Below are 60,948 nucleotides of genomic sequence, written 5' to 3'. Positions count from 1 at the left end.
AAAGGAAGAAATGAAACTGCCCTTATTTGCAGATGACATGATTGTTTACATAGAAAATCCCAAGGAATCTATAAAAAATTCCTAAACTAATAGGTGAGTTCAGCACGTTCACAGGACACAAGATAAACTGACAAAAATCAAATAAACACATGAAATTAAAAATACAATACCATTTACAACCACTCAAAGAAAAAAGAGAGAAATAGGTGTTAATCTAACAAAACATGTAAAGGACTTGAATGCTAAAAGCTATTAAATGATGATGAAAGAAAGAAAAAATCTAAATAAACGGAGAGACATACTGTGCTCATGGATTGGAAGACTCAACCTGGTAAAGATGTCAATTCTCCCCAAATTTTTATATAGGTTTAATGCAATTCCCGTCAAAATCTCAGCAAGATTTTTTTGTAGATATACACAAGATTATTCTAAAATTTGTATGGAAAGACAAAGAAACTAGAATAGCTAAAACAACCTTGAAAAAGAAGAAGAAAGTGGGAAGAATCAATCTACCAAAGTTCAAGATTTATTATATAGCTATAGTAATCAAGACTGTGGTATTGGCAGAGAGATAGATACATATGTAAGTAGAACAGAATAGAGAACCCAGAAATAGACTCATACAAATATGCCCAGCTGATTTTTGATAGTGATGCAAAAGCAATTCAGTGGAAGACAGAGAGCCTTTCCATTAAATGGTACTGGAGCAGTTAGATATCAATAGATTAAAAAAAAAAATGAACATCAACCTAAGACTCACACCTTACAGAAAAATTAACTTAACATGGATCACACACTTAAATATAAAATGTAAAACTATGCAACATTTAGGGAAAAAATAAGAGAGAATCTTTAGGATCTAAGGATAGTTAAAGAGTTCTTAGACTTGATGCCAAAAGCATGATCCACAGAAAGAAAAATTGGTAAATCTGACTTCATTAAAATTAACAATTTTGTTCTGCAAAAGAACTTGTTAAAAAATGAAAAGACAAGCTTCAGAGTGGGAGAAAGTATTTGCAAACCGTATATCTGACAAAGGACTAGTATCTAGTATACATGTAGAGCTCTCAAAACTAACAGCAAACCAACAAACAACCCAATTATAAAATGGATAAAAGACATAAAGAGACAGTTCACTGAAGAACATATACAGATGGCAAATAAACACATGAAAAGATATTCAACATCATTAGCCATTAGGGAAAAGCAAATTAAAACCACAATAAGATATCATTACACATCTATCAGAATAGTTAAAATAAAAAACAGTGACAACAGCATGTGCTGGAGAACATGCCAAGAAACAATCTCACTCATATATTGCCAGTGGGAATTTAAAATGGTTCAGCAAAGTGGGAAGCGGCTGCATAGCACAGGGAGATCAACTCCATGCTTTGTGACGACCTAGAGGGGTGGGATAGGGAGGATGGGAGGGAGGCTCAAGAGGGAGGGTATATGGGGATATATGTATACAAATAGCTGATTCACTTTGTTATACAGCAGAAACTAACACAGCATTGTAAAGCAATTATACTCCAATAAAGGTGTGAAAAAAAAATTAGACTTTTCTCTTAAAAAAAATAAAAATAAAATGGTTCAGCCACTCTGGAAAACACTGTCAGTTTCTTTAAAAGCTAAACATTCAACTGCTATATGACCCAGCAATTGCACTCCTGGGCATTTTCCCTGAGAAGCTAAGACTTATGTTCACATGAAATCTTGTATACAAATGTTTATAGCAGCTTTATTTGTAATAGTCAAGAACTGGAAACAACCCAGGTGCCCGTCAATGTGTGAATGGTTAAATAAACTGTGGTACATCCATACCATGGAATGCTACTCGGCCACAACAACAGCAAAAATGAACTATTACTGATCCAGGCAACAACATGGATGAATCTCCAGAGAATTATACTGAGTGAACAAAAGTGACTCTTAAAAGATTATATACTGTCTGACTATGTTTATATAACACTCTTGAAATGAAAAAATTATAGAAATGGAGATTTCTATACCAAAAGGAAATATGGGTGATCCTTGTGGTGATGGAAAAAATGTTCCGTATCTCGACTGTATCAGCGTCAATATCTGGTTGCAGTATTGTACTATAGGTTTGCAAGATTTTACCACTGGGAGAAACTGGGTAAAGAGCACGTGGGATCTCATCACAAGCAAATCTACAAATATCTCAAAATAAAAAAGTTTAATTAAAAAAACAACAAAATGATAAAATTTAGGATAGCCAGGGTAGGGAGAGGAATGGAATAGGGATGAACAAAAAAGTAAATGAAAGTGATTGTCAGTGTTCTGGTTTTTGGATTAGGTGATGGGTTTAGAGATGTTTGCTATATTATTAATAAATAAATAAGTAATAAATAATTAAAAGAAGTCTATTCATGAACCAATGATGACAGAGTACAAGGAACCAAGAATAAAGGTTAATCCAATTTTGGGTACCTGAGGTTTACTGGAGGGAAATAAAAACTATCTCAGCTCCTTTTGAGAAGCAGACTTTGGGCAGCTTTCTTACACACACCTAAGGGTCTTTCTGCTGTCAACAAGCCAAGAGCACAGGCAACTGTTAAGAGAGAAAAGAGAAAAGAGAAAAGAGATTTCTTGAAACAGCCCCAGAAACCCATCTCGAGTGTTTGGGGGAATACCAAAGGTATTATTCTCTTTCTAATGAAGTTTACCATGGTGCTAGTGGAAAGTCATTCATAGTTTATTCATTCAGCGGATTTGTGACCAGTGTGTGCTAGGCACAACAAGAAGTTGGAGATGCCTCCAAGGAAATTACAAATTAGTTGTAGAAAAGTGGTCGGTCCTACAGGAAATGAGTGAAATTATTTTTTTAAGTGAGTCACAAATGTCTTATTCATTGTTTTAAAGACAAAAATGAGCAATCTCTTCAGATACTAGGCTATTATAATTCCCATGGTATGCCATAATTTAGGGTTGCCCTAAATTGTACTAGTAGTGCATAACTAGTTAAAACACTATTTTACTATCAGTAGATGTCTTTTCATACAAAACAAAAGTGAAGGAAAAAAGGAAAATTAGTTACTTTATTTTTCTGTGAAGTATGCTAACATGATGCTTCTGTAAGTCATTAAGCACACTCACATCTGCCTTGATGGTCTGTGCTGGACCTTCTGCGGGGGCAACTCTTTTAATCCAAGTGCCACTTGCCCCAGTGCAAATGTTCATTATATATTAATCAATTAACCTTTAGTAAGTGCATGCTCTGCCTGAATGCTAACTCTGCCATTTTTCTTGGTAATCTGGGCAAGTTTCTTAAGCTCTCTGTGCTTCAATGCCCTCATTTCTAGGGCTGTTTATTCCTACAACTAGGCACTGGGTTGGGGAGTGGGGACAGAGGGATACATGAGACATTGTCTTTGCTCTCACAGGGTTTCTAATCTAGTAGGGGAAGACAGTAGGGAACTAATATATGAATAAGAACTGGAAAGACACACCAAACTGGTGGTGGAATTGGAGGTAATGATCACGTTCAATTTGTCTATAATAGTTGAATCCCTTCTTTTTAAAACAAGTGTCCATTCATGTATTTCTTATGAAAATAAATGTTTTTTAAAAAGTTCCTAAAGAAGTTGAGAAGTGGAGGAAAAAAGGATTTGTAGGTAATTCTGATTGTCAAGGAAAGTCTTCATGGAGAGAGAGATGCTTAAGCTACTTTTGGAAAAGGGAGTAGATGTCCAACAGGCCAACTGAGTTAGGGGTGGGAAGGGGATGTGTGTGGAAAAAACAAAAGGGAAGCAGAAGGACAAAAGCCATAGAGAATGGAGACATCTTGGTGTGGTCTGGAGGACCCCAAGCAATGCTACTGCATGTGCATAATGCGTGAGGTGGGTCAAGGGGGAAGAGAAGGCTGGAGAGGTAGAGAGAGCCATGGAGGCCAAGCGGAGTTGCTGTGCTTCATCCTAGTGACAAAGGGGAGCCAAGGAAAGGTTTTAAATACAGGAGTCATGTGACAAATTTGCATTTTATAGGGACTAGAGGCCATCATGGATGAGAGCAGGAGAAGGAAGACCTATCACAGGGCAGTTCTATGGTCCAGAAGAAAAAGGATGTGGCGGAGGGAGAAATGTAAGGAAGGAGGGATTCCAGAGATGTTTGGAAACAGGAGCAGACATAGATTTACGGTGAAACTAGTGAAGTGTAAGCTTAGACCCTTCCCAGGCCCTGGGAGGGAGAGGGGTCATAGCCCCGTGTTCATGTGGTCATATGTTTTTGTAGAATTTGCAAAAACTATTTTAACTGTAATTAGTTAAGACTTGAATGATCTTTTTATCCTCTCTATAAAAATAAGTTTCTGACGCATTGTTATATGCTTTTGATCAAAGAGTATGCAGCCGAAAAATATTTGAGATAAAATCATATGGAGTATGTTAGCCATTAACAAAAAATAAGTATGCCATTTTCTGAATTTTTCTCACATTTGTGGTATTTTGTTAAGATTTATTTTCTCACTATAATTACATCTTGATTTTAATATCCAAATTTGAATTATTTTTCTTAAAGAGGGTGCCCCAAGTGGTGTCAGTTTCAGGCCTCACAAACCCTGGATCAGCCCTGATGTAGCCTTAGAGATTGACTGGGGGTGGGGGCTGTGGAAGATGCCCTCATGCTCTCTGCTGGGCGACTAAGCAGCTGTTGGCCCAGACTGGGGGCCAGGGCACACAGAGGAGTGTCTTTGGGTGGATGATAAACTTAGTAGGGATCACGTGAGGCTGAAGTGTCTGTGAGATATCCCGGAAGAGAGGCCCAGGAGGGAGGTCTCAGTGCAGAAAGACAAATTGGAAAGACCCAGAATGAGAGGAGCCAGGCCAAGGATGGAGGGTGGAGCTCAGGGCGGCCATGACCAGGAGGTAGGTGGAGCTGCAGAGATGAGACAGAGAGACAGAGAAAGGCAGATAGATACACAGACAGACAGAACAAGGATATAAAACCCAGTCCCTTAAATTTTCCAGCCTCTATTCCAGAACCTTCTTTGGCATCTGGGCCAAAGTCACTCACTGGCACCCCACCACAAGTAACTTTTCTTTTTTCTGTCTCGTTTTTTCCCCTTTTTCTCCTTTGGCCTTTTTCTTTTTTCCTCTTTCCTTTGTCAGTGCCAATTCTACAAGAAGGAATAAGATAACAAGCTAACATAATGAGATTAAGGATTCTTCCCAAATCTTTTCCCCACTTTTAGGGCCATAGAGCTAGAGCCTAAAATTCCACCATTTGTTCCGGTCCCAAGCTCTGAGAACTGGAGGGTTGCTAGTGTAAGTCCTGGAGTCTAAAGGCCCCAAACCAGGAGCTCCAATGTCCAAGAGTAGGAGAGGATAGATGTCCTAGCTCAAGAAGAGAGAAGGAATTTGCCCTTCCTTTGCTGTTTTGTTCTGCTGGGCCCTCAACAGATGAGATGATGCCTGCGCATATTGGTGAGGGTGGATTTTCTTTACTCAGTCTACTGAATAAAATAGTAATCTCTTCCAAAACATCCTCACAGACACACCCAGAAAAAATGTTTTACCAGCTATCTGGGTGTCCTTTCCCCTAGTCAAGCTGACACATAAAATTAACCACCACAATATGCCAAAATATTAACAAGAATTATCTCTGGTGGGTGATTGGATAATGGGGAGTCTTTTTCTTCTATATGCTTTCCAATTGAGTCTAGAGTTTACTATCATGTATGACCAGAATAAAAAAAAAATATTAAAGGTTATAAAGTTAGCTGGCTGACTATTAGGTGCCAACTACCTGCCTACCTCTTCTACAATGTTGACGAACAAGGCTGTAATTAGGAAAGTAATTCTCTTATTCTGAAAAACAAAACAAAACAAAACAAAACCTACAACAAATTACAAATGTAAAAAACTGACAAATACCAAAAATATCAGAAAAATTAAGAAAAATACCATATTTTTATTAATTACCTTCCTGACATACCTTTATAATACTTTTTTCTCACCTTTTAAGTGCACATTTTTTGTTCTTTTCATAAGACAATGCTTCTGTAATATCATTTTCTATAGACCAGAAAGATAATTCAGTCCTTCCATGTGATGGATAAAAATTTGATTAAAAAATATTCAGATAATTTCTTTCAGCCTCACAACAAGTTACTGGTAATTGTCATATAATTTTTTAGAATTGTTGTCAGATTTGGAAAAACCTCTAAATTTGTCAATGTGTGAGTTGTAGTATTTCAGGACATTTCATGTTTTCTTTTCCATTGATTCATCTTAAATATTCTTAGAACTGATGACATTCATTAACCAATTTGTTACCGATGTCCTCATTGTACTGGCATATTTTCCTTATCAATGTCAATATTTCACATGAGAGCAGCAAGAATTGTAAATGTTTTTCTTTTGTGATTATATAATGTACTCTACCTCATTATTGGATCATCAGACAATCCAAGAGCCTGTTCATTGTTTCCATTTGACATTATCTTTTCCTCTGAATGAATTACTGCTTCCAGTATAATCTGAAATGTGTTGTTATAATTTGCTTATTGATGTCAGAAAAATTTCTATTGATTTTAATTACTTATCTTTATCTCTTTTTTACATTTCACTAATTTTATGTATCTTTTTCTCTCAATTCTTTAATCCATAAATGAATTGATTTTTAAAATTATTTATTTTGATTGAAATATAGTTGATATACAATATTATGTGAGTTTTGGTGTACAACATAGTGATTCGCCATTTAAATACATTACAAAATGATCATGATAAGTCTAGTAACCATCTGACACCACACAAACTTATTACAGTATTATTGTATATATTCCTTATGCTATAAGTTAACCTCCCTGTGACTTGTTTACTTTATAATTGGAAGTTTGTACCTCTTATTCCCGTCACCCCTTTCATCTAACTTCCCACCCTATACATAAATGAATTTAGAGATGAGAAAGAATAGTGTCCTCCCTATAAGAAAAAAATCAGAAGTCTGTACTCTTTTTTTCTTTTTAAGATTTTTTTTTTTTTTTGATGTGGACCATTTTTAAAGTCTTTATTGAATTTGTTACAACACTGATTCTGTTTTACGTTTTGGTTTTTTGGCAGTGAGGCATGTGGTGTCTTAGCTCCCTGACCAGGGATTGAACCTGCACCTCCTGCATCGGAAGGCCAGGTCTTAACCACTGGACCATCAGGGAAGTCCCTGTACTCTCTTGTATTGAAAATGTTCCAGAAGATATTTCCAAATAGCAGTTAAAATGTCATATTCAAGCTTTATCAAATATATCACTCCCATTAACAAAGAAAAAAATCCCTTATGGTACATTTATTATTGTATAAGCTGTAGGGTTGATTTCATTCCTGGCAGGAGAGAATGCTATTTTGACTAGACATAAACAAAAGCTGAATCTTCTGCTTACCATTTTACATGTGTGATGATCTGAAGAATTTTCAGAGATTAGCTTCTGGGGCTGTGCGTTTCAAACCTTGTTTCTCTTCCACCACTGATATAAGTTTGGTGCCTGGCAGTGTAGGAATGTTCATGTCTCAGTACAACATACCTTGTCAGGTGAGCTAGCATGGAGGGCAGTAGGAATATTCCTGGAAGCCATACAGTAAGCAATAATAGGACTTGACAAAAGTGACTGCAAACCATATCCCTGTATCCCAATATAAAAATATGTCTCTGATTAAACCTTCCCCCAAATGCCCGCAACCACTTCAATACCACCAGACTTGAGGGGACTGAGGGGAAGTTGGGGTGGAAAAGAGACAGTGGTCTTAACCATTTGTGGTTGAAATATCCCAGTTTTGCAAATTTTATTACAACCTATCACCACGTGAACACGTTACCAAGGCCCCTTCTGGGCCTTGAAAGGAACCTGTCCAAGTGAGGAGCCTTGAAGCTTACGCTCACTGACTTCCTGGCAAATTGGCCTCAGCCTCCCCCGCTCTCAACATCTTCCAAGCCCTCATCCATGCTCTCCTGGATTGTTGCCATCACCTCCTCTTTCTTCCCTGCCCCTTTCAGTCTGTTCTTAACACAGTGCCCAAAGAGATCCTGTAAAAACTTAAGTCAGATCATGTCACACCTCTGTTCAAAAGCCTCCAACGTTTTCCAATCTCAATTCCAGTAAAAGCTAATAGTCCAGGTGGCCCTGTGTGACCTGGCCCTTTGCCTTTCTGACCTCACCTCGTGGTATCCAGCCCTTCCTCACTCCACTTCAGTCTCCTACAGTTTCTGGAGCGGCCAGACACAGTCCCGTGGGGCTCTTGAATTTGCTGTTCATGGAGCCTGAACAGCTCTTCCATCTCCTTCAGGGAAACCTTGCTTGACCTCCCCTCACAAGTCCGTTTCTTGTCCCTGCTTTATATTTCTCCATAGACTGAATCACCATCTAAATACTATGTTTTGCTTTTTTTTTTTTTTTTTTAGTTTTTATATTTTATTTTTTTTAACGTCTTTATTGGAGTATAATTTCTTTACAATGGTCTGTTAGTTTCTGCTGTATAACAAAGTGAATCAGCTATACATATACATATATCCCCAAATCTCCTCCCTCTTGCGTCTCCCTCCCACCCTCCCTATCCCACCCCTCTAGGTACTCACAAAGCACCGAGCTGATCTCCCTGTGCTATGTGGCTGCTTCCCACTAGCTGTCTATTTTACATTTGGTAGTGTATATGTATCCATGCCACTCTCTCACTTCGTCCCAGCTTACCCTTCCCCCTCCCCCTGTGCTCAAGTCCATTCTCTACGTCTGCGTCTTTATTCCTGTCCTACCCCTAGGTTCTTCAGAACCATTTATTTTTTTTAGATTCCATACATATGTGTTAGCATACGGTATTTGTTTTTCTCTTTCTGACTTACTTCACTCTGTATGACAGACTCTAGGTCCACCCAGCTCACTACAAATAACTCAATTTCATTTCTTTTTATGGCTGAGTAATAGTCCATTGTATATCTGTGCCACATCTTCTTTATCCATTCATCTATCAATGGACACTTAGGTTGCTTCCATGTCCTGGCTGTTGTAAATAGAGCTGCAATGAACATTGTGGTACATGACTCTTGTTGAATTATGGTTTCCTCAGGGTATATGCCCAGTAGTGGGATTGCTGGATCGTATGGTAGTTCTATTTTTAGTTTTTTTTTTTTTTTTTTAATTTTATTTATTTATTTATTTTTAGTTTTAGTTTTTTAAGGAACCTCCATACTGTTCTCCATAGTGGCTGTATCAATTTACATTCCCACCAATAGTACAAGGGGGTTCCCTTTTCTCCACACCCTCTCCAGCATTTATTGTTTGTACATTTTTTGGTGATGGCCATTCTGACTGGTGTGAGATGATACCTCATTGTAGTTTTGATTTACATTTCTCTAATGATTAGTGATGTTGAGCATCCTTTCATGTGTTTGTTGGCAATCTGTATATCTTCTTTGGAGAAATGTCTATTTAGGACTTCTGCCCATTTTTGGTTTGGGTTGTTTGTTTTTTGATACTGAGCTGCATGAGCTGCTTGTAAATTTTGGAGATTAATCCTTTGTCAGTTGCTTCATTTGCAAATATTTTCTCCCATTCTGAGGGTTGTCTTTTCATCTTGTTTATGGTTTCCTTGGCCGTGCAAAAGCTTTTAAGTTTCATTAGGTCCCGTTTGTTGATTTTTGCTTTTATTTCCATTTCTCTAGGAGGTGGGTCAAAAAGGATCTTGCTATGATTTATGTCATAGAGTGTTCTGCCTATGTTTTCCTCCAAGAGTTTGATAGTGTCTGGCCTTACATTTAGGTCTTTAATCCATTTTGAGTTTATTTTTGTGCATGGTGTTAGGGAGTGTTCTAATTTCATTCTTTTACATGTAGCTGTCCAGTTTTCCCAGCACCACTTATTGAAGAGGCTGTCTTTTCTCCATTGTATATTCTTGCCTCCTTTATCACAAATAAGGTGACTGTAGGTGCATGCGTTTATCTCTGGGCTTTCTATCCTGTTCCATTGATCTATATTTCTGTTTTTGTGCCAGTACTATACTGTCTTGATTACTGTAGCTTTGTAGTATACTCTGAAGTCCGGGAGCCTGATTCCTCCAGCTCTGTTTTTCTTTCTCAAGGTTGCTTTGGCTATTCGGGGTCTTTTGTGTTTCCATACAAATTGTGAAATTTTTTGTTCTAGTTCTGTGAAAAATGCCAGTGGTAGTTTGATATGGATTGCATTGAATCTGTAGATTGCTTTGGGTAGTATAGTCATTTTCAAAATGTTGATTCTTCCAATCCAAGAACATGGTATATCTCTCCATCTGTCTGTATCATCTTTAATTTCTTTCATCAGTGTCTTATAGTTTTCTGCATACAGCTCTTTTGTCTCCTTAGGTAGGTTTATTCCTAGGTATTTTATTCTTTTTGTTGCAATGGTAAATGGGAGTGTTTCCTTAATTTCTCTTTCACATTTTTCATCATTAGTGTATAGGAATGCAAGAGATTTCTGTGCATTAATTTTGTGTCCTGCTACTTTACCACATTCATTGATTAGCTCTAGTAGTTTTCTGGTAGCATCTTTAGGATTTTCTATGTATAGTATCATGTCATCTGCAAACAGTGACAGCTTTACTTCTTTTCCGATTTGGATTCCTTTTATTTCTTTTTCTTCTCTGATTGCTGTGGCTAAAAGTTCCAAAACTATGTTGAATAATAGTGGTGAGAGGGGACAACCTTGTCTTGTTCCTGATCTTACAGGAAATAGTTTCAGTTTTTCACCATTGAGAACAATGTTGGCTGTGGGTTTGTCATATATGGCCTTTATTATGTTGAGGCAAGTTCCCTCTATGCCTACTTTCTGGAGGGTTTTTATCATAAATGGGTGTTGAATTTTGTCAAAAGCTTTTTCTGCATTTATTGAGATGATCATATGGTTTTTCTCCTTCAATTTGTTAATATGGTTTATCACATTGATTGATTTGTGTATATTGAAGAATCCTTGCATTCCTGGGTTAAACCCCACTTGATCATGGTGTATGATCCTTTTAATGTGCTGTTGGATTCTGTTTGCTAGTATTTTGTTGAGGATTTTTGCATCTATGTTCATCAGTGATATTGGCCTGTAGTTTTCTTTCTTTGTGACATCTTTGTCTGGTTTTGGTATCAGGGTGATGGTGGCCTCATAGAATGAGTTTGGGAGTGTTCCTCCTTCTGCTATATTTTGGAAGAGTTTGAGAAGGATAGGTGTTAGATCTTCTCTAAATGTTTGATAGAATTCACCTGTGAAGCCATCTGATCCTGGGCTTTTGTTTGTTGGAAGATTTTTAATCACAGTTTCAATTTCAGTGCTTGTGATTGGTCTGTTCATATTTTCTATTTCTTCCCGGTTCAGTCTTGGAAGGTTGTGCATTTCTAAGAATTTGTCCATTTCTTCCAGGTTGTCCATTTTATTGGCATATAGGTGCTTGTAGTAATCTCTCATGATCTTTTGTGTTTCTGCAGTATCTGCTGTAATTTCTCCTTTTTCATTTCTAATTCTATTGATTTGAGTCTTCTCCCTCTTTTTCTTGATGAGTCTGGCTAATGGTTTATCAATTTTGTTTACTTCTCAAAAACCAGCTTTTAGTTTTACTGATCTTTGCTATTGTTTCCTTCATTTCTTTTTCATTTATTTCTGATCTTTATGATTTCTTTTCTTCTGCTAACTTTGGGGTTTTTTTGTTCTTCTTTCTCTAATTGCTTTAGGTGTAAGGTTTGGTTGTTTATTTGAGATGTTTCTTGTTTCTTAAGGTAGGATTGTATTGCTATAAACGTCCCTCTTAGAACTGCTTTTGCTGCATCCCATAGGTTTTGGGTCATCATGTTTTCATTGTCATTTGTTTCTAGGTATTTTTTGATTTCCTCTTTGATTTCTTCAGTGATCTCTTGGTTATTAAGTAGTTTATTGTGTAGCCTCCATGTGTTTCTATTTTTTACAGTTTTATTCCTCTAATTGGTATCCAGTCTCATAGCATTGTGGTTGGAAAAGATACTTGATACGATTTCAATTTTCTTAAATTTACCAAGGCTTGATTTGTGACCCAAGAAATGATCTATCCTGGAGAATGTTCCATGAGCACTTGAGAAGAAAGTATATTCTGTTATTTTTGGATGGAATGCCCTATAAATAACAAGTCCATCTTGTTTAATGTCTCATTTAAAGCTTGTGTTTCCTTATTTATTTTCATTTTGGATGATCTGTCCATTGGTGTAAGTGAGGTGTTAAAGTCCCCCACTATTATTGTGTTATTGTCGATTTCCTCTTTTAGAGCTGTTAGCATTTGCCTATGTATTGAGGTGCTCCTATGTTGGGTGCATAAATATTTACAATTGTTATATCTTCTTCTTGGATTGATCCCTTGATCATTATGTAGTGTCCTTCTTTGTCTCTTGTAATAGTCTTTATTTTAAAGTCATTTTGTCTGATATGAGAATTGCTACTCCAGCTTTCTTTTGATTTCCATTTGCATGGAATATCTTTTTCCATCCCCTCACTTTCGGTCTGTATGTGTCCCTAGGTCTGAATTGGGTCTCTTGTAGACAGCATATATATGGGTCTTGTTTTTGTGTCCGTTCAGCCAGTCTATGTCTTTTGGTAGGAGCATTTAATCCATTTACATTTAAGGTAATTATCGATATGTATGTATGTTCCTATTACCATTTTCTTAGTTGTTTTGGGTTTGTTATTGTAGGTCTTTTCCTTCTCTTGTGTTTCCTGCCTAGAGAAGTTCCTTTAGCATTTGTTGTAAAGCTGGTTTGGTGGTGCTGAATTCTCTTAACTTTTGCTTGTCTGTAAAGGTTTTAATTTCTCCGTCGAATCTGAATGAGATCCTTGCTGGGTAGAGTAATCTTGGTTGTAGGTTTTTCCCTTTCATCACTTTAAATATGTCCTGCCACTCCCTTCTGGCTTGCAGAGTTTCTGCTGAAAGATCAGCTGTTAACTTTATGGGGATTCCCTTGTATATTATTTGTTGCTTTTCCCTTGCTGCTTTTAATATTTTTTCTTTGTATTTAATTTTTGATAGTTTGATTAATATGTGTCTCAGCATGTTTCTCTTTGGGTTTATCCTGTGTGGGTCTCTCTTTGCTTCCTGGACTTGATTGACTATTTCCTTTCCCATGTTAGGGAAGTTTTCCACTATTATTTCTTCAAATATTTTCTCAGCTCCCTTTTTTTTTCTCTTCCTCTTCTGGGACCCCTATAATTCAAATGTTGGTGTGTTTAATATTGTCCCACAGGTCTCTGAGACTGTCCTCAATTCATTTTATTCTTTTTTTCTTTATTCTGCTCTGCGGTAATTATTTCCACTATTTTATCCTCCAGGTCACTTATCCGTTCTTCTGCCTCAGTTATTCTGCTATTGACCCCTTCTAGAGAATTTTTAATTTCATTTGTTGTGTTGTTCATGATTGTTTGTTTGCTCTTTAGTTCTTCTAGATCCTTGTTAAACGTTTCTTGTATTTTCTCCATTCTATTTCCAAGATTTTGGATCATCTTTACTATCATTACTCTGAATTCTTTTTCAGGTAGACTGTCTATTTCCTCTTCATTTGATTGGTCTGGTGGGTTTTTACCTTGTTCTTTCATCTGCTGTGTGTTTCTCTGTCTTCTCATTTTGCTTAACTTACTGTGTTTGGGGTCTCCATTTCACAGGCTGCAGGTTCGTAGTTCCCGTTGTTTTTGGTGTCTGCCCCCAGTGGGTGAGGTTGGTTCAGTGGGTTGCGTAGGCTTCCTGGTGGAGGGGACTGGTGCCTGTGTTCTGTTGGATAAAGCTGGATCTTGTCTTTCTGGTGGGCAGGACCGCATCCGGTGGTGTCTTTTGGGGTGTCTGTGACCTTATGATTTTAGACAGCCTCTCTGCTAATGGGTGGGGTTGTGTTTCTGTCTTGCTAGTTGTTTGGCATAGGGTGTCCAGCACTGTAGCTTGCTGGTCGTTGAGTGGAGCTGGGTCTTAGCGTTGAGATGGAGATCTCTGGGAGAGCTTTCGCTGTTTGATATTACGTGGAACCGGGAGATCTCTGGTGGACCAGTGTCCTGAACTCGGCTCTCCCACCTCAGAGGCACAGGCCTGACACCCGGCCGGAGCACCAAGACCCTGTCAGCCACACGGCTGGCCTGGAGCCTTCTCCCACAAGGGATGGGAGCTGTTTCACTTTCTCTTGAGCTTCTCTTTAACCAGATTAAAAGGGCCTCTGAGTTTCTGTTGGTGCAGTCAGAGTTTGCAGTATCTGTGTTTTGCTTATTGTCTGTCTCCCTCCTCTAGAATGTGAGCTCCTTAAGGTGTGGATCTTTGTTTTGTCCACTGCTGTACCCAGTGCCTGGAACAGTGCCTGACATAATGACTGTTTTCTGGTAAACACAGGGGTCTCTGCCTTAAATGTTCCTTTCTCTAGCCCTACCAGCAGCCTACATGACCACCTTCTGAGAAAGATCAGTGAAAGTATAGTTACTGGAAGTCCAGTTTCCCTAAAAGAGAAGAGCAAAGGTGACATAGTGGCAGGGTTTTCTAGCATTTGAGCAGCTTGTTTTTATAAAGAACTGTTTTCTTGTGAAGTGAATCACCAGAGGATTTGATCACTGAATTATAAATCTCCTGCACCTCCTCCCCTTGTTCCCCAAAATGTAATCCAGTGTCACTGCGGTAGGAATAGGAAATTGCCAAATCATATAATTTTTCTTCCCATTTCAAAGGAAAAAATACAAATACAAAGAAAAGAAGAAAAGGAGACACTTGAAATGTTTGTTCTTGTTTATCTTTTCTTCCTTTTCATTTTTCTTTCTCCTCCTGACTTCGAATAAAATGAACCAGAAAATATCACAGAAAAGCAAGAAAACAGGCTGTTATTAGAGCATCCCACTTATTCAGAGGTTTTTGGCATTCTGCTGTGACAAATGAGCTTAGGGCCAGGGGAGATAATATCACTTGTAAATATAAAATATTTTAAGTTGTTAACATAATAAAACATTTTCCAAAAAGTTTAAAAAAGACAAGTAAGCGGGCTTCCCCGGTGGCGCAGTGGTTGAGAATCTGCCTGCCAATGCAGGGGACACGGGTTCGAGCCCTGGTCTGGGAAGATCCCACATGCCACGGAGCAACTGGGCCCGTGAGCCACAACTACTGAGCCTGTGCGTCTGGAGCCTGTCCTCCGCAACAAGAGAGCCCGCGATAGTGAGAGGCCTGTGCACCGCGATGAAGAGTGGCCCCCGCTTGCCACAACTAGAGAAAGCCCTCGCACAGAAACGAAGACCCAACACAGCCAAAAAATAAAATAAAATAATAATAATAATAAATAAAAAAAAAAAAAAAAAAAAAAAGACAAGTAAAAGTATTCATAATCCCACCACCACAAAAGAAAAGCTAGAACTTTGGTATATTCCCTTCCAATTTTTTCTCTCATGCATACACTTTTTCATCGTGGTAAAAAACATACAACATAAAATGTACCATCTTAGCCATTTTAAGTGTACAGTATAGTAGTGTTATGCACATATTTTTTAAAAATAAATTTATTTATTTATTTTTGGCTGTGTTGGGTCTTTGTTGCTGCGTGTGGGCTTTCTCTAGTTGTGGTGAGTGGGGGCTACTTTTCATTGCGGTCCGCAGCCTTCTCATTGTGGTGGCTTCTCTTGTTGCGAAGCACGGTATCTAGACATGCAGGCTTCAGTAGTTGTGGCTCACGGGCTTAGTTGCTCCGCGGCACATGGGATCTTCCCAGAGCAGGGCTCCAACCTGTGTCCCCTGCATTGGCAGGCAGACTCTTAACCTCTGCACCACCAGGGAAGTCCCCATATATTTTTACATATCTGTCATACTTGTACCTTTTGTACCCTGATTTCTTCCCTCACTTTACCTCATATCAAATAAATCTTCCATGTAGCCAATTTGTCTACATGCTTGTAATTTTAAAGATGCATAATATTCTATACCATGGTTATAACATACTTTATTTAACTGTTCACCTATAATTGGACATATATGTTGCTTACAATTTTTCACTCAAAATATTATTATGAACTTTTAGTTCATACAGTATTTTTCTCTTTAATACTTTCAATGAACTTGATTTTCTAGAAGTTTTCTGGGGAAAACTAAGTCAAAAGTGATTTCTTGCATGGTTCTTAAAAATTACAATAAAATTGCTTCCCAGTGGTTTGTACCAATTTACAATGATCCCAGTGAAGTATGAGAGTACCAATTTCACCACACTCTCACAACTTTTTCTGTTGCTAATTTAATAGTATAAAACGTTTCTTATTTTAATATGTATTTTTCCTGTATCTATTTTCCTTGATTGTTTTCTCTGTTGGGAAATGCCAGTTCCTGTCACTTGCTCGGTTTACCTTTGGGAGGTTGTCTCAATATTTTTCTTATTCCTTTCCATGGGCTGTATATATAATAGAGATTTTAACCCTTTTTCATATTTATTGTGAATATTTCCCCCCAGCTATTGGTTTAAATTTACTTGTTATACTGTCATCTGAAGCAATTTAACATTGTTATACAGTTCAGATCTTTTTCAATGTGGTTTTTCCTATCATCTGTCATCTTAGAATATTCTCTCCACTTTGTCTTACCCCCAGGGCTTTGATAAAGGATTTAATTCTGCTCTATCTTCCTGATTTTATTTTCTATATCTAATTATTTCATTCATCCATTTTGATGTAAATGATATGCAGGTCAAATTAATCTGTTCCTTAAATGCTCACCAGTTAACCAACACTCTTCCTTTAGATACACTTGAAAAAAACCCTTGAATAACTGAGACAGTAGGTCTATGCCTGTATGAAGAGTTCTTGTGTGCTGGGGCAGGATTCCAGGCTCCCTGGGGAAAGGGGAGGAAGGTACAGTCCCAAAGGACTTAGGATGTGGTGTGGTTCAGTGAGAACAGAAAAGGGGCAATAACCAGAATGAAGTGTGGGAGTGCCCCTAAATGTCCTTGCGTTTTCACCTTGCTCGTCCCTTCCCCATATTGGGGAATGACTGCATTTCTAAAAATTAAAGACCACTTGACCCAGAGGTTTTCCTATCTTGTTAGAGTCCTGCTAAGTTTCCAAGAATGAGGGCTCTCAGTTGACCTACAGCAGTACATTTACTAATCAATCGTGCATGGAGCCTGTGCTAGGCACATTGTGTGTGCCTGTGTAAGAAGCAGAATAATAGCCCCAGGACAACCATGAGTTATGCTGTGAGAAGAAAAGGATAAAAGGGAGATGAGAAGAGAAATCTAGGTAGATGTAGAGATGGCTCCGCTGTGCAGCCTTAATGGTGTGGGGTGCGGTACCGTCCCTGTGAAGGGCTGTGCCCGCCCTCTATCCTCCCGCCGCCGCTGCCGTGCACCTCTACTCTCCTCTCAGTTGGTCGAAGCCCCTGCACACACAGACAAGACTCTCCACTTGCTTCCCTGCCCTCGGCCAGGCTGCATCTCAAAGCTTTTGCAAGGGTCTTAATCCTGGTGGAGAGCCACGTGCACTAGACTGGGAGTCAGAGTGCCCGCCCCCACTCCCCTCCCCGCCCCCCCCCCAATCTCCACTGCTGCCCAAGAGCCTGGAGCCTGAAAGCTTAAGCGACTACACTCGGAAGGCACGTCTGACCTCCTGGTTCTGGTTCCCACCCGCCCACCCAGGTTCGCGGTTATCTTTCCTTCCCGGTGCTCACAGTAAGCAGACCGCAAACCCATAACCACTTGTTTTTTCTTTGCTGGGACCATGTACAACAACGCTTGGCTTTGCATCTTTTAACTGGCAGTCAGGTGGAGGGAACGCGCCTCAGGACCTCTATCTCGTCCTGTTTGGCATGAAGAAGTCACGCATCTTAACCTGTTGGCAGAGCATCTGCCACTTTAATCTTGAGAAAGAAAAAGGATCTGGTCCATTTAACGTTAGCACGGAGATTCCAGATCCCCGAACCTGTTATACAGCGACGTCCGTGCCAGCTTGGCTCTCGGGGAAGCCCAGCCACTGTTAATCTCCAGGACAACCTCTTCCTCGCCACCCTCCACTGAGGGAATTCACTCTTGGGGCCGCCCCGCCTGGCTCCCTCCCACAGCCCCGCGAATACTGGAGCAGGTGCTCCCCTCAGAAAGGCCCTGGAGTGCCCCGTGGCTCTCAGGGTGCGCGGTGGGACTCGGTAAAGCCGCTGTCCCCTCCCCTGGCCTGCGCCTCCGGGTCAGGGCAGCCGGGGGCCGCGGAAGGAGCGAGAGTGGCGTCCGCGTGACTGATCGAGGCGGAGAAAGTCCCCCGAGACTGTGACCCCTGCGCTGGGGGAAGGCGGGGCCGATGCGCAGGAAGATGCCGTGACGGGACCGGGAAAAAAACACCAACCCCAAACCACCCACTTGTGTGTCTCAACCCGAGTTCTCCGAGAGCGGCCGAAAGACCCCAGACGCTGCGCGGCACCTCCTCGACCCCCACCTGCCCAGCCTCGCTTCTTGTGGGTGGGCTTCACGCTCCCTCCCGGGTTTCGGAGTCACCACGTGACTTCCACGAAGAGTGAGGCCCCAGCGGAAAGCCGCGACAGGGGTGGTATTTGGGACCCCGAGGTGCGGCGAGAGGGCGGGGAGAGGAGGAAACGAGGCGGGGGTGGGAGAAGGAGGGGGCGGGGCGGACTTGGGGACGGGAAGGACGGCGGGCTCGGACTGGCGGGTGGGGAAACCCGGGCGTTGCGCAGCGGGCGCTGGAGCCGGGAAAGCGGGAAGCCCGAGGGGGCGGGGCAGAGGCGGCGGCCGGCAGGTGCTGGGGCGCGGGGATGCCGGTGGCGGGAGAGAGCCGGTAGGCAGCTCCCCGCGTGCAGGGCGCGCCGGGCCGGGCGGCCGCTCCTCCGCTAGGCTGCGCGGCGGGGCGGGCCGGGCCGGAGAAGCGCGCGGCATGTCGCAAGGGCTCCCGGCCGCCGGCAGCGTCCTGCAGAGGAGCTTCGCGGCGCCGGGGAACCAGGCGCAGCCGCAGGTAGTGAACTAGAGGCTCGGGGAGGACCGCGGGCGATGCGGGGGTGGGCGCGCCTGGGGGCGCGAGGAGGTGGGTGCTGGGGCTCCCGGGTGGTGACCACTGAGTGCAAGCGTGGAGGGCGCTGCGGGAGCTAGACGCGAGCGGTGTGGGGGCCGCGGGGTCGGGCCAGGGACCCTGGCGTGCGTCTCTGCCCTGCCGCCCCCGCGCATGCACGGTGCCCGGGGCATCCGGGATGGTGACTGGGCTCCTGAGCCTGGGAGGGGGGAGAGGCCAGAGGGCGCCGTCGCCTGGTAGGGCTGGGCACTGTCCACGCTCCCCCGCACGTGGGGTCCCCGCTGCCTTGGGCGTCGCCATCCATGCGCCGCCGCCGGGTGCCACCCCACCGCCAGAGCGCGTGGTCCTTCCCCGCCGCTCCGAGCGGGGGCCAAGGTGTGGAGAGGGGAAATTCCGCTACAAGGGGAAACTCGTGCCCAGGCACTCCCAACATCTACCGGCTGCCTCCCGAATGGCTTAGCGGTGCGAGGTAGGGGCCAGAAGTAGGCGGACTCCACCCTCAGAACTGGTGGAAAGCCTTTGGCCGGCGCTCGGTCCTGTGCGCTGTCCTCCACCACGTTTACAATCGCGTACTCGGGAAACTGACACGAAGTTGCCCGCAGGGACTGCAGTATGAGAACTTCCCGCTCTGCTGCTTTAGGAGTGAGTCTTTTCATGGTTATGCCCTTCTTCTCAATTCGGTGCCTGGCACAGAATGTCATCGGGTGACGCTAGAGAGTCACACATCTGAGTTTAGGCCTCGGCTTTGCCACACACAGGCTGAGTAGCCTTGGGCAATTTGCTCAACCTCTCTGAGCCTCAATTTCCCCACGTGTAAAATCAGTATAACAATATCCACTTCTCATGATATTTATGAGAACTAATTGAGATGTGGTTAATAATATATGAATATCTCAACAGTTTGCTCCCCTCTTTCCATCTTGATTAAATGTTTCTGCTGGTTGTCAGGTATGACAATGATAGGTGATAAATCCAGTTTGGAGTGTCTGCTTCTACAGGGCAGAATGCAGACTGCTTCATGTGCCCTATGAATTTCTGATGATGAACAGAGAGGCATGATTTGGTGACAGGCACTATGGGGGACTCAATAAAAAATAGCAGCAGACTTAACAGAGATTACTGAGGGCATACCATGCTCTGGTAGCTTTGGGATAAAATCTCATTTTATCCTATGCAGCCCCAAGCATTGGGCTGTTAGGATGATCATTGCAGAGATTACTGACCACTTGTTCAGGGCATGTGTCTCTAGTGCCCAGGAGAGTGCCTGGCACATGGCAGGTACTCAGTTAATACTTACTGAAAGAATGAATGAATCGCACAACAAATGAGAAAATGGAAAAATCAGAGAGTTTAAGTCATTTACCCAAGACCATATTGACAGTAAGAGACAAAACCAGGAACTGTGTATTTCTAAAGCTAAAAGTTCTGTCTGCTGCACTCGCCGTTGTGTTCCGGTTATATCTACCGAGACTTCTTTGCCTCTAAAAGACTGCCTTTTAACATTTTATGCCTGTTCCCTTAAGCACTGCCTCCAGTCCGCTTCTATTTGTTACGTTCTTTCTTCTTATCCTTTCATAGCTTTATATTTTGCATATGCTGAAAATTCTTTACCTGCTGTAACTTGGGGAGGTGATATGGGTCTTTCCTTATTTGGAATATTAGACCAGATAAAATGATAACTGAAAACATGCACTATTTTATGTTATCAATATTTGCTTTCCATTAGTAGTAATAATTGAGTAGCTTTCCTGTGTTTGTATCCCACTAATCTCTTGGCCTTTACACTCTTTAAAGGTAGTATTTCTCGGGTGTCTTCTCATAGGGTTCTGGAAAGCAAATACTGCCCCACTTCTCCATGTCTCCTATAACTGGATGAAGTGTTTTTTACCGTGGTAGGTGGATTTTTCTGCCTGCCTGTTTCAGGATAACTCTTGAAGGATTTGACCGAGTTTGGTTAAATCTCATATACAGCCAAGAGCTTTCAAGACATATCATAAATTTGCTTTCTCATTCGCCCTGACCTGTGTGTGAAACAAAACGTCAGTCAGACATTGTTCAAAGGAACCTATTGTTGTGGCGTTCAGGATCACGTGGTACGTTGGGAGAGTTACGTGGTTGCAGTTAGTTATCAGCGTAATGGTGATTTGTACACAGTATCAAAAGTACCTGTTTGCGTGTGGTGGCGGAAGCCCCGGCCCACGGCAAGTCCCAGATAGCAGCCGCCTTCTGCCTTTCCCGTCCTCAGATGAGCACCAGCGCCACACCTCTTCCAGGCACATGCCCTGCAGGGGAGAGGTTTGTGAACGTTGGTCTGGAGTCCAGCAGACCTGAGTTCCACTTCCCGTTCGCCCCGCTACTAGCTGTGATACCTGGAGCAAGTTCCTCAGCATCTCTGAGTTTCTTATTCCTCATCTTTTAGATGGCGGTCCCACCACACATTTCTCAGGGTGGCGACAGGGGTTAACAGCTAGCACAGTCATAGCGCACGGTGAGTGCTCCTCGACGCGGGGCCGCTGTTACCCCACTGATGTAGCAGCAAGCACTGCTGTGGCTGCAGAGAAAATGGTGATGCTCCGTAAGCAATGCTGGGTGAAGAGAGAGGGCAGGGAAGGTGAGGCGAGGGGCCTCAGCATCACACCTGACCAAACCTTCCCCCCCAGAGCCCTGAGGATGATGACAGGAAGGTCCGAAGGAGGGAAAAAAACCGAGTTGCTGCTCAGAGAAGCCGGAAGAAGCAGACCCAGAAGGCTGACAAACTCCATGAGGTGAGAGTGTGGTTAGGGCAGAGCCATGCCAAGGAGGCCATGCAAGGGCCATGGCAAGGAGTCATCCTCCACCCTTGCACTGTGGTGGACCTAAGGTCACACCCTGGTCATCACCAGGTCAGCCACATGCACGTCTAATTCTGCTGTGTCCTTCCAGCCCAGTGTTCTGAGTCTTCACTCACTGGTGTTCTGATTTCTCCCTCACTGGTTGCATCTCACACTCAAGTTTCCTTTATTCTAAAATAAAGAACCCACCTTTTGATCCTGATTCCCTTTCAAGCTGGCGCCCCATTTCTTTTCTTTCCCTCTTTTATTTCCCTGCTTATTAAAAAAAGACCTGCTGTCTCCATGTCCTCAGTTCCTGTTTATTCCCCAGTCCTCTGTGATATCGTTTCTGCTCCCCCAACACACACACATGCACGCACACACATGCACGCACACACATGCACGCACACACATGCACGCACACACATGCACGCACACACATGCACGCACACACATGCACGCACACACATGCACGCACACACATGCACGCACACACATGCACACACACACATGCACGCTTCCTACAGAAGCTGCTCCGCTGAGGCCACTAGTGCCCTGGCACTGCCCGGTCCAGGGACCTCTTTCTCGTCCCCTCATCCTTCACCTTGCTGGCTCCTCTGACACCACTGATCCTCGCCTTCTTGAAACCTTCTTTCAAGGTCTTTAGCTTCTAAAAGACCACATTTCCTATTTCTCCTGACCCTCTTCACCACTTTTTTCTTAGTTTCTTTGTTCACTTTTCTACCTCTGTTTTCTTAGACGTTGGTGTTGACCAGGCTTTCAGACTCTGCCCTTTTTTCTTCTCACCCTGGAAGATTTAATCTATTAACTGTTCTGCCAGCGTCAGCTCCCAACATCACTTACTCTCAGGTAGGCATTGATTACTCCAAGACCTCTGGCCCTAACCCCACATCTCCAGTGTCTGCTTAGATGCCTCCAAATGGCTCGCCACAGTCTCCTCAGCCGTAGCGTGACCATGATAGCGTGTCTGTTCACCCTGAGACTTTTTCTTCTCACTGTCATCAAATTGTAGTTAATGGAGCTAACTAACCATCTATCTTATCACCCAAATCAGGAACCTGAGGTTTATTCTAAACTCTTCCATTTTCCTCTATCCCGGTGCATAATCCCACATAATCTCACAGTCAGGACATGGGAACTAACGTCGAAGGCATCCCAGGATCTGTCCAAGGAATTGATGGCATTCCCATGCTCTTGTCTTTGCACAGGGTTGGTGTGAATATTAAGGGTTTTAGTTCAGCTCTCTCCTGCCACACTTTCTGGCCATAGATTGTCTCAGCAAGGCCAGTCTGGGGGGCACTGATAGCACAGGAGACTCTGAGGTGTTATGAGGGGGAAATGACAGTCTCTAAAAACCCCTTCACACTGAGCAGAGAACAGATTTAGAATGCAAAGGCTCCAGGGAGAGGTGACCCACTGATATATATTCACAGAGGGCCATAGATTATAAATGTTACGTTCTTTCTTGAAAGTAGGAAGTCTGGGCCGTAGAAAGAGACTAGGATCTTCAGACCAGGGTCAGGGAAGGTCCGTCCCAGCCGGGATTAGTTCTGTAAAATTTCCACAGAGGAACTGGGATGCCCTTTGCCTCCTTTCTTTCCTCCCCCTTGCTCCTGGAGCAAGCCTGGTTCTAGCTTCATGCTACCAAATAACCCCCAGAGGGGACTTGTGGCTTGGTCAGTGCAAGGCCCTATGTTCAGAACACATGTGCCAGCAAGGCCCTTCCTCTCGAGGAACTTCTAGTTGGAGCCAGGTGCATCAATATCAAAATACACTAGAGAACACTTGGTTTTAAATCCCAAGTGATTATGTGTGTGGAGGTGACTAAATGACTTGGACAAGCTCTTTCATGGAGCAAGGGTCGAGTAGATTCGTTCAACAAATATTTATCAAGAACCACTGCAGGCAAGGCATTGCCACTGGGTCACAAGGAGAGGATTAAGATCTCATTCCTGTCCTTGGGAGGCATAAGAGTCTCAAGGAAAGTATATTCGTTTCCTATGGCTGCTGTAACAAATTATGACAAATTTGGTGGCTTAAAACAACACAGATCTATTTTATCTCACAGTTTTGGAGGTCAGGCATATGAAATGGGTCTCACTGGGCTAAAATCAAGGTGTCAACAGGGCTGCATTCCTTCTGGAGGCTCTGCAGAGGAATCCGTTTCTTGCCTTTTCCAGCTTCTAGAGGCTTCTGTATTCCTTGGCTTGTTGGTCCCCTTCCATTTTCAAAGCCAGCACTGGCCAGTTGAGTCTTTCTCATCCTGCATCACTCTGACACCGTTTCTGTTGTTATATCTCCTTCTCTGCTTCCTCTTTCCCTAATACTCTCATGATTACACTGGGCTCGCCTGCATAATCTGGGATAATTTCCCTCTTTTAAGATATTCAACTTAGTCACATCTGCAAAGTCCCTTTTGCCATGTAAGGTAACATATTCACAGGTTCCAGAGATTGGATGTAAACATCATGGGGGTTGGCATTATTCTGCCTACCACAAACATAAATACTTTACTACAGTGTCAAAAAAAGATGGGTCTCTCAATTTCTGCCATTGTTGGATTTGATAACGAAATGAACTAGATGTCCGGGAAATTTAGGGGTGATTTGCCACATTTACTCCTGCCTAATCCCTTTCAGAACGGTGGGTGGAGGGCCCTTCATAGGATTCTTAGCTTGTTCTGCTGTCCATAATCATAACTGTGCCAGTTGCCCTTTCCAGAAGGGGGCCGACTGATCTGAAACCCAGTTCCTCCACAGAAGAACATGCCCTCCTCCTCTTTCTCTGTGGAGCTACAAGAATGGATTAGGATCATGCACCACCGGCAGATCACCTCAGCAAGGCCAGTTTTGTTGGGAAACACAGTATCAAGGAGGCCAGGACAGTGGTTCCATCCATACACAGGCCCCAAAGCGGAAGTCCACCCTTTACCGTCACTAGCTACACACAAGTGTCATTGGTCACTGGTGTCAGTAGTCACTTTGGTGACTAGTTTTTATTTTTATTTTTTTAATTTATTTTTATTTGTTTATTTATTTATTTTAAAAATTTATTTATTTTATTTTTGGCTGTGTTGGGTCTTCGTTGCTGCCGTATGCGGGCTTTTCTCTAGTTGTGGCGAGCGGGGGCTGCTCTTTGTTGCAGTGCGCAGGCTCCTCATTGCGGTGGCTTCTCCTGTTGTGGAGCACGGGCTCTAGGCGCGAGGGCTTCAGTAGTTGTGGCATGCAGGCTCAGTAGCTGTGGTGCATGGGCTTAGGTGCTCTGCAGCATGTGGGATCTTCCCAGACCAGGGCTCGAACCCGTGTCCCCTGCATTGGCAGGCAGATTCTTAACCACTACACCACCAGGGAAGCCCGGTGACTAGTTTTTAGATTTTGAAAAATATCTACATATTGAGAGTGGGATGTCTGGTTAAAAAATTTGGTGATGAATAATTTTACTGTGCTCCAGCGAGCTGCAGGCAGAGGACTTAGCACACTGCTTTGGGTCACAGCTGAAAGCCCCTCAGGCTCCCTGGGGCTCCCAGGACACATCTAGGTTGGGAAAAGTAAGAGCCAGACACAGTGCATGGAAACCTTCTCCTCAGACTTGGAATGAGGCCAGCTCATTGGGAGACACCGAAGGGCACAGAAAACTGCCACCTGATAGCCATGACTGCCCACTACTCCCTGGGGAGCTGAGCCCATCATAAGGGCTTTGAGTAAATGTAAAATCGATAGCTAGTGGGAAGCAGCCGCATAGCACAGGGAGATCAGCTCTGTGCTTTGTGACCACCTAGAGGGGTGGGATAGGGAGGGTGGGAGGGAGACGCAAGAGGGAAGAGATATGGGGATATATGTATATGTATAGCTGATTCACTTTGTTATACAGCAGAAACTAACACACCATTGTAAAGCAATTATACTCCAATAAAGATGTTAAAAAAAAAAAAAGGGCTTTGAGTAAAGCCCTTACCCCATAAATTCCTCTATCCTGTACTGTGGGCTAGCATTGCTAAATATCTGCAAGTAACTTGAGCTCTTTATTTGCCTTTCCTGAACACCATGAAGGGGAATATTTAGAGCAAGACGTGTTTAAAATTCCCACCTTCCTCTCCTGCCCACTCAGTTCTTGAGCCTCTCTCACCTCCAACATCCAGAAAAACCTCCTCCAGTCCCGGCTGTTACAAGTCTCTTGGCTGCCTTCTTCCTTCCCCAGCTCTCCATCCCCAAAGCCGGGGGACTATCCAGCAGGGCAGAACCCCCTTGGAGGGCAGGGCGGGAGGAGAACCTGAGCAGGCCAAGCCAGAGAGAGGCTGGGGTCACTCTTCAGAGGTGTCTGAGTTTCCCCCTCAGGGTGGTGGCTGCCAGAAGTCGCCCCGCAGTGATGAGAAGCAGTTCCTAGTGTGTATCTGTGCACCTCGCTGTTCACTGTGGCTTTTCGAGTCTTCCCTTCAAGGCACTTACCCTCTCTTCTCATGGAGATTTTGACCCGTATTCGTCTCTGAATATTAGGCACATGGCCCGGGTCCAGATTCACAAATGGGAACCCAAGAAAACAGTCCAGGTCTCTAAGCCCAGTTGAAAGTGTCTCAGAAGTGGGTTACACTGGTTCAAGCCAGGCACCCAAAGGTGTAAGACTGAGAAAGAACTTTGAGTCAGAAAAGGAAGGCAGCGATGCCATCCTCAGGAGCCCCAAATGTCACAAACTGACAACTTTCTTGGGCAATATGGTTGTGCCACGTGTTGCCCTGGTGTTTTCAGATATTGCATACTCTAAGAGAATCCTTCATGTCAGTCCTCACTGGGTTTAGAAACTGATGATGACACTAATTTGTACAGCCCTTGCTGGTGACACAATTTGTCTGCTGGGAAGTATATGAGCTTAAGGCTTGGGAATAGACTTACGGTAAAATCCTGAGCTCTCGTAGCCCTTTACTGCTGGTAACCACCATGGGGGGAAATTTAGGCCCAGACACTGCCAAGCGAAAGCAGAATTGCTGTCATTGCCTGAGAGCTGCAGTTGACCTTGAAGTCAGGGATCAGGCCCCATGTCTGCATGACCTCAGAAAAGTCACCGTACCTCTGAGTTTCAGTTGTCTCGCTTGTGAAATGGGGTCTGTGTCCTCCTGATGGACTTTTCCTTCCCCTCATTTCCTTCCCACCTTAGTTATCATCTCTGGTCCCTGATACCCACATTAGCTTCTTTACCAGTCTTTGCCTCAAAGGCATCCTAGACCCTGAATCACACCCCAGACAGCACCTCGTTCCTCAATCAACCTCTCTTTAGAAGCTCAGACCAGGGCTTCTCAACCTCAGCACTATGGACATTTGGGGTCAGCTGTTTCCTCGTTGGGGTGGGGGTGTCCTGTGCACCGTAGGACGTTGAGCAGCATCCGTGGCCTCGACCCACTAGAGGCAGTAGCGCCCCCTTCCCAGCTGTGACAACCCAAACTGTCTCCAGCCGCTCCAGATGTTCCCCGGGGACTGCCAGAATTGGCCCAGTTGAGAATCATTGCCCTAGACAGCTTAATTTCTGAGGCAGAAGTGGGATTTGCAGTGATTTCAGCACCTCCCATTTCTGGTCTCTGCTTTGTGACTGTGTCCTGCACATACCCAGGGAAGGCGGCACAGTGACCTCAAATCCTCCCGGGATAGGAGATTGGAAAGGCAGCGAGATTTGAGCTAAACTGATCATCTCTTTGGAAATAACAAAGGGTCTAAAGTCCTTGGCTTATTTTTCAAATATGTTGAGTCCAGGTAATCTCTCCTCAGGTTGAAGTGGGTCTTACTCATTCCCCATTGTACCCACTCAGCGTTCTCACCTCCTCTTCCTCCCCTCTCAGCTCCCTCTTTTATTTTTGTGGAACTGGTCTCGCTTGAAGAAGATTTTGACTTCTTCTCTTTTTATTCCCTCAGCTCAGTAAAAGCCCCTCCGCAGATTTATGAGTAAAACTTAAATCCCAGAAGAGAAAGTCCCTGTGGAGAAGGCAGCCGAGGGGCCTGCTGGAGGCCCGCGACAAGCAGCTCCGTGGCCTTTCTGAGCTGGGGCTCGGGGAGAGCCGTGGACTTCGGCAGCACGGCCCCTGTGGCTTCCAGAGGTAGAGCTCAGAAGCTCAGAAGCATCTTGCCACAGCGTTCAGTAACTATACAAAGGCATGTGGAATATTCTGCTACAGGGAGAATTCTGTTCTTTGGAATCTAGTTAAAATCTTAGCTCATCGGAACCGTTCAAATGTATTCTTCATTTTACTTGGAGGTGAAGAGAATTTCCAGGTGCAGGGTGGAGAGTGTGTGTGTGCGCGCGCACATGTGCGAACTACCCAGAGCTGTGGCCTCTCTCAGCCCTTTGCTACAGGCAGCGCTCCCCACAATGCCTAGGTCCCCATCCCCTCCTCCCAGCCAGACCCTTCCTGCCCACAGAGGGCCTCTTGCTGCATTGGGAGACTGAATTCTGACTCCCGGACTACAGCTGTCAGAGGCCAGAGGAGAGCCTGGGGCATTGGGGGTGGTAGGCCTGGAGGAGAGCTGAAGGCGTAATGCAGCCAGGGTACTAGGGGGCCAAAGTGGCCCAGCTCAGCCTGTGGCGGGGAGGGCGAGGCCCGCTGCCATGGAGAGTATTCCAGGTCACCCTGAGAGCCTGCCTGGGAAAGACAGGAGGCAGAGAGATAGCTCCGATGGCCTCTACGTGCAACCTCTCTGGCGCCCTTGTTCTGAGAGGGAGGAAAGTGCCTAGAGTGGGAGAGAGGGAAGGAAGGGGACAAGAGAAGGAGACCAAGGGCGAGGGTTGTGGAGTCACTGAGCTCGTAGATGTTGGCACTGGGGCCTGTCAGGCAGGGGTACAAGAGAAGGTAGCAGAGGCCCCTAGTTGCTATACATTTCTGATCTTCGGGGAGAGACCTTATTTAATATAAATAAGATTGACTATGATACAAGACTGAATAGAGCACGTAATGAGAGATGTGGTTCCATTAGGTGCTATGATCTGGGAAGCCTTCCTGGAGGTGGTGGGCTTGACCTTCCACACAAAAGCAGGAAGGCAGCCCAGTTGAGGAGAACAGCTTTAGTAAAGAGGCAGAGCTGAGAATTTGCATGTATCTTCATGGCCTGTAAGAAAATCAGACTCTTAAAATAATATTTCTTAAAAATTACTGGTAAGATAATAAGGTTGGGCTCCCAGCTCAGGAAATGCATGGTATGCATGGTTCAACAAAGCCTAACCATATGAATCAACCTAGAAATGATTGAAAACAACATTTCAACAAGATGCAAATAAGATCATCAGCCTTAAGAAGGTCTCTATTGGTATACCGTAGGGCTCTGCAAGTGGCCGAGTATTGTAGGACTTATTAATGAGTTGGGTGAAGAAAAGGAAGACCTACTTCATCGAGTTAGTGGACAGCTTAGAGCTGTGTGGTATCACTAACCCAGGAGCTGACACAATCAATATTCAAAAAGATTTTGCTAGGCTAGCAGATGACCAAGCAAACAGGGCAAAATTCAGTAGAAGCGGATATAAAGCCTACCCTTAAGCCAAAATATCAGTTGTAGTTCAAGTATGAACAGAGAAGCGGCCGATGCAGACAAAGCTTGCACTTCTCTGCGTTCTCAGAGAGAATCCCCAGAGCTAGGTGGCTGCGCACTTGGGTCCCACCCAGAGCAGACTACCTCACGCATTTGCCCTCTGCATGGCGGGACCATCCCCAGAGTCGTGCATTGTGTTTTGGGAACATTTTCTCAGAGCTCCTGGCAAATTGGAACGTGTGTTGGGAATGGCCTCCCGAAGGGCGGAGGAACCAGAAGTCCTAAAACCCAAGGAACTCAGAGGACCTGAAGCAGTTGGGCTCAGAGAATACCTAAGGGGAAGTGGTATGGGGCCGTCTCCTAACATTTCAAGAACTGTGATGTTGAAAAAGTATCGCATGTACTCTATGTGGTTCCATAGGTGGAACCAAGCCCAGTGGGTGGGTTTAAAGGAGAGAATGATTTTGGATAGTACAAAGAGGAGCTCAGAAATAGCAGGAACTGTCCTTTGAAGGAGAGAGTGTCCAGCACAAGTTGGATGTCGGAGCTAGAATTACATAGGGAAAGTTTCTGCGCTGTGTGGTCTGGGCTAAGGGCTCTCTGATCTCCCACAGTTCTGAGCCTCTGTAAACTCCGATATAGTGGAAGCTTAACAGGTGAGTGTTGGAGCAAAGCCAAGGCAAGGGGTGTTTTCATTCATTTACTCAGCATTCGACAAATATTTGTTATGTTCCAGGCACTGTTCCAGGTGCTGGGGCTGTAACAGTGAACCCAGCAGAAACCATCAGAAAGCAGATCAGCGGCTGTGGGGAGAGGGCCACTGACTGCAGGGGGAGATCAGGGAACTTTTCAGAGTGATGAAAATGTTCTGCGTCTTGATCAACACAGTTGTTTACATTTGTCAAAACTCATCAAATTATACACTTAAAATTAGGTGCGTTTTATTTTATGTCAATTATAAATAAGATAATAAAGATGATTCAAAAAACAAAGCCCGGCCCTCATCCTTGTGGGAGGGGAGTGACGTGAAGCAAATGAACAAACAAATCTGAGTGGTGGAGGCGGCCACGGTTAATGAGAAAGATTTCAGGGAAGGAGGTGAGCATCGTGGCCGGGGTTAGATCTGCCCGGAGAACAGAGGAAGGGCACGTGGTTTCAGAACCGATGCTGAAGACTGATTTCTGTCTTCCCAGGAATATGAGTGCCTGGAGCAAGAAAACACAGTGCTGCGGAGAGAGATCGGGAAGCTGACGGAGGAGTTGAAGCACCTGAGCGAGGTGCTGAAGGAGCACGAGAAGATATGCCCGCTGCTGCTCTGCCCCATGAACTTTGTGCCGGTGCCGCGGCTGGACCCTGTGGCTGGCTGCCTGCCCCGGTGAAGCCCAAAGACGGTCCTCCTCTGCCCAGCAAGGAGCGTTGGTCTTTTTCACACCTGGGAAGAGGCTTCCCTCTGCATCTGTGTACCGGGGGACCTGTGGCCGGGTCGGCTCTTAGGAGCTCCGGGCCGTGTCCCCAGCAGCCCAGGCTCAGCATGATGCTCTCGCAGGCCCCTGACTCAGAGCCTTTAGCGGATCCAGGCAGGGAGGCCATCCTCAGGCGTCACTGCGTGTCCACTTTGGCAGCTAGTAGGTTCCGTTTTTGTGCAGAAGCATTTCCTCTAGCATATGGATAATAAAGGTGTTATCTTCTCTCCTTTCGCCAAGTTCTTAGAATTTAGAGACACAATACCTTTCCTCTTCCTGAAGAGATCATCTCTTGTCTCCTCAGGTGGTTTTGCAGCTCCTGGGTCTTGCTTCTCCTCCTGGTCATCTCCCACATGGTCACATCCATGCTAGATGAGGAGGCACGTTTGGGGTGGGACTCCCCTGCCACCCCAGCTGGGTCATGCAGGAGTGTGCTGGGCGTGACTTGTGCTTGTCTTATGCGCTGCCTGACCCTCCATCCTGGTCAACTTTCCCACCCAGGCTGGACCATCCTGGAAGATTTTCTACTCGAGGCTGGTTTTCCCATGTGCTCTGTATATTCCCAGGTCACCTCCCATTCCATTAGTAGTCATAGGATCAGGGGACAAATGTACTTTATAGAAGTCTGAATCACACTCGAATGGAGAAGATCTGTCCCCTATTTAAACAAGCAAATATTTGGGTAGATGAGGAGAGGAGAGCTATTTCCTTTTAAAGGTCCCTTCCAACTCTATTCTTTCAGGAAAATCAGAACCAGGCCAAGTTGAAAGTGGCCCCAGCAAGAAAAGCAAAATGGGAGAACACATCCCATCCCCTCCCAATTCTCTTTCTTCCTGGAACAAGAGAGTTGTGGAAAGTGGAGCCAGCCTATCATAAAGGGAACAAGAAATGGGAACAGCAGGGAAAGTGCTTTGTTGTAAATGTAAATGGTTAAAAAGAGAAAAGAAATAGAAAGCAGCTCTTGCCAGGGGTGAAGAACTTGCTGACCTCATGCCAGGATTCCTACTGGCTAATCCCCACCAGCCTCCTCTTTTTTTCCTCTTTTCTCTCTTTCTTCCCCTGCTTACTGGAGGCTGGCCTGGTGTCTTCTAACTCATGCAGGCTGATGGTGGCAAGATTTCCCTGGTCAGAGGCGCTGGAAGGCTGCTGTTAGACAGGGCCTGTGCCTGCTGGCAAGACCAGGCCAAAGCTTCCTGAATACAACTCTTTCAGGGGGATGGTGGAATTATCTAGCCACGCGGCTTGTGGCATCTCAGTTCTCCGACCAGGGATTGAACCCAGGCCCTTGCCAATGAAAGTGTGGAGTCCTAACCACTGGACTCCGAGGGAATTCCCAGCACAAGAGACTTTAAGATCATCCAGCCTCATCCCTTCACTTTGTAGTTGAGGGGTGTGGCAAGGGGGAGGGGATTGCTTACGGTCACCTGTGAGTTAGAAGCAGGACCAGAAGCAGACCCCAGGGGATCTGACTGCTGACCCACTGTAGTTGATAGGCTGCCGCCGTGCCAGGGTCCTGCTCAGCTGGTGGCTAAATGTGGTGTGACCTTCTGTCAGCACCTCACCAGGCTGCCAGGGCTGCACAGTCCGGGCGGCCCATCTGTGAAGGATGGACTCAGAGCCAGAGCCCCGGGGGCCTATGTAGCTGAGGAGAGCATGGACACGTGAAGTATGCATCTTGTACCCGCCAGCATTTTGCTGCTGCTGTCTTTCAACTCCAGCGCTTTCCGGAAGGGAGCATTTTACACTCTGGCTGGGGCTCACCTGGCCCTGCAGTACTTCCAGGCTCTGGCTTGTAGACCCCTCTCGCTGTCTGACTGCTGATCTGCTCTGACCCCTATGGTCACGGCTGTCCAGCTGGCTGTTCACCCACTCCGCTGCTGACCCCAGGGAGTCCGTGCCCACCAGCCCCACTGGCCAGAGCCCCCTGGCGCCATGTAACAACCCAGGGACCAGTTTCCTTCCATGTAGCTGCTCTGGGCCCCCGAGGCCTTGGAGTCCCCCTAGATCCTCTACCCTGACTGGGAGACTTGGAGGAAGAGTCCGTGGAGGATGGTGGGGAAGGACTGTATCCTGGAGGTGAGAGTGCATCCTTTCCCACGCACAGTCCTTGTGCCAGACCTCAAACGCGTGGCCTCACCCAGACACAAGGGAGGCTGGGAAATGAAACTCAGCCCCGTGCCCAGGAGCTGGAGGAGCGGGCTTAGGCGAACATCTGTCAGCCTCTGCCATAAGACAACCTAGCTTTTGCTCCCACCACCTCACCAAAACTGCCCCCTTAGAGGTCCCCAGTAGGCGCTTTTTTGCTAAATCTAATGGGCATGTCTCAGGCTTTATCTTCCTTTACTTCCTAACAGCCTGTGACACTGGCTTTGGTGTTGCTTCTACCCTCTCTACCTGCTTCTCAGTATAAAGGGGCTCCTCTTCTTGGGGCCTCAGTCACCACCTTTCCCTATAAGACAACTCCCACATCGGTACCCAGAGCCCCGCTCTCCCTTCAGAGGGCAGACTTGTGTATTCAGCTGCCCATCACGTGTCTCTGAAAGGCCGTCTCACAAACGTTTCCCACTCAACAAGTTCAAAACCATACTCGTGATCTCATCATCTTCCCTTCACACCTGCTTCTCAATCTGTTTTTCCCTGTTTAATAAAGGGCTCTATCATCCATCTGGTCAGAAACCTACACATCATATTTGATTCCTCCAAATCCTTCAGTTGTGTCTCCTAGATATCCCCCGACCCAGTCACTTGGCTCCAATGTGCCAGCTGCCTTATCCGCTATCAAGAACTTTACTCAAAATATCTGCTGGACACAGGGGCTTCCTCCCTAAGCTGTGTGTTCACTGAGGTTGAACTCACATTTAGGGAGGGTTAGGCCCCCATTTTTGATGTCAACAGTAAGTTTGCAGTTAGGGAACCAAAACTAGGGTAGTCCAGGGTAGTGAGTCATGGTGATGGGGACAAGTCCCCTCCAAATAACTGGAGAGGTGATGAGAGTTCTGAAAACCAAATGTTCATGAAACTTGTTGCTAAAAACATCTTTATCCAGATCCCAGTAGCATTGAGGGCCGTCTCAGCTCCCCAACTGCTACTCTGAAAAAGTAGAAATTCCGTATAAATCAGAGAAATGATTATTTTGTTCCCGGAGGTACAAGAGAAGTAGACCAGTTCTGGAGACTAGGTTTGATTGGCTGTATTCACACTGCTGCTGTGTGCCAGACATTGGGCCGGGTATCTGAATTAAATCTGAGAGTGGCTGTTTGTTGGGCTGGGAGGAAGGGAGGCAAGCTGAGAAAGGCCCCTTTAGAATACAAAGTGTCAGAGAGGGAGGAAGCCCTTCCTTCATACCCATGCAGCCACACCACTTCCTGTCCGCAATCTTGCCCCGTATTGCACCACCTCAGCCTTGAAGCCTGGGGTTTCCATCACTGAATCAGGCCCCAGTTTTGGCCTCAAACCTTGGTTGAGAATGATGACTCTAACGGACAGGAAAGCAAGAGACTCAAAAGCCCCTCTCTTCTTTCCCATCAATGCTAGGGTTTCCACAGTCTGGGTGTACTCACCAGGGCTGTGGGTTCTGCCATAGAAGGAGCTAGAAGAAAAGGGGTAGCCCCAGTCTCACTGACATGTCTTCCCTCCTGGATGTCCAGGAAGTCCTGGCAGAGTCATCCATGCCACAGCAGGAAGGCTCGTAACCGAAAGCCAGGGAAGCGGAAAGAAGAAACAGTGGAGAAGAGGAAGGAGAGAGGAAGGAAGAGAAAGAGAAGGAGAGAAGGAAGTGGGAAAGGGGAAGGGAAGAGGGTGATGGGGATCCTTGAGCTCTGAACCTAAACCATCCCTGCTCCTGGGGAATTTATGCTGAAGCCCCAGGAAGGTATGCTATTTGGAAGCTCCCCCAACAATGCCACACGTCTTGAGGCATGAGAGTGGAGCTAGCCAAGGCTAGTCTCTGGAAACCCCTCTATGCTTGGAGTCAAGGGAAATTTCCTGGATTGCCCATTTGGAAACTGACCACCTTGATGAATTGTCCCTCCCCAGATATTTGGGGCAAAGGAGATCCATGTGGTTACTACTGTCGCCATGGACATCATCACCATCAGCATGACGCACCCTGAAAGTCTGCAGTTAGCAGATGCAGGTGCGCTTGGCGTGGCGTGCTTGAACTTGTGCCCCAATCTGGGGCTGTGTTCAGGGCACACTCTGTCCCTAGAGACAGCTCACCTGCTCTTTTGGGTGTTCTAGCATGACCTTTTCTGGTATGGTATACTTAAGAAGATCAGAAATGTCATTGCAGATCAGACCAAAGGCCACTAGCCCAGAATTCCAACCACGACACCAAGGGGAAGCGCGAGGGAGAGTCCAGTGTTTGCATTCTAAGACACCATCCTGAAAGGCCTGAGGTGTACTTGGAACTTCCCTGATTTCCCTTAATAACCCACTGTTATCTATCCATTCATTAATCAAGAGTCTTCTTAAACCAGTTTGAGTTCCGCATCACCTTGTGCAGGGTGGTACTTCTGCTCTGCTCTGAATCCACCCCCTGCGCTTCTAAATCCCAGAGGAACTCATTCTTGGGCGGTGCTGGGACCTGGAAAGCAGGACTATTTCCTGAGCATCCCAGGTTCACCAAGCTTCCTCACAGTCTTTCCTCTAGGCTGGCAGCAAGGCCAAAAAGTACCTTCCGAAATGTTACAAACCTACAGAAGGCTCAATTTGCCAGGCAGTACTTTTTGAAATTGAGAAAGTAAGAGTTCAAGACCCACAAGTAGTGACCAGCGTCCTGAGGCTAAAGAGTGGAAAGAACCAATGAATGTTCCCCGAGGCAGTTCTTGAGCTGTTGCAGCACATTTGCAAATTATTTTGATTAATCATTATGAAACTTTACTAGTAATTAATTACTTATTTTAATTCATCTTCATTAATTATTGCAGTAAACCAATATATTTATTAATAAAAATAAATGATAAAATAAATTATTTAATTTATTGTTGTAATATACCATCATATTTATTTATGAAGTAATAAAATATTTATTTTAAAATAATAAAATAATGGATTATTAATAATTAGTTATTACTATGAATTTACGAATTAGCTATTGTTCAAACAATTAGTAGTGAAGTACGCATTTCACGTGTGGGGAGGGGAGCAGGGTCAACAAGGGAAAGACCCCCCCTCGCCCCACAGCACCTTAAAGGGTGCCTTGTCATACAATTTCTGAAAACTTACCTCCAGACCTATCTCAGTTTGAGCAAAGGAAATCTAATGATTTTCTCCGTCGGGTCGGAACAGGGAATACTCCTCCTTAGAATGTAAGCAATTACAGGACAGGTACTGTGTTTTTTGTTTGTTTGTTTTTTTGTTGTTTTTTAAAATTTTTATTGGAGTAGAGTTGATTTACAATGTTGTGTTAGTCTCAGGTGTACAGCAAAGTGAATCAGTTATACATATATCCACTCTTTTTTTTTTTTAGATTCTTTTCCCATATAGGCCATTACAGAGTATTGAGCAGAATTCCCTGTGCTATACAGCGGGGTCTTAGGGAATTGTGTTTTATTTATCCATATATCCCTAGTTGCCTAACAGGTACCTAGCACGTGTGCTTAGCACTAAAAATTCCTGCTTGAAGGATTGATGGAGTGAATGGCTACTCCTTTTCTAGTCTTCATCCCAATTAAGGCCTCACCCTTATTCCAATCCAAAAAAGAACTTACTATTACTCTATTGGTGATATGAATTTCTCATTGTTATTTCCCCATTCAAGAGTGTGAACCTAAGCTACTTTTCCTGTTCCTGTAATTCAACATCTGGGTCAGCTTGCCTGTCGTAAATTAGGGATTCCCATAAATCAGCAGTGAAGTTGCTTCATAAAGCCCTGGTAACAATACTGTTGAAAGGAACAGTAGGCTGGTTGATGAGGATGGGGGGAGGGCGGCAGAAATACACACAGGGAACAAATCTCTTCAGATGTCATCTTCAATTTTATTCATTATTTATTTATTTATTTTAAAGGATAGTTACCTTTTTTAAAAAAAATTTATTTACTTATTTATCTTTGGCTGTGTTGGGTCTTCATTGTTGCGCGCAGGCTTTCTCTAGTTGCGGTGAGCAGGGGCTACTCTTCCTTGTGGTGCGCAGGCTTCTCATTGCGGTGGCTTCTCTTGTTGCGGAGCACGGGCTCTAGGCGCGTGGGCTTCAGTAGTTGTGACACGTTGGCTCAGTAGTTGTGGCTCACAGGCTCTAGAGAGCAGGCTCTGTAGTTGTGGCGCACGGGCTTAGTTGTTCCGTGGCATGTGGGATCTTCCCAGACCAGGGCTCGAACCCGTGTCCCCTGCATTGGCAGGCGGATTCTTAACCACTGAGCCACCAGGGAAGCCCTTCAATTTCACTTAAATGTTGTAAATACAGTTGTTATATTTTATTTGTCCTACAATCACTACTATTTAAACCTTTAATATTTATTTAGGATTGCTTAACTTGTCACCTGTGCACAGAGGAGTTGGGTACATAAATCACCAGTGGCCCTCAACTAGAGAGAAAAAAGAAAGAAATTTAACAGGTGGTAGGGAAAAAGTTCAGGGGAAAAATATACAGGCATACCTGGGAAATAGTCTGGGTTCATTTCCAGACCACTGCATTAAAATGATTATAGCAATAATGCAAGTCACAAATTATTTGGTTTCCCAGCACATATAGAAATTATGTTTACACTATACTGTAGTCTATTAAGTATGCAGCAGCATTATGTCTAAAACATACCTTGTTGCTAAAAAGTGCTAACTATCATCTGAGCCTTCAATGAGTCATCATCTTTTTGCTAGTGGAGTATCTTGCTGCTGGTGGATGGTGATGGCTGTTGACTGATCTGATCAGGGTAGAGGTTGCTGAAGGCTGGGGTGGCTGTGCAGTTCTTAAACTAAGAGAGCAAGGAAGTTTGTTGCATCAAGTGACTCTTCCTTTCACAAGCAATTTCTTTGTAGCATGCAATGATGTTCGATAGCATTTTTACGTACAGTAGAACTTCTTTCAAACTCGAAGTCAATCCTCTCAAACCTTGCCACTACTACTGAAGCAAACTTGGGTCTGCTCACCCGATGTGCAGTAAAGCCAATCTACTGACACCAGGCTGTGGTGAAGGAAAGTACAGAGCTTATTTCAGGGCCCAGCAAGGAGAATGAGCAGCTCATGCTCAAAAGACTCAAACTCCTCAATGGCTTCCAGGGAAGAGATTTTAAAGGCGAGACAAGGGAGAGGGTCCCAGGGTACATAACCATCTGTGTACATCCTTCTGATTGGTTGGTGGTGAGGTAACAGGGTGATGTTTCTGGAATCTCAATGATCAACCTTTTGGTTGTAAGTGGCCTGGGGTCTTCCTGGTGGTCAGCATGCAGTTAACTTTTCCCACCTGGTGGGGGTTTTAGTATCTGCAAAACAACTCAAAGATATGGCTCAGGATATTATCTATAGACCTTGAGGAGGAACTAAAAGTCCTTCACTTTGTTTTATGGCTAAACTGTTATTATTGTGTCTTACTTGACTGCTTTCCTTTGTTTCTGCATTTCCTCACTTCTCTGATTAAATTTGTTCTTTGGAACTCGGGGAAGGCCTACAAGAGGCGAGGGACACAGGGGAGGGGTGGGGTCTGTCCCGGAGAAGGCCCTGCAGGGTCCTGATCAGTTTCATCACTGCTTTATCAACTGTTTATTTAATATTACAAATCCTATGTTGTCATTTCAACAGTCTTCAAACCATCTTCACCAAGAGTAGATTCTGTCTCAAAAAACCACTTTCTTTTCTCATGCATAAGAAGCAACTCCTCATCTGTTAAAGTTTTATCATGAGATTGCAGCAATTCTGTCACATCTTCAGGCTCCACTTCTAATTCTAGTTCTCTTGCTATTTCTACAATATCTGCAGTTACTTCCTCCACTGAAGTCTTGAACCCCTCTAAGTCATCCAGGAGGGTTGGAATTAACCTCTTCCAAACTCCTGTTAACGTTCATATTTTTAACTCTTTCCATGAATCATGAATGTTAATGGCATCTAGAATGGTGAACACTTTCCAGAAGATTTTCAGTTTACTTTGCCCAGATCCATCAGAGGAATCACTATTTATGGCAGCTATAGCCTCATGAAATGTATTTCTTAAATATTGATAAGACTTGAAAGTTGAAATTACTCCTTGGTCCATGGGCTACAGAAAGGATGTTGTGTTAGCAGGGATGAAAACAATATTAATCTCATTGCACGTCTCCATCAGAGCTCTTGGGTGACCAGGTGCATTGTCAATGAACAGTAATATTTTGAAAGAAGTCTTTTTTTTCTGAGCAGTAGGCCTCAACTGTGGGCTTAAAATATTCAGTAAACTATGTTGTAAACAGATGTGCTGTCACCTAGGCTTTGTTGTTCCATTTATAAAGTATAGGCAGAGTAGATTTAACATAATTCTGAAGAGCTCTAGGATTTTCAGAATGGTAAATGAACATTGGCTTCAACATCAAGTCACCAGTTGCATCAGCCCCTAACAAGAGAGTCAGCCTGTCCTTTGAAGCTTTGAAGCCAAGCATTGACTACTCCTCTCTAGCTATGAAAGTCCTAGATGGCATCTTCTTCCAATAGAAGGCTGTTTTGTCAACATTGAAAATCTGTTGTTTAGTGTGTAGCCACCTTCATTATCTTAGCTAGACTTCTGGATAACTTGCTGTAGCTTCTACATCAGCATTTGCTGCTTCACCTTGCACTTTTATGTCATGGAGACAACTTATTTCCTGAAATCTCATGAACCAACCTCTGCTAGCTTCAAACTTTTCTTCTGTAGCTTCCTCACCTCTCTTGACCTTCATAGAATTGAAGAGAGTTGGGGCCTTGCTCTGGATTAGTCTTTGGCTGAAGGGAATGTTGTGGCTGGTTTGATCCTCTATCCAGACCACTAAAACTTTCCCCATATCAATATAAAGCTGTTTCTCTTTCTTGTCATTCATGTGTCCACTGAAGTAGCACTTTTAATTTCCTTCAAGAACTTTTCCTTTGCATCTACAACTTGGCTAACTGGCTGGTGCATGGTGTCTAACTTTTGGTCCATCTTGGCTTTTGCCTTCCTCGCTAAGCTTAGTCATATCTAGCTTTTGATTTAAAGTGAGAGATGTGTGACTCTTCCTTTCACTTGAGTACTTATAGACCATTGTAGGGTTACTAATTGGCCTAATTTCAATATTGTTTTGTCTCAGGGAATAGGGAGGCCTGAGGAGAGGGACAGAGATGGAGGAACGGCTTGTCAGTGGATCAGCAGGACACATACAACATTTATTGATGAAGTTTGCCATCTTATGTGGGCACATTTCATGGCACCCCAAAACAATTACAATAGTAACATCCAAGATCAAAGATCACTAATCACAGATCACCATAACAAATATAATAACAATGAAATTTTGAAATATTGCAAGAATTACCATCAAAATGTGACACAGAGATACAGAGTGAGCAAATCTGTTGGAAAAATGGCACCTACAGACTTGCCCAATGCAAGGATGCCACAAACCTTCAATTCGTAAAAAATATCTGTGAAGCCCAATAAAGCAAAGAGCAATAAAATGAAGTATGCCTGTATGTTGTCTAGAAGACATGCTTCAGGTTATCTAATTACAGTTTTTCAGTGTCTTTTTGACCTATTTCACAATTCTATAAATAGTAGCTAATTGATAGCAATGCAAAGCAATTCTTGCCTGTAGACATGCAAATTATGTCAAAAGACTATCAGTTCAATTTCCTCCCTTCCCCTGCCTCCAAAAACCAGTTTGCCTCCATTTGCACAATCATTTCAATATTCCAAATCTGTCAATATGACTGTCCTTTGGATTCTCTTCTGAACTAGTTATAACTGCTCAGCTCCCCCATTGATTAATGATCTTTAATCTTTATGATCTTATTTAATCTTTAATAAGTAAAAATTTTAACACATGTTCATTTCATATCTGAATGAGAACCATGATTTTGCCTTTTTTTTAAAAAAAATTATTTTTAATCAGGGTCAAATGATCCTAGTATTGTTGTTTGGGAGATGTTCACCCCATGTGGCTAGAGACAGTATATTGACATTGAGTGTCATCTCCAAGGGACAAAGTCTCTGGGGTCATTTCTCCTGTTCTGCTGTCCTGGGCTGCGTTATCCTGAATCAAGCCCTCATATTTGCTGTTCTTCTTCCTCATTTTCTCTCCAATTCCCAAGCATCCTTTATGTCACAGGCTAAAGGTCTTTTTTCCCAGAAGCCTTCTGGATCCCCAACGCATTTGATTGGGTGCTCTTACTCTGTGCTTCCCTTGACTGTATGGTGAGTTATAGCATACATCCCATTCTTTGTTATAGCTCATTTAAATACATGAATATGCAAATGAATGGATCCTGTTGTGAATGATTCTGCAGCACCTTATAGCCACCAGTTCTGGTGCCTGACTTCAGTGAGAAAACTTCTTGGGTATAAATGGAATCTTCGTGGAAATATTTCTCTTTCTTCATTTTCAGCAGACACACTGCCTTTTAAAACTTATTTTGTATTGAAATACCTTTGTGCTTGAAAACCCTGACTCACACCTGTTTCATTTTTTCCTTTTCAGATTTTCTTCTGTCTTTCTTTTTTTCCTCCTCTATCGTCTTTATTGAACTACGGAGCCCACAAAACTAATAGCACAGGATCAAACCCGTATTTGCAAATAAATGCTTTGAAGGCAGCAAGATCCTGACACATTTCACCTCAGGCTGTTTTCCAGGGACACTCCTGGGCACAACAAAGGAGCGGGCATCTCCCTGAGGCCACCCTTGGAGTAACCCTGAAGCCTGAGTGCACAGTCTTCACGCCTCCACAAGAAAACCATGCTGTGCACATGTCTGAGTCATCTGACCCCTGTAGACAGCTAGGAAAGTAAAAGCATAAGAGGCACTCTGGGCCCCAGAGCAGACTGAGCCAATCTGTGCCCTTATCCAGACTAATTCTTTACATTAATAAAGACAAAGATGATAATACAGTTCAGAAATATCTGGACCCCCTTTCAAACCAGGATTTCAGAAAAGCTCTGTGGTGTACTTCCATTTCACCCCAGGGCCATGCAATGTGGTTGGTGGTCACTGAAGGTTCTTTGCCTTCCAGCTTATTGGTGAGAAAATATGGAATCCTGTGTCTTTAAGAACTGAAACTGTCTAGAAACAGGATTTGATACCCAGTAGGAGACAGGAGACTTCCCTTTTGCTGTTCAAGTTTCATCTTCAGTTATCAGGAACTGAGTGGGGGGCACCGGGACCGGAGCTGCAGCAGCACAGGCCTGTGAAGCTGCTGCTCTCTGGAGATGAGTACACTCTTCTTTCTTTTTGAATGTACCTCATCACAGTGAAAGAAAGTCCCTGGTCAACTCAGCACGTCCCAGGGTTTCACTGGAAGAGAGGAGCACCAAGTGCAGTCCCAGATGCTGGCCAGTCCCAGGATTCCCCAGGGCTGCCCTTTGCCGGCCCGGCACCCTATCTGCATGGGGCGGAGCCCTGGGAGTAGCGAGTGTGTGGTGGAGCTCAGTCTGTGCTGGTGAGAGAGCCAAGGGACCCCACGTTGGAAGGCTATGAAGGTCACGTGGTCCAGCCTACTCATTTTGCAGCTGAAGCAGTTGAAGCCCCAGATGCCAACCACATGCCCTTGAGGACCGCTGGTGTGTGGCAGGGCCAGGACTGTCAGGGATCCATGTATCTTGATATCCTGGGGTGTGATTTTTCTGCCATTCTACAGAATTACCCATGCCACTGCCTTGCACAGGCTGTGTTGGGGGACGTGGTTGTGCTGGTGTATCTTGCTTGCTGCCACACACCTGAGCCATTTTTCGCCCCTCTCTGCCTCACTCTGAGTCCACAAAGCTGACCCTTACATACTCCAGCCCCTGCTCCCCTGTTGGCTGGTTTCTAATTGACATTAGCCAATGGGAGGCACCAGTAGGAGACTGGGGGGTGAAAGGTGGAAGAGGTCAGCTGGGATGTTTCTTGCCTGTGCCTCCCTGATTTGGAACCTCAGATCTGGCAGTGCCACATTCCTCTGTGACAATAGCTACTCCTGGAGCGACAGCCCCCTCCTCCACTGGGTCCCAGCCTTTCCTTCTGCCCTTTCGGGCCTAGATGTGGTAACAGCTCTCGACTGTTGATATCCTTTGGGTGCCTCAGCATCTTAAGGTTCCCTTAATCCTGCCCACATCCCTCTAAATTGTCCTTTCATTAAAAGCTCTTCCACAGAGTGGCATCCTGGAACGTGATTGAGATGTTGGTCAAATTTGTTCCAGCATTCTAAACCAAGGGCCAGTTGGCTAGCAACCAACAAATCCATGCTAAAGAACACCACCATCACCACCAAAACCATGGAGAAAATTGCTTTGTACTTGCTCAGAGCCCTATGACTCAGCATCTGTCCAACTAATTAATGCCCAGAGAACACCTTTCTTGCCAGCAGGGTCTGCCCTGTGAGGGAACAACTAAAGGACTGGCTGGAGTCAGTCCATCTCCAGCTCTCTGCCTGCTGGGCACACTTAGTGGGACTGAATTCCTGAGCTCTCTATGGGACATGTAGATATAATTCTACTCTCAACCTCTCTCACCCTCCACTCCCATATATCAACATACTCGGCTCTTCATTTCCCAAGTCCTGGAAAAGGAAACCATCAACCACTCAGTTTCCTGAGCCGGAGACTGCAAAGTCAACTGGACTTCTTTCATCAAGTCCAGTTGGTCTCCAAATCTATCTTCCATCCATTCTTGTTTCTCTATCCCCATGGGTGTCACTTTGTTTGGACCAGTAGTTCTCAAGCAGGATCAACTGGAGAGTTTTTTTCAAAATGCAGATGCTTTAACTCTCCCTCTCCCATCTCCTTATGGGGATGAGGGGGATCCCCTCATCCCCCTAAGGGGATGTAAAACTGTTGATCAGGGTAGGATGTATTTTGCTACTACCCAGTCTCTGTGTTCACTGAGTTCCACTGGTTTTGACCTTCAGATACCTTCCTCCTTGGTCTGCCTGTCTCTAGCTTCTCCACACCGACAGAACTATCTGTCTAAAAGGAAGCCTGATCATTTCTTTCTCTTGCTTAAAAATCTTCAGAGACCAGAAAGAAACGAAATTGAGTTATTTGTAGTGAGGTGGACGGATCCAGAGTCTGTCATACAGAGTGAAGTAAGTCAGAAAGAGAAAAACAAATACCGTATGCTAACACATATATATGGAATCTAAAAAAAAAAATGGTTCTGAAGAACCTAGGGGCAGGACAGGAGTAAAGACGCAGATGTAGAAAATGGACTTGAGGACATGGAGAGGGGGAAGGGTAAGCTGGGATGAAGTGAGAGAGTGGCATTGACATATATACACTACCAAATGTAAAACAGATAGCTAGTGGGAAGCAGCCGCATAGCACAGGGAGATCAGCTCGGTGCTTTGTGACCACCTAGAGGGGTGGGATAGGGAGGGTGGGAGGGAGGGAGATACAAGAGGGAGGGGATATGGGGATATACGTATACATATAGTGATTCACTTTGTTATACAGCAGAAACTAACACAACATTGTAAAGCAATTATACTCCAATAAAGACGTTAAAAAAAAAAAATCTTCAGAGGCTACAATGATAAAAATGAACCTGTGTGTCCAAACAAGGCCTTTCACCATCTGGTTCTAACCTATCCTTCTAGTTTCATACCTGAAAGTACAGAGAATAAAGCAAAAGGTAGGAGGAGGCAAGAAAAGATAGACAGAAGATTACATTAAATATTTAGGGGTTCTGGCTGCTAAGGTCAGGAAAGGAACCTCAGATCCAGAACTGCCCTCCAAGCCCAGAAACCGTGAGGTCTCACCAAAGATTTCTTTCTTTTTTTTTTTTTGCCTGCGTTGGGTATTTGTTGCTGCGCGCAGGCTTTCTCTAGTTGCGGCGAGCAGGGGCTGCCCTTCGTTGTGGTGTGCAGGCTTCTCATTGCAGTGGCTTCTCTTGTTGCAGAGCACGGGCTCTAGGTGTTCAGGCTTCAGTAGTTGCAGCACGCGGGTTCTAGGGTGGGTGGGCTTCAGTAGTTGTGGCACGTGGGCTCAGTAGTTGTGGCTCGCGGGCTCTAGAGCGCAGGCTCAGTAGTTGTGGCGCACGGGCTTAGTTGCTCCACGGCATGTGGGATCTTCCCGGACCAGGGATGGAACCTGTGTCCCCTGCATTGGCAGGCGGATTCTTAACCACTGTGCCACCAGGGAAGTCCTCACCAAAGATTTCTATGAGACTTCTCTCCTGGACAGTTCCACATGCAACCCCCTTACCTGACTAAGTGAGATGAGTTGTAGTTTTTTATGATCAGCAAAGCCTAAGTAAATCAGTGCCCACCTGGTAAGTCCTCAGTCATCTTTCAACTCCCCATTCAAATGGTACCTCCTTTGAGGAGACTCCCCTGAGTTACCTAATCAGAGCTATTCTTCCTTGCTGTGTGCTGTTGTAGAATCTCATATGTGTCTCTGTTACAGCATAGATCTTATTTTATTCAATTTTAGATTTACTGTATTATTTTTAAAATTTCTTATAAATTTAGAATTATCTTGTCAATGTCTAGAAACCACAGTTGTTTTCAAATAGGGTTGCATTAAATTTATAGATCCATTTGGGGAGAATTGACATCTTGATAATCTTAAATCTTCTAATCCATGCATATTTTAAATTTCTCTCAGCTTATACAATGTATTATAAAAATTCACTGTAGACGACTTGCACATCTTTCATTAAATTTATCCCTAAGTATTCGATGCTTTCTGATGTTATTGTCAATGGGGTTTGTAAGATTATAATTTTCCAGTTGTTTGTTCTGGTTTATTGGTTTTTGTGTGTTGATCATGTATCCTTTCACCTTGCTAAATTCACTTACTAATTCTAGTTTAGGTGTTTTTTTGTTGTTTTTTTTTAAGGATTACTTGGAATTTTCTATGTAGACAATTATGCTGCCTGTAAAGAAAGTTTTACTTTTTCCTTTCCAAACTGTGTGCCTTTTATTTCATTTTCTTGCTTTATGCATTAGCTAAAGGCTCCAGCATAGTATTTAATAGATGGGTTAAGAGCAGTTATCTTTTCATTGTGCCCTCTCTCAGGGGAAATAATTCAATCTTTCACCATAAAGTATGTTGTTAGCTGTAGTTTTATTTCAGAATTGCCCTTTGTCAAGTTTAAGAAGTTCACTTCTATTCTTAGTTTTCTGGGCATTTTTATCGTGAAGGATTATTGATTTTTTTAAAATGCTTTTTCTACATTTATTGAGCCGATTACTTGATTTTTAATCCTTTATTCTGTTAATGTGGCCAAGTACACTGATTGTTTTTTGAATGCTGAGTTGACCGTTCATTCCTGGGAAACCCCATTTGGTCATGGTGCATTATTTTTACATATTGTTGGATTCAATTGGCCAAAATTTTGTCAAGAATTTTTGTATCTATGTTTATGAGAGATATCGGTCTGTGATGTTTTTCTTGAACTGTTTTTGCCAGATTTTGGTATAAAAGCTTATTTTTTAATCAAACATATACATAATTTAAAAACATCAGATAGTGCTAGAAGGCTTATGGAGTAAGTAGCATTAGTTTCAACTACAAATAATTGAAAAACCCCAAATATTTGCACTTAAACAAGATATATATGTTTTCTCACTTAAAAGCAGTCTGAAAGGAAGGGAGTCAAGCTGGTATGGCAGCTCCACTGTGTCATCAGAGACCTAGGCTCATTTTCTTTTCCTGGTTATCCTTAGCGTCACTTCATATTCCAAGATGGCTGCTGGAGCCCCATTCATCAAGTCTATATTCCAGGCCATCAGCAAGAGAAAGGGGAAGAAAAGAAAAAGGTTATCTGCCTCTCACTTTTACAGAGCCTTCCAGAAGTCCCACATGACCCTTCTAGTTATGTTTCTTTGGCCATCATTTTATCATATAACCATATCTAGTTGAAAGGAACACTGGGAGGTGTAATCTTTTAGCTAGGTACATTGCCCAGGATTTACTGAGGAAGAAGAGGAGGATGGATACAAACAGTATGCTGAGCCAAAAAGACCAAGACACAAAAAGTGTACACACTGTATGATTCCATTTATACGAAACTCTGGAAAAGTCAAATCTAATTTCTAGTGACATTACTGATTGCAGGTCAAGTTTGAATGGGATGAGGCAAAAAGAAACTTTGGGGAATGATGGAAATGTTCTGTAACTCGATTACATGGGTGTATAAATTTGTCAAAATTCATCCAAATGTATACTTAAAATGGGTGCGTTTTTGTGTATATACTTCAATAAAGTTAATTTTTATAAGTATAGAAAATCTCAGCAACCATAACAAAACTACTCTTAAATTTTGTTCATGTCTGTCATGTCTTCATTCGTTTGCTTACCTTTGCACGACTGAAATCAGAATGCACATAATGACTTTGAATCTTGCTTTTTTCATTTAACATTACATCATAAAATTTTCCATATTGCTTCATTAATTTTCATAATCACCATTTTAAATGACTCTATAATCCTTCGGGAATTGAAAATGTAATATATACTTAGAGTAAAAAAAAAAAAAAAATTCAGAGACACCCTACACAGTAAGAGCTAACTCTTCCCCTGAACTCTGACCTTTAAGGCCCCTTACTTAGAAGTAGTGGACAATCCAGTTTCGAGTATGTACATCCAGAAATATTCTATGCACATAAAGACAAGATGTGAACATCTTTCCCTCTCCTTTTAGACATAACTAAGACAATACAAGATGCTTGCTTTTCCCCATAATACAGCTTGTATACCATCTCATGTTCACACATCAAAACAGGCCTTGTTCTTTTTAACCACTGCATGTATTCTCCAGTGTACTGAACCAATATTGATAAACACTCAGGGTTTTCCCAGTTTTTTTTTTTTTTTCTGTTTCACATACCACAAGATATAATGTTAAAGTTTTGACTCAGCTATCAACTTACAGTAGATGCTACATTCCAAAGGAAGTGCTAGCCTGTAGGCAAAATTTACCACAAAAGTAGCTGAGAGCTGGTCACATGATCATTGAAACCTCTCAGCTACACTGAGGATATAAAAGGGTGGAGAGGGAAGAGATTGTGAAGGGATTTGGGAGGGCTTCCTCCATCCCCTAAGGTCAAGAAAGACTTTATTCAACAGGTAACTCAAAGGGCTCAGTATATGTCCCTGCAGTCTGGGGTCTGACTTCTGTCTAGGAATCGCTGAGGAGGAAAGAAATACTAGAACGATCTCTTAAGGGTGTAAAGTGGTGTGGCTCCTGCTTGTGCTCATCCTGCGGGCTCAGGATTTTTCCAGAGAAAATTACACAGGTTTTCCCGTGCAGCAGTTGGCGCTAAGTCAGTGCCATTTCCACCCCCCCCCCGCCCCCTCCCACTGGCTTCCTCTGGTCTGTCAGCTGGAGGCAAGGCCAGCTTTTACCTCTTTGCCCATGAAACACAACCTGCTTCTCTCATATTCTCAGCACAAGTCAGGGGCGGACAGGCCAGGACATCTGGATTAGGTCTGGGTCCAATTCTCAGCCTGGCTCCTTGCCTTTGACCATTCTTCGGCCCCTAGACCACCTACCCCGTGGGCTGGGCTGAAATAGAGATCCCGTGGGTCACTGTGCTGAGCCTGAAGGGCTTCTCTCTTCCTTCCTACCACCTGCATCAAGACAGGTGCTTCCTCTCACCCCGCTGCTGCCCTCCCGGGAGAGCCTGCTTTCTGGGCTTCTTCCCGCTCATTGGTCCTCTTGATCTAGAGGCCAGTTGCCAAGGTCATGACATGCACACACTCCCTACATGATCTGTCCTTGCAGTCCTTGGGTTGTTCTCTCTCTGCTCCTCCCACCCTCAACTATGCCCAGGGCTGGCTGTCCCCAGAACAAGGCATATGCTCAGAGAAGACCAGCCCCTGTTAGCATCCTTGGGAGCAAAGCAAAATTCTGCAAGGAAAGTCACTGCCCATGAAGATAATATCCAACAAGGTGTTTCTCAAACTTTAATTTGCATTGGAAGCACCAGAGGATCTTGCTGAACCGCAGACCCTGACCCAGGATATCTGGATGATGAAAGTCTGCATTTCTAACAAGCTCCCACGTGATGGCAATGCTGCTGGTCTGTGGACCAAACTTTGAGTGGCAAAGACTTAGTACATTCCAAAGCCAAAGTGATTTTTAAAAAGTCATTCTTTGGGGTCATCTCATAGGTACAGAGAGCAGTCAGAATTAAAAATAAATTATTGGGGGCTTCCTTGGTGGCACAGTGGTTAAGAATCAGCCTGCCAATGCAGGGGACGCGGGTTCGAGCCCTGGTCCGGGAAGATCCCACATGCCGCGGAGCAACTAAGCCCGTGAGCCACAACTCCTGAGCCTGCGCCTAGAGCCCGCGAGCCACAACTACTGAGCCCATGTGCCACAACTACTGAAGCTCACGCACCTAGAGCCCGTGCTCCGCAACAAGAGAAGCCACTGCAATGAGAAGCCCGCGCACCGCAGCGAAGAGTAGCCCCCCTCACCGCAACTAGAGAAAGCCCACGCACACAGCAACAAACACCCAGTGCAGACAAAAATAAATAAATAAATTTTTATAAATAAATAAATAAATAGATAAATAAATAAATAAATAAATAAATAAATTATTGGGACTTCCCTGGTGGTCCAGTGGTTGAGAATCTGCCTTCCAATGCAGGGGACGCAGGTTCAATCCCTGATTGGGGAACTAAAGATCCCACTTGCCGCGGGGCAACTAAGCCCGCACGCCACAACTAGTGAGACTGCGTGTTGCAACTACAGAGCCCACGTGCTCTGGAGCCTGCAAGCCACAACTAGAGAGAAGTCCACACGCCGTAACAAAAGATCCCGTGTGCTGCAACTAAGACCTGACGCAGCCAAAAATATATAAATAAGTAAATAAATATTTTTAAAAGATACATCCTAATAAATAAATAAAATTAAAAATAAATTATTTAAATATTGTAAAGCACAGGGGCTTTTATTTCTTTCAAGGATATGTATTATCATGGAGTGGAGTGACAGAGGACTAAAAAAGAGGGTCCTGTGAATCTGCCGCAACAAAGAGGGAAGCACTGAGATTCACAGGTCTGTTTTCCTGCTACACGTGAGGGCTTCAAAACAGCTTGAAAACGCCTGATTCTCACCCATAGACCAGGGTGCTATGATGGATTCTCTTATCCATTTTTTTTTCTTGGCCATTTTTAGGGCGTTTTCTAACCCTCCTTGAGTGTGTTCTTATCTATGCATTGAATAAATGAACAAAGAATTGGATTAGTTTGCTAAGAAATTAGCTTCCTCACTGTACAAAAGTAAACTCTTGTCCCATCACTACGTTGTCACAAAGTCTGTGCACTGTTCAGGTTAATGATGCTTTCCCCAAACCTAAGCCAGGCTCACATCTGTTTCCTTCTATAGCCCCTGCTTGCCCAGGGATTACTCAGGGTTACATGAATGTGTTTTCCTGAGCGAGGCTGGGCAGTCACTGATGCTGTCCTGCAAGGACAGCCAGAAACAGCTCTTCCGTGATCACCTCTCCCCCCCGTGCCGGGTCGGGGTGGGGAGGCAGGAGGATTGGCAGGGAAGCTAAGAGGCTGCATGGTTCTCTCTGAGTCATCAGGGCAGGGATGGAGGAGTGGGGTTTTCCTGCCAGTATTCTGGTATCTCTGGGTGTGAGCGGATGCAATTGGCTCTGTGGACTGGCAACCAGCCACGTGGCTACTGCCTCATTTGCATCATGATTTACATGGTTGGGTCTTAGACACTCATGGGTAGGCATTTTTCTGAAAGGTTTAGACAGACACATGCTTTATGCATATCTATGCAAGTGAAGAGTTCTTTGGAGTGATGACCGGATTTTTGGCTGTTTCCTCATTTGTCCATTTCTACCAGCGGTGCCAGCTGCTAATGCAGTGATAGCCATGAAGCTGGAGCATCTCACGAGGGTCCACCTTATGAAAAGCTTCACGTGGGGCCCTTGGCGTTGAAGAGGAGAGGCCATAAAGAGAACTGGTAAAAACAGCCCTGGTTTTTGAGGAACTGACAGTCTGAGGCAGGAAGAGAAGCAAAGAAAGATCCTGAGAAATCATGAAGGAACTTCTGTGCAAATGGGTTTAGGAGGCACAAGGGCACGGGGTGGTGACCACGGAGAGAGCAGAGGTGCTGCGGCCCTAGGGGGCGGGGGGAAGCAGAGGGGAATTAGCTGTGTCCTCTAGGGAGTTACTTAACCTCTCTAGGCTTTAATTCCCACCCCCATCCCCGCATCCCACAGTGAAACAGTAACACCTACCAGCTCGGTTGCTTTGAGGATTAAATGACAGAATGCATATAAAATGTCTGGAGCAGCATCTGCTGTCAGTGGCATCTGTCACAATTATTATTGTCAATAGGATGGAACCGCAGACCGACCATGATGCTGTCTTTCATATTTAGCCTTCCACCGTGAGGAAGGCCTGCCCTGAGTTCCCTCACTCCCTCAAACCTTGGGTTTTCCTTGGAATCTACAGCACCAATGAATGGCTGGACAGAGGGCAAAGTGCCATCTGTGGCCACCAAACAGGACAGAACAGAATGAGGCTGAGAGGTCCACTTGAGGGTAAACCTCGGAACTGCAACCTCAGGGACAGAGAGCATCACTCACTTTCTACCCCCAGCCAGCTGGGTGGAACGGGTTGGCAGACCGAGAGGTTGCATGGTGAGTAGTTACGAGCACAGGGCCAAACCGGGTTCACATCTCAGCACTGTCACCATTCATATCCCCTTGGGAAAGTGACCTTAACCTCGCTGCATCTCTGTTCCTTGATCTGTCAGATGGAGATAATCATAGTGTTGTTGTGAGAATCAGAGGAGTTAACACATACAAAGGGGTCAGAACAGTGTCTGGCATGGAGTCAACACACCGAAGTGTTTGCTATTCTTTTTTCTTTTTTTAAAATATTTATTTATTTGTTTTGGCTGCACGCGGGATCTTTAGTTGCAGCATGTGGACTTTTAGTTGCGGCACGCATGTGGGATCAAGTTCCCTGACCAGGGATCGAACCCCGGCCCCCTGCATTGGGAGCGCGGAGTCTTACCCACTGGATCAGCAGGGAAGTCCCTGCTATTCTTATTTAGCAGAGATCCTTGGGTATGACGTTCTGGGTTTTGTCCCTCTCCGATAATTTTTTGGGAGGTGGCTGGCATGTGTATGGTAGTGTGAGGGGGGTGTGGCAGATGACTGAAGACACCCAGGTGGGCAGGCAGAGCCCTGCCTTCGCCCTGGTCTGTGGGTTGTCAGGGAAGGGGAGGATAAGGCTGGTTGCCAGGAGGGAGGAGGGTGCGCTTGTCCAAGGTCGTAAAGCTCCTTTAAAGGACTCTCTCTAATTTTCTAGGAACAGCCATGAGGAGCTCGGGGCCCTGCCCAAGGCGTCAGCTCCTCTTGCAGGTGGAGAACGGCTGTGTCTACATGACCCTTCTGGGGCACCATGCCCACCAGCTGCAGCCTCTGCTTCCCAACCCGCCAGCAGCCCCTCAGCCCAGGCACTGGTGCCTAGACCTTACCATGGCAACATCTGACTTTTCCGACCACCATTTTCCCCTCTTTCCTGTTCCTTCTTTACTTAAACAAAACAAACAAGCAAAAAACCCTTGTTGTGCCATATCTAGTCTTGTAAGTCACTTTAGGTTGCTCTTGGAATAGGCGGAGTATAAATAAATAAACTTGTTCCTGGAGTTCTCGTTTACCTTTCTTGAAGTTTTTACAGCAGTGATTTTCAAACATATTTTTCTCAGAGAAATCCCCCCCCCTTTTTTTTTTCATGTGGACCATTTTTAAAGTCTTTATTGAATTTGTTACAATATTGCTTCTGCTTTATGTTTTGGTTTTTTGGCCATGAGGCATGTGGGATCTTAGCTCCCCGACCAAGGATCAAACCCACACCCCCTGCATTGGAAGGCAAAGTCTTAACCACCGGACTGCCAGGGAAGTCCCGAGAAATCCTTTTTTTTTATTTTTTATTTTTTATTTTTTTAATTTTTGGCCGCGTTGAGTCTTCGCTGCTGCTCGTGGGCTTTCTCTAGTTTCGGCGAGCAGGGGCTACTCTTTGTTGTGGTACATGGGCTTCTCACTGTGGTGGCTTCTCTTGTTGTGGAGCATGGGCTCTAGGCGCTCGGGCTTCAGAAGTTGTGGCACACGGGCTTAGTTGCTCCGCAGCATGTGGGATCTTCCTGGACCAGGGCTCGAACCCCTGTCCCCTGCATTGGCAGGCGGATTCTTAACCACTGGGCCACCACGGAAGCTCCCGAGAAATCCTTTTTTTTTTTTTTTTTTTTAATTTATTTATTTATTTTTGGCTGTGTTGGGTCTTCGTTTCTGTGCGAGGGCTTTCTCTAGTTGCGGCAAGCGGGGGCCACTCTTCATCGCGGTGCGCGGGCCTCTCACTATCGCGGCCTCTCTTGTTGCGAAGCACAGGCTCCAGACGCGCAGGCTCAGTAATTGTGGCTCACGGGCCCAGTTGCTCTGTGGCATGTGGGATCTTCCCAGACCAGGGCTCGAACCCGTGTCCCCTGCATTGGCAGGCGGATTCTCAACCACTGCGCCACCAGGGAAGCCCCCCGAGAAATCCTTTTTTAAAAATGAAATATTTCATAGAAGCTCTTCATATATTATACATACCTCGGGTATTGCGGGCTTGGTTCCAGATCACCACAATAAGGTGAATATTGCAGTAAATCGAGTCTCACAATATTTTTGGTTTCCCAGTGTATATAAAAGTTATGTTTACACTGTACTGCAGTCTATTAAGCCAAAGCATTATGTCTAAAAAAAATGTATTAAAAATATATAAGGGGCTTCCCTGGTGGCGCAGTGGTTAAGAATCCACCTGCCAATGTACGGGACACCAGTTCGAGCCCTGGTCCTGGAAGATCCCACATGCCGCGGAGCAACTAAGCCCGTGTGCCACAACTACTGAGCCTGCGCTCTAGAGCCCGCGAGCCACAACAACTGAGCCCACGTACCACAACTACTGAAACCCACGTGCCTAGAGTCCATGCTCTGCAACAAGAGACGCCACCGCAATGAGAAGCCCGCGCACCGCAATGAAGAGTAGCCCCCGCTCGCCGCAACTAGAGAAAGCCCACAAGCAGCAACGAAGACCCAACGCAGCCACAAGTAAATAAACAAATTTATTTAAAAAAATATATATATAGAAAATAAAAATTTATTAAAAATATTTTATCACTAAAAAGTGCCAAAATAATTACAATAGTAACATCAAAGATCACTGATCACAGATCACCATAGCATAATAATAACAAAAAAGTTTGAAATATTATGAGAATTACCAAAATGTGACACAGAGACGTGAAGTGAGCAAATGCTATTGGAAAAATGGCACCAATAGACTTGCTTGATGCCGGGTTGCCACAAACCTTCAGCTTGTAAAAAACAATATCGGGCTTCCCTGGTGGCGCAGTGGTTGAGAATCTGCTTGCTAATGCAGGGGACACGGGTTCGAGCCCTGGTCTGGGAAGATCCCACATGCCACGGAGCAACTGGGCCCGTGAGCCACAACTACTGAGCCTGCGCTCCGCAACAAGAGAGGCCGCGATGGTGAGAGGCCCGCGCACCGCGATGAAGAGTGGCCCCCGCTTGCCACAACTAGAGAAAGCCCTTGCACAGAAACGAAGACCCAACACAGCTAAAAATAAATAAATAAATTAATTAATTAAAAAAAAAAACAATATCTGCGAAGCACAATAAAGTGAAGTGCAATAAAAAATAAAATGATATATATATGTATATATATACATATATATATACATATATATGTATATATATCTTGCTCAGTTAAAGCAGGAGAAGGACCCCGAGCACGCAGGCCCTGGCCGTTCCCTTTTTCCTGAGGCATCCTTACCAAGCCTTAGCTCTGGGGAGCCCTGTTTGTGAACCACCAGTCTGCTCCATGGAAAACATGCTGCAATATTTAGTATGTCATTTTGATGCAAAAAATAAGGAAGTGAGATGGTTTCTTATGACCTTTTGGACAATTTGCTAACTATTGGTGGAATGCTAAAGAATGAAATGCTAAAGAATTCACTAGTATCTAACAGAAAAGAACTGTGAACAAAAACAAGTCTTATTTACTCTTCTATTATAAAAGATAATCATTGTGAGTTTAAGTAACAATTTGGTCTTAAATATTACTGATGGAATGTCACAGTTAAACGTGGGTCCTTGATGTGAAATGTACAGGAAAAAAATTCAAAAGTCACGTTGGAACAGGGTTTTAACCGATAACTGACACAACATCTATATCAGCTGCCTCTGTCTCCCCCATACCAGTGAATTCCCCATTCCTCAAAATGCCTCCACTTTCCGGTCTCCCTCCTTTCATGTTTAACCCTCTTTCTTCTCAACTCCCAACTCCATGAAGCCTCTTGTAACCTACCTAGTCCAAACCCTGTAGCACTATGTCAAGCACAGGCTGCTCTGAGTTAGGATGCGGGCCTGGCTCCCCCAGGGAGGGGATAACGTGGTGTCTGAGTCACTTTGCACTTAATGGTCAGCCTACACTAGGGTAGTGGCACCAAATAACTGCCACCGTTTGGCTTTAATTCTGCCTGGTACCCGACACAGTGCCAGCTTCTAAAATAATTCAAAGTTTTACGGCCGTGTTGGTATGAGTCAAATATATTAATATCATATATTAAAACATCTTCTTCAGACCTAAAATTAATTTTTTTCTTCTGATTAAAAAAAAAAATTGAAACATTTTTTTAAGCCTCCCAAAATTCTGTGGGCCCTTGGCACTCGGCAGGTATATAAGGCTACTGCTTGCTAGCTATATGGACTGGGCAATTTATTTAACTTCTCTGGGTTTAGTTTTCTCATTTGTAAAATGAGGATAATAATAGGACCCAATATGCAAAATTAAACGTTACCTATTACTTGTTTTGCACAGTTAAAAATTGGGAAGCACAAAGGATAAAATCTTAATTTCTTCTTGTGCTCTGATCCAACCTCAAATCTAGTGTTTCACTGTACTCTTGGCAAAAACAGACCTCCTATTTCAAAGGAAAAGCACCACAAAAAACAAATGAAACCAAACCAAAAGCCCTTTCCGAGACATCCAAGGACTCTTGCCAAGCACCAACTTGATGAGTTCACAGTAAATGAATCAGAGACACACGGTTTAGATTTCCCTCTCAAAGTCCCAAGAGGGGAACAGGAAGGCGAGGATTTCAGAGAGCTCCTGGCTGTGCCAGCCCCACTCCGCCAGCTGAGCGAGAGATCAGAGTGTCCAAGAGCCCCTCAGACATCCTTCCCCTGGGCTCAACTCACATGTCTCATTTGAATGTGTCCTGTCCCAGAGAGTAGATGCCATCGAGGGGCCCTGACAAGAAACCAGATAGTAAACACGGCACCCCAAACCCACTATTCGGTTATTGCTTAATTCTCCACCTCTATTCCATTCATTTCTAGCTGCAGACAGGTAAGATTTCTAAGAAAGATTTGGGGGGTGGAGGTGGTGGATTGGCTCTCTGTGGATGATGTTTTCCAGGAAACTCAGCTAGCTTCCTGAGAGATGTCATACACTGGAACGTTCCCAGGGGCTGGCAGGGGAACTCTGGAATGACTCAAGTGAGGACCTGAACCAGGAAAGGGTGGGTTATGGCCTAAAACCACACTCTCCTCTCATTTTGTCAAACTGCGTCCGTTTTACTTACAGCTTTATCCCCTACCCCAATAACCAGGAAGACTTCCTAGATGAACTAGAAGCCATTTCCACCCCAGGTCACGTTCACACCTCCAACACCCACATTTGCATATGCCATTAGATTTTATTGACAGCTGAGTGATCTGTGAATAGCTTCAGCAGGGTCCACTAATGGAATCTAATGAGCTGGATCGCAGCTTTTAAAAAGATCTGCTCGAGATCCAGTTTGGTTGAGCCCCCCAGAGCCAATTTGTCAGAAAGTCAGTCAATACACATGGAGTGATCGTGCACTGCTAGCAAGGCCTTTTGCCAAGCACTGGTTAGTGCAAGACAGAGACAGATGTTAAAGAGAGACCTGACCCTGACTCCTAGAGATGGAGAAGTCAGGAAAAATATAAACAGAAGCCACAAAGAACTCCAGACACAAACATCTACAACCTGACTTGTTAACCTGTGTGGTCATGCCCAGCAGAGGCAAGTGTTCCACACTGTCTTAATCTGGCTAAGGTTCTACAGCCATCTTCTTCCTCTCTGCCCAAGCAGGCTTTTATATGGAGCACATAGTAGCTCCAATCCTAAGTGGAAACAAAACAAGTTTGGCACTACCGCTCACCCGCTCTAGACATCCCCCCAGCCCCAGGCAGCAGGAGGGGCTTCCTGCCTAGAGGAGAGTAAAAGGCTCTCATCACTCAAAACTGGGCACCACGCATCCCACAGCAGAGAAGGGAGCACTCAGCAATTGCATCAGCAGATCTGTATAAGAACCCACCACCTGGAGAAGATAACATGGATGCAGAATTGTAGCTGGGGGCTGTGGTTTGCGGTGATCACTGTGACCCACTCTAATTATCATGCACCAGGAGAGGGCCTGTGCTGGGCGCTTTGGAGCACAGAGATATATAAGACAGCCCTCTGGCCTTGGGACATCCTATATGAAGAGTCAACCAAAAGCACAAGGCAGTCTGCATTCAGTGCCAAATGACTGATGTGCACAGTGTATCAGAGGAAAAGAAATAATAATGGTAACATTTATTGAGCGCTTCCTATGTGTCAGAGCGCTATTCTAAATGGTTTATATATATCTAATTTTTCCAACAACCCGTAAGGTGGGTACTAGTATTATTCTCATTTTATTGATGAGAAAAGTGAGGCTCAAGGAGATTAAAGAATTCGGTTGGTGTCACATGATTTTTAATGGTAGATCCAGGATTAGAACTCAAAATTCCACTTCCCCAAGCGTGTTTTTCTTAAGAGATGGAAAAGGACTCTGGGAATGAGAGGTGACAGAAGGCACAAGACTCTGACTCCTATTTTTGTTACTTATTTTTGATATAGAGAGGGAAATTCAATGGCTGAGTTTTAAAGTAGGAGCATGCCTTAACAGTCGAGAGATCATTTTTGATGTTTAGTTTTGCAATATTTAAAATCCTCAACTTGTGAGCATGCTTTTAAATTATATATTCAATATCTTGTAATAATTCAATACACATATATGAATCACTTTGCTGTACACCTGAAACTAAGACGATATTTAAAATCAACTCTATTTCAATTATAAAAAAATTATAAAGTGCGAGAGCAGTGGGCTGGGACTGTCTGGCTGGGCAGGGGAGGAGCTGAGGTGGAAAGAGGAAGGGAGGGCCGGGAGGGAGAAGCAGCTCTCTTGGGGGCTGCCTGCGTGTCGCTGCGGAGTCCCAGGCTTGCCTCTGGATCCTGCGCTCCCTGATGCGGCCTCCGTGTCACAGCCGGGAAGGAGGATGGAGGGGAGAGGGATTCCGGTGGGGTGGGCGTGGGAGAGCGTCCTCAACAACCTCTTTCTGCCCCCTCGGGGTCGAGTCCTTCGCGAGGCAGCTCTCTTATCCTGGTGGGTCCCGTCCCGCAAGGGTCCCGGGTCCTGACCCTCGGTCCTCGGAGACGGTGTCAGGCAGGACCCTGGGTCTCCTGAACCACAGCGCCATCGTGTGGCTTCTGACAGGTGCCTCTGGGGCTCCTCTGGCTCAGGTATCCCGCGCTTTACCCACCTGTGCTGGTGGGTTTCAGTTGGCTGTCTTCTGGGGCAGGGAGCCGAGAGGGAAAGTGGGCCTGTCTGCCGAGGCCGGGACCAGATTTGCCTGGCTCTGCGAACTGGCTTCTCAGAGCGTAGCATATTGGAAGGAATGATCATTAGAGCTGGGCAGGCCAGAGCCCTGCCCCCCTTGCTTATGAGCTTTTGTCCCTGAGCCTCTTGCGGCCTCAGTTTTCTCATCTGTTAAAGGGGCATAATAATACCTGGTGGAAGATAAATCGCAAAGCCTCTAGAACAATTCCTGCAAGCGGTAGGAGCTCAATGTGTCATTGATAGTGCCATAATCCTCAGTCACCCCAACAGGTCTCAATGCTGCTGAGACTCATGCTTGGCAGATGGCAGGTGTTCTGGGTGCATTGCAAACCACTAGGAATGCCTTCTTCTTAGTGCCAGCTTAATAGTGGGATAGCCCCAGGGCTAAATATTTGCCTATTTTCATAAAAGATAACAGTCCAGTTGGTCTTGCAAACCACATAGGAACAGCTGGCTAATCTGATCACCAGCCCAGGGGAATGCTCCATCTTCACCATTTACTTCTGCCTCCCACATCTGCCTGAGGGAAGCCCTCTGGGAACAAACACATCCCACTTCTGAGAGGCACTGCAGTAGTGAGGGGGAGGCAATAATGCAGGGGATCTCACAGACCGAGAGTTCACTTGCCAGGTGAGGACCTGGGGCAAGTCACTAACTTCTCCAAACCCCTGTTTCTCATCTGTAAGTCAGAGATCTTAGCTCCCAATTCCTTAGGCTTTGTGGAATTAAATGAGGTATTCATGTAAAACACTGAGTACACTGGATTTAGTATGTATTAGCATCACCAGAGAACTTATTAAAATACTAGTCACTGGGGCCCACCCGGAGTTTCTGAATCAGTATGTCTGGGGTGAGGCTCAAGAATGTGCATTTCTAATTTGCATTTCACGAGATGCTGCTACAATCTGTCCCAGGACCAAACTTTGAGAAGGACTAATCTAGCATATACTAGACCTGCAATTAATGTTCACTGGGACTCCCCAGCCATCCAAGTACAAATCAAAAGGGAGAATGACAAGATATGTGGGAATATGAACCCAAACCCGATCAAGCAAAAGCTGCAAGCCCAACATCTAGCTAGTAGTAAGAACAGTTCCATTTAACAAACGTAAATTGAATGTCTTTTCTCCATTTCTTCCATATGCTCCGTTGGACAGTGCTTTGCTCACATGCACCGTCTCATTTGATACTCATCCTAGCCTTCTGAAGTGTGTGATGATCAGGAGGAAGGGGCTCTCGGAGAGGTCCAGTGATTGCTAAGGGCACAGAGCTCTGGAAGGCAGAGCGCAGGCAGCTGGAGTCGGCTGACTATGATGGGGGCCCTTTCAAGCTGCCTCTCAGACACCTGAGCATGCTTGGCCGAGGCTGGATGGGCCCCTGTGAACCTGCCTCGGGCCCTGCCCTCTGACGGCTTCTGTCCTGTCTGAATTCCCATTGCGAGCACGCTCTCTTAACCAGCTCAGCCTGCTTTGGGGTCAAGGGCCGAATCATCTCCCCCTTGCCAGGCTCATTGGCTCTGCCTCTCTTCTCACCCACAGGACACTTAGTCCTTCCAAGAGTGTGGCGTGTGTCCTAACCTCTGGCTGTTTGCTCTGGGCTCCAAGGCTCCCAGCAAAAGGAGGAGGTCCTCAGGGTTTGGGGTAGAACCAGGAGGCCGTGCCTTGGCAACCAGCACATACCAGGCCCTGCAGGTCTCAGAAGGAGTCCTCCCTTCCCTATCTTGGGCATCTGAGAGGCTGCAGAGACCCAGCCATAGCAACACCTCAGTAGCGAGCCACCTCGAGAGGCTCAGATGGAGGTGCTGCCCTCCCCCAGTCAGCCTGGGTCGGGGAGGGAAGGGGCACTAACTGCACGGACTTCAGGATGCCAGGGTTCCCTCCTCCAGGCCCCAGATCCATTTGAGTTTTTATGGTTGTTGGAAGGAACATGGGCTTGAGAGCAAAAGGACGTAATCTGAACCAACCCTGGGTCTCTGCTACCAAAATAGCTGTGTGGTTTAAGGAAGTCACAACTTCTTAGCCTGCATTTGTTTCCTCGTTTGCAAAGGGCTGAGGAGGACCTGCCTCCTAGAGCCACTGGGCGGGCTGAATGACATCGGTGTGTTGGAGCTGCTGGCACCTAATGAGCAGTGAATAACCCCATCTTCCTTCCTTTGGCGAGCCTGTTCCTGGAGGTACACAGGCTGTGAGACAAAGACCCCACCTGCTAGGAGCTTCCACCCCACGGTCTTGCCCAAACAGAGCAATGGCAGGAGGTCTGAGACTGGACCCGGCTGGGGGCGTTGGGTTCAGGAGGTGAGGCTGCTGGTCCAAGCGATGGGCACCCAGTGTGTGAACTCTGCA

At 44.8% G+C, this 60,948-nt stretch overlaps 1 protein-coding gene across 1 annotated transcript; it reads left to right on the top strand.

Moving 5' to 3' along the window:
- Positions 1–18,798: 18,798 nt before the first annotated feature.
- On the top strand, positions 18,799–30,993 carry BATF3 (basic leucine zipper ATF-like transcription factor 3). Its single transcript, XM_061185578.1, has 3 exons — positions 18,799–18,934; positions 21,649–21,753; positions 30,515–30,993. Exons 1-3 carry the CDS (start codon positions 18,857–18,859, stop codon positions 30,698–30,700), a joined length of 369 nt encoding a protein of 122 aa, XP_061041561.1. The 5' UTR covers positions 18,799–18,856; the 3' UTR covers positions 30,701–30,993.
- The last annotated feature ends 29,955 nt before the right edge of the window (positions 30,994–60,948 follow it).

This window comes from Eubalaena glacialis, chromosome 3, assembly GCF_028564815.1.
Source record: "Eubalaena glacialis isolate mEubGla1 chromosome 3, mEubGla1.1.hap2.+ XY, whole genome shotgun sequence".
Taxonomy (NCBI): domain Eukaryota; kingdom Metazoa; phylum Chordata; class Mammalia; order Artiodactyla; family Balaenidae; genus Eubalaena; species Eubalaena glacialis.
The sequence above is the reverse complement of the archived record's forward strand: the minus strand, read 5'-3'. Positions and strand labels throughout refer to the sequence as shown.

Coding starts and splice junctions, on each gene's coding strand:
- BATF3 (XM_061185578.1), top strand. CDS start 18,857: ATGTCGCAAGGGCTCCCGGCCGCCGGCAGCGTCCTGCAGAGGAGCTTC. Junction 18,935..21,648: donor GGAACCAGGCGCAGCCGCAG/GTAGTGAACTAG, acceptor CTTCCCCCCCAG/AGCCCTGAGGATGATGACAG. Junction 21,754..30,514: donor AGGCTGACAAACTCCATGAG/GTGAGAGTGTGG, acceptor CTGTCTTCCCAG/GAATATGAGTGCCTGGAGCA.